Consider the following 72,089-nt stretch of genomic DNA (forward strand, 5'->3'; position numbering starts at 1 on the left):
TATGATGGCGGGGACCCCGCGAGGTAGCCAAGGTGGATCATCTACTCAGCTTTTCTGGCTGAAGAAGGCTATGGGTGCTTCAAACTTGTTTTTGGCACTGTTGAATTGGGCTGTGCCATCGTTTGCATTGAAAATGTTCATGAGGCCTTCTCCTGCAGTTAGTGGTTTAATTGTCCAATACCAGCACATCTGGGTGTGGCAGAATGATGGAGCTTTGATCTGATGTATTGCTGTGCAATCACTTAGCTTTGTCTATAGCATGCTGTTTCTGTTGTTTAGTATGTGAATAGTCTCCTGTGCTGTTGCTTCATCAGGCTGCCACCTCATTTTTCGGTATGCCTGGTACTGCTCCTGGCAAGCTCACTTATGCTTCTTACTGAATCAGGGTTGATTTGCTGGTGTGTTGATAGTGGCAAAGTGATCGATCTGCTCAGCTATAAGGCTGCAGAATGTGCCCTCAGTACCTCATGAATGCCTAGTTTGAGTTGCTAGACCTGTTTAGCACGGTGATAGTACCACACAGCGCAATGTAGCACAAATATTTATTACATCCAACAAAACTAAAATGGACCTGTTATTGAAGTCATATTGCTGTATAGTGTCAGCGGTTCAATAATAGCACTGCAGCATCTTGATTATGGGACTGTGGTTTTAAGCTTCATTAAGTGCATTATTTCAGCTGACAACACAATATAATAGAAAGCAAGTGCTACATTGTCAGAGGCGCAATTTTGAAGCTGAGGCTCCATACTGCTTGTTTGGGCGAACATGAAAGATCCTGCATGAACATTCATAGAACAGCAATGTCCGATGTCCTTGTCAAGACACATCCCTGAACCATCACAGTCAAGTGAGATCAATTGGTCATTTATATCATTTGCTATTTTGTTGAACCTTGCTGCATGCAAATTGGTTTGGATAATTAAATTGATTACAAATCTGAAGCAATTCATTGGCTGGAAAGGAATCTAAATAAATGACTGAAAGAAAGGCTTGCATTTTTATATGGCGCTTTGCAAGACCATCAGATGTCTCAAAGCACTACAGGCCAATGAAGTACTTTTTGAAGTGTAGTCACTGTTGTAATGTAGGAAATGTGGCAGCCAATTTTGGACTAAGCAAGATCCCAAAATTCCCACAAACAACAATGTTATAATGACCAGGTAATCTGTTTTTTTTGTGTAATGCTATTTGAGGGATAAACATTGGCCAGCACACTGGGGCTAAATCCCCTGCTTTTCTTCGAAATAATGTCATGGGATCTGGTACATCCACTCCAGCTGGCAGATAGAGCCCCGGTTTAGAACTAGAACTAGGGAGTCTAGAACTAGGGGTCACTGTTTAAAAATAAGATGTCGCTCATTTAAGACAGAGATCAGGAGAAATATTTTCTCTCAGAGGGTCCTGAGTCTTTGGAACTCTCTTCCTCAAAAGGCAGTGGAAGCAGAGTTTCTGAAGACAAGAGGTAGATAGATTATTCATTAGCAAGGGGGCGAAAGATTATCAGGAGTAGGCAGGAATGTGGGGTTGAGGTTACAATCAGATCAACCACGATCTTATTGAATGGCGTAGCAGGCTCGAGGGGCCGAGTCCTACTCCTGCTCCTAATTTGTATGTTCATATGTACATATGTTAACATGTCAACTGAAAGACGGCATCTCCAACAGTGCAGCACTCCCTCAGCACTGCACTGGAGTGTCGGCCTTGAGTTTTTTACTCAAGTTCTGGAAATGCAATTAATTCTTTCCAGATTACATCCTCTTTTACTGGAGCCTTGCTGATAACAAAACTAAACATACGACGACTATTATACTACAATAATCAACCCCTATAATCAGTAAGCCATATGCTCAAAGTCTCATAACATGTACTGAACATTGACCTGGGTTTTATGGCAAAGCAATGATGCTATTGACCTCAAAGAAAGCCCACAAATATCTAGTCATCAGCGGCATGGTTTTCCCCCTTTCCCGATGACAGTTTAAATCTGATACTAAGACTTGTGGATGAGGTGGCACACAGCAGCGAGCAGGTAAGCAGCCAATCACATCGAATGATTTACTTACAGCAAACTAAGGAGTTAAAAGCACTTAATATCTTTCACCTTTAACTTTAATTTTCATATCGTGAAATAAATGATTGTGATTGGATTAAGGTAGAAGCTTCAAATAAAGATAAACGCATTTTGAAAAAGAGGACATTTTTAAAATGTATGGGTTTTTTTTTATCATCATGGTGAAATTTGACAATCCACAAATATCAAACTAGTTTTTCAGAGCCAATGAGGGTATCTAGCAGTATTAATGAGGTTAGTGCACTAATCGAAACCTAGTTACACCTCATTTAACAAAATGTAACTCTTTCAAGGGTTTTTACAGCAAGAATTTAATGCCCTCCCCCATGGCGAGTTTGGTGGCGGGGGCATTTAATTGGGTGGGAGGGAGGACACCCCACCACATTCCTGTCTCCACACTGATTAAGTCTATGGCAAGAAGGCTGTGATGACCTTCCCACTCTGCCACCAATTGAGGTTCTTAAATAGACAATTAATGCCCATCTAAGGGCCTCACCCCGCCACTACTAATATTAACCCATGCGGGGAGCATGCCAAGAAAACCATGGCGTGTTTACTTGTGGGTTTCCGAGGGCAGGAGGTGTAGCAGGTGTTTGGGGGGGGGTTCCCTCATTCAAAGGTACTCAGTAACTGATGGAGGGACCTGGCATCAGGAAGGGAGGGGTGTCCCACTGAAAGCCACCCCCCTGTACTTGCTGCCGACCCCTCTCTCATCCCTTCCCCTCAACCCCCACCCTGTGACCCCCATCCCACCACCACTCACCTGTGCCTGAGTCCCTCCTTGATCCAAGGCCTCGGGTGGGTGTAGTACCGGCAGCAGCCACCACCACCCTGTTGCGCTGTTGAGTACAGAAGAGCTGCTGGCCTCTGATTGGCTGGCAGCTCTCAAGAGGCAGGACTTCTACCCCTGGGATACTTGATCCCGGGGGAAGGTCTGCTGCTGGCCTGTCAAGTGCCAAAGTTTCACTTAATTTGGCAGGTCTTCCCGGAAAGAGGCAATGTGGGGCTCTCGATGGCTCTCCAGCCATCGACTTAGGCCTCGTTGCCTCCATTAAATCCAGCCCTATCAGTGTAAAAGTGGAGTTTTCTGCAATTCAATTGACTTCCATTGATATCAGTCTTTGAGGGTGTGGTGGGGCATGGGGAGGGGAGGAGAGGAGGCTACCTCAACAGCCCACCCACTGAAGGGAATACAATCACTGCAATCACTGACAGTTACTGATAGATTTTGCATTATTTTGTGTTTGTGTGGACTCCAGAAGTTGTTGTCAGTTTTAGTGGATTACTGACAGCAAACACTGGCAATTTGGGTGTTATTACAACTGCAAAATATAGGCCAATGTATTATTCTGCTGCTAAGGTGGTCTTGCGTCTTGACCTGTCGGCTTACAAAGTCTAATTGTTCTAATTATAAATATCAGAAGCTCAATTAAGGGCTACTTGCTTTTAGTTAAATTCAGTGATAGTACTTAGAAAATTAGCAAAATTGCTGAAAAATGAGACATGCTGTTAAAGCTTTGCATCTTGCATTTAACAGGACAGAAGCAAGAATGCCAAATTTCAAAGGTCGCAACAATTTACATTGCTTGAGAAAGGGGTGCTGATTGGCTGGCAAGTCAATTCTGATTGGTTGAGGAGTTGCCAAGGAGAATTAAAATTACCAATGATAAGTACAAATGGTTCAAACATCATTTAGACCTCTTAAGGTCATTTTGAATGGTCATAATCTTTTGGGTTACTTTGGGAATTTCTGAGTGCTCCTAGCTTTGGTTTTTCTGTGATTTCTCTGGGGGTGGAGAAACATACCCTGTGCGAAAATAGTCTCAAATCTGGGTAAAGTTGTACAGAAAATGCTCCATTCATTTGCAATCCATACATCTTATACATGCACGCAAGCTTACTATCTGGACTGATGCGGCTTGAGATTGGATTTTCAAAGCTCAGATATCTGCACATTATCTTTGTCCTTTGTCTGGCTTTGAAATCAAAGATGCATTTAATGTCCATTTTGCCTTTTATCCTTACTACAATACATAATTTAAACAATATTTTCAGAGCATGTGTGAGCGTAGATTCAGTATTCCTTTAGTAGGTAGGACGTTCCTGTCACAATTCTTTACCTCGACAGTGAAGGCATTGTCACTAGAGCAGTGTCTGCTTCCTCTCAAGTGGTGCATTGTGAACTTTCTTACCTACCTGGCTCTATTAGCAGGAAAGAGTGTTCCACTGACATGATTCCACCTCTCATGCAGATTATGGATGTGAGATCCCTTTCTGAAGCTAACACTGCAATGTTTGCAAAAGAAACACATTGCATAAAGGCAGGAATGGTGAATTCATCAGAGCAGATTATCAACAGCAGCAGATGGTATTTCATGCTTTTGCACAACTCAGCAGGGGTCTTGGAGGGGTTGCAGCATAGATTCGCCAGGTTGACACCAGGGCTTAAATTACGAGGATAGATTCCGTGGCAAAATATTGGCAGGTGGAGTGTAATTTGGGAAAATGTGAAGTTGTCCACTTTGGCAGGAAGAATAGAAAAGCAGAGTATTATTTAAGTGGAGATAGGCTACAGAATGCTGTGGTACAGAGGGATCTGGGTGTCCTCGTACATGAATCATAAAATGTTAGCATGCAAGTGCGGCAAGTAATTAGGGAGGCAAATGAATGTTCGCCTTTATTGCAAGGGGTTGAAGTACAAAAGTAGGAAAGTCTTGCTACAACTGTACAAGGCATTGATAAGACTGCACCTAGAGTACTCTGTACAGTTTTGGTCTCCTTACTTAAGGAGGGGTAAACTTGCATTGGAAGCAGTTCAGAAAAGGTTCACTAGTCTGATTCCTGGGATGAAGGGGTTGTCTCATGAGGAAAGGTTGAGCAGGTTGGACCTCTTGTTGGAATTTAGAACAATGAGAGGTGATCTTATTGAAACATATAAAGATTCTGAAGGGGCTTGACAGGGTGAAGGCTGTGAGGATGTTTCCTCTCGTAGGTGTAATGAAGTTAATGTACCGGACAGGTTTCTTACTTGAAACAGATAACTTTATTACAGGTAAAAGCAAAATACTGCGGATGCTGGAAATCTAGAACAAAAACAAAAACAAAAATACCTGGAAAAACTCAGCAGGTCTGACAGTATCTGCAGAGAGGGATACAGTTGACGTTTCGAGTCCGTATGACCCTTCATCAGAACTAAGAAATGATGAGGGGTCATACGGACTCGAAATGTCAACTGTATCCCTCTCTACAGATGCTGTCAGACCTGCTGAGTTTTCCCAGGTAACTTTATTACAGAGCTCTTATAGAATCTACATGCTTGAACCAGGTCCACAGCTAGAAAGTTACGCTCCCCGGGATTACCCACATTTAGGGCTCATTCGTCAGAACAATCACATGACCCCTAAAGGCAGAAGGAAAGGTTATGCCTTCAATCACTACATTTCCTCCCACTTTAGTTTTTTTTTACATTTCCTATTTACAAAAAATATTTTAATCCACAACATTTACATATGACCGGTGTATATGCGATTAAAGATTAAGTCTCTGAGGTGGTTTTCTAATTTGGTTAGAGCGACGTAGCTCTACCACTTGAGATTCTCCCACTGGATTGACATGATCAGGAATTGCAGCATCAGGGACATCCTTAGACAATGGCAGTTCAGAATTAGGTAATTCAACAGAGACATCAGGTACGTCTATTCTAGGTCGATCAGTCACCTCAGGGATTAAAGGTTTGACATCAATTACAGGCAGAATAGCTGGTTGTTGGAATGTCTCCCTACTCCTCAGGTGATCCACATGTTTTTGAACGATCCGGTCTTTCACTTCCACTTGGAATTACAAAGGTCCAGTTCCAGGGACAATTATACCAGGAACCCAGCTAGGTCCATTTCTAAAATTCCACACAAAAACTGTATCTTCCATAGTAAATCTTCGAGTTTTGCTATGAATATAGTGATTCAATTTCTGACTACACTGATTCTTCTCTACCTTCTCCTCTAACTCTGGTATTTCCAAACTTAACCTTGTATGAAAGTGGTGCTTCATTAGTAATTCAGATGGTGTTGAACCCATAGTTGCGCGAGGAGTTGTATGATAATTGAGAAGAAAATATGAAAGTCGAGTTTCTAACGTTCCTTCGGATAACTTCTTCATTCCTGATTTGAATGCTTACATTACCTCTTTCTGCTAAACCATTGGATGAGGGATGATACGGTACAGTTTTCATATGCTTAATTCCATTTAAACTCTGGGAGTCTGGGAAGAGAGTCCTCTGCAGTCACCATCGCCATGAAGCAGTCTGGGAAGAGAGTCCTCTGCAGTCACCGTCGCTGTGAAGCAGTCTGGGAAGAGTGTCCTCTGCAGTCACCGTCACCGTGAAGCCGTCTGGGAAGTGTGTCCTCTGCAGTCATTGTCGCTGTGAAGCAGTCTGGGAAGAGTGTCCTCTGCAGTCATTGTCGCTGTGAAGCAGTCTGGGAAGAGTGTCCTCTGCAGTCACTGTTGCCAAGTGAAAAAAAAACGAGTGACATCACAGGAAAACCGTAAGTTCATTGGTTGGTAAGTAACTGCTAGCTTGAACTACCTATTCTAAATTGATTTCAGATTAAAGGTGACTAGTGGGGCCCAGGATCGGAGGCCTAAGATTTCAGCTTCAACTCAGCAGAGAAAGCGAGTTCCAGTTGATTTTAAAAAGTGTATTTTGAATCTCTATTCCAACTTGCTTTCAGATTAAAGGTAAATAGGAGAAATATTTTACAGATTGATAAACTAAAGACCAGTAGGAAATTTTAAAACAAATTGAAAAACTAATTAAATAAAATAGAGATGCAGGGCTGTAGCTGCATGATGTGGGAGCTGGTGGACCCCATTGTGGTTCCTAGTGACCACATCTGTAGCAAATGTTGGTTGCTTGAGGAACTCCGGCTCAGAGTTGATGAGCTGGAGTCTGAGCTTTGGACACTGCGACACATCAGGGAGGGGGAGAGTTACCTGGACGCTGTGTTTCAGGAGACAGTCAGACTCCTTAGATTAATTACCTTAAATTCGGCCAGTGGTCAGGGACAGGAGGGTGTGACTATGAGTGAGGCAGGTAGAGGAATCCAGGAAGTAGCACTGCAGGAGCCTCAGCCCTTGCCTTACCCAACAGGTTCGAGATTCTTGCTCCCTGTGTGGATGAGAGCGGGGGCTGTAGGGAGGATGAGCAAACTGACCTTAGCACCGTGGTACAGGGAGCCATTCAAATGGGAGGAGAAAAGAGAAATGTAGTTGTAATTGGGGATAGTATAGTTAGGGGAATAGATACTGTTCTCTGTTGCCTGGATCGAGAGTCCCGAAGGCTGTGTTGCCTACCCTGGTGCCAGGGTTAAGGATATCTCAATGGGGCTGCGGAGGAAGTTGGAGTGGGAGGGGAAAGATCCAGTTGTCGTGGTCCACGTAGGTACCAACGATACAGGTAGAACGAGGAAAGAGGTTCTGCTGAGGGAGTACGAGCAGCTAGGGGCTAAATTAAAAAGCAGAACCAAAAAGGTGGTAATCTCTGGATTACTATCTGAGCCATGAGCTAATTGGCATAGGGTCAATGAGATTAAAGAGGTAAATGCATGGCTCAAAGATTGGTGTGGGAGAAATGGGATCGAATTCATGGGACATTGGCACCAGTACTGGGGAAAGAAGGAGCTATTCTGTTTGGATGGGCTCCACTTGAATCATGTTGAGAGCAGTGACCTGATGAATCGCATAACTAGGGTTGTAGATAGGGCTTTAAACTAAATATTGGGGGGTGGGAGGGTTCAGTTGCATGGAAATATAAAAAATCAAAGTTTAAGGAGAGGGTAAGAGTGCAGGTTAGTGAAGAGGCTGATTGTTATCAAAAAGTGAAAGGAAGAGATAGAGAGTGTGTGAACGCCATATTGCACCAAAGAATCACTTAAGAGTAGGGAAAATTGACAATAGGACAAACTTAAAGGCTTTGTATCTGAATGCACCTAGCATTCAGAATAAAACTAATGAGTTAACAGCTCAAATAGAGATAAATAGGTATGATTTGGTGGCGATTCCTGAGACGTGGTTACAGGGAGAACAGGTTTGGGAGTTGAATATCCAAGGGTACTCAGTGTTTCAGAAGGATAGGCAGGAAGGAAAAGAAGGTGGTGTAGCTTTGTTAGTAAAGGAAGAGATCAGTGCTATAATGAGGAATGATACAGGCGCCGGAGAGCAAGACATAGAGTCAGTATCAGTAGAAATAAGAAATATCCAAAACAATGACTTCCAGTAGGCCATGGATACGAAAACAGTGGCACAGCTTTTCAATAGCTGCACGCAATGTCAGATCAATAAAAACACGTACCTAAAAATGGAACTACATAATGTTATGATCCCAGCTGAGATTACCCCTGGATGAGCCAGATCCCAGAGTGGAACCCCAACTTGATAGATCCTAACTTTTATTTGTTTGTTTAGATGCATGGAGAGCAGCTACTGAACAAAATCACAGGAGTCAGCTGATGAACTTTTAACCAAGGAATAAAACATTTATTCAACAAGAAAAGATGAACTATATTACAATACTCCTTCACCCACAACTATACCTTGAAAGATATGTACAGATTTGTAAGAATAACACAAGTTCAAAAGCTACCTTATACTTTAATGTTCACATGTAAACCTATAGCACCCTGTGGTCAGACACACCACACTCTGAAACCAAGTGACAGATGTCACTTCAACCAGATGCTATGGATCTCTCCTCAATTCTCCCCTGACACTTGTCACACGAGCCAACAAGTTTTATTGAACTCCATCTTCCACACAAGGGCTTCCAATTTCCACTCTCCAAAACCTCGCCTTGGAATCTTCTCCCAAACCGTTGCGTTATCTCAGGTGCCTTCTGCAAGGGTTCGCCTCCAGGGTTTTGAACTCTCCTCCTGATGTTCCTCTTCCTTGGGTCACCACATGCATTCAAGCTGCCTTCCACACACTCTCTCTCTCGCTCACCGACTCAGCCATCAACAGTACACCACTGCGTCACATGCCCATTGCAAAGAGTTACAGACCTTCAGTTGTCTCTTTGGACCTTCTTCCTGTATGGAACATAATGTTGGAAAATATGAGGTTATGCACTTTTGCAGGAAGAATAGAGGAGCAGAATATTATTTAAATGGAGAAAGACTGCAGAAGGCTGCAGCACAGAGGGATTTGGGAGTCCTTGTGCATGAATCATAAAAAGCTAACATACAAGTTCAACACGTAATAGGGAAGGCAAATGGAATGTTGGCCTTTATTTCAAAGGGAATGGAGTATAAAAATGGAGAAGTCTTGTTAAAACTATACAAGGCACTAGTTAGACCACACCTAGAATACTGTGAACAGTTTTTGTCCCCTTATCTAATGAAAGGTATACTGGCAGTCTAGAGAAGATTCACTAGGTTGATCCCAGGTATGGAAGGATTTTCTTATGAGGAGAGGTTGAGTGGGTTGGGCCTGTACTCATTGGAGTTTAGAAGAATGAGAGATGACCTTATTGAAACATATAAGATTCTTAGGGGGTTTGACAGGTTTGTTGCTGGGAGGTTTCCCCTTGTGGGAGAGTCTAGGACCAGAGGGCATAATCTCAGAGTAAGGGGTCACCCATTTAAACAGAGATGAGGAGGAATTTCTTCTCTCAGAGGGTAGTCAATCTGTGGAATTCTTTACTGCAGTGGGCTGTAAAGGCTGGGTCATTAATATATTCAAGGCTGAGATAGACAGATTTTTAATCAGTAAGGGAATCAAGGGTTATGGGGACAAGGCAGGAAAGTGGAGCTGAGGATTATCAGATCAGCCATGATCTCATTGAATGGCAAAGCAGACTTGATGGGCTGAATGGCCTACATCTGCTCCTAAGCCTTATGGTCTTCTTGCCTCTTGCAAGCTGTTCTCACTTTAAATCTGCTTTCTGCAGCTTTTGTCTCTTTAAATCTGAAGATTGGAGCCTTTCTCTTTGCCCCTCACTCTTAACTTCACTTAACAGGACCTTTTCCAGGTTCCTGACCTTCCTTTGACTAGAAAGTCTTCTTTGGGTTCTCCCCTCTTCCACTCCCCTGGATTTTTTGGGTTTTCTGTAGCTTGGAACTGGTTATCTGTCACCTCAGCTCCAGCCTCTCCTGACAGCAACTTTCAAAAAATCAAATGAGCTCCACAGCTTCCAAATCAAACCTGCTGTTTCTCTTCTTCTGTGTGGGTGTCTGTGGGAGGGACCTGCCTCTCTGGACCCCCTGTTGCTAGGCAACGGTCTAATTCTTCTACCCTTGTTTGTTTAACTTAGCTGCAACAGTTGTATAAAACCTCATTAGAAATGCAAGCTCCCTTTTAAAGTGAAACGAAAACTCCATTTGATCTTTCTTAACACAGAGATACAGAAATACAAATCAAACCCAAACGCCAAAGCTAAAACTCATTCCTGACACTCAAAAAATACAAATATAAAACTTACTTAAACTATCTCTATTTTCCAACAATAATCAATATGTGGTCTAACCCAGTCTAACCACCCTGGTGTGCATATTGCAAATGTAGATGCACTCAGTCATCTTCCGTTGCCAGATAGCATTGTACATGTTCCAGTGTCACAAGAAGTTGTACTTGTGCTTGTCCAACCAGGCCACTCCCACGGATCCAGTGGAGCTGAAATGGTCAATCTCAGTTGTTGCTGACACTGGAGACAGTGCTTGACCATGCTTTCAATGTCACTGTCTATGCCTGGCCACCAGACATAGCTTCATGGAAGCATCTTCATCTTCGATATGCATGGAGGCGCAGTGTGAAGCTCTGTCAAGAGTGGTTCTCTTCCTCACAAAGGGATGACGACTCTTGCTCCCCACAACAAGATTCCATCTTGACAACTTAACTCAGTTTTACAGGCATGGAATGGTCTTATCTCTTCAGACACTGGGAACTCGACCATCCTTGCAATACAAGGTCTCGGACTTTTAACAAAATTGGATCTCTGTTTGTCCAATTCTTTATTTGCTTCGCACACACAGGTGAAGAGTCCAAGAAATTCAACAAGAGTACAACTGCTTGTGGCACTGGAACATGTACAATGCTATCTGGTAACGGAAGGCGACTGAGTGCATCTGCATATGCAATATGCACACCAGGACGGTGCATAAAGGTGTGTTCATATGCAGATAATATCAAAGCCCAATGTTGAATTCCTGCTGAAGCCATTGGCAGAATGGCCTTATCCTCACTGAATAAACCCATTAATGGTTTATGGTCCGACACAATGGTGAAATGTCATCCATTCAGATACTGGTGGAATTTCTTCACTCCAAATATTATTGATCAACCGGCTGCAGAGATGGTTCTGGAGACAACACCGATTGGCCTTTCTGATTTGATTTCTGTCCTTTCCTCTTCTGTTTGCCACATAGTTTTGGCTAGCCCTTAATTCTGATTTCACAGTCGGCCAGTTTTCTCTCTGGTGAAATCCTAGCTTGGTTCAGTTCAGCGGTTAAGCTACCCATGGCTTCATTACCCACTCGCATCTTGGAAAGTTCCAAGACTTTTCCTCCTAATGCCTCTTTTGTTTCAATCAGCTGATTCTTCAGCTCTTCTGTCTCCTTCTTGTATCTTTTGGCTTCCTCCTGGAACGTTGAATGTTGTTGAGTTTTTTCTGCCAACTGTTTCTTCAGTTTGTTCAGAGTGGCACTATATTCGTTTTGTTTCTTTTCATGATCTTCAAGTGGAATCAACTCTGACCTGAGGGATCCTTGCACCCTATGAAGATCCTTCGGATTCTCCTAACTCATCCCGAAATACACTGACATATTCCCTTATCGACTCAGGAACTCTTCCTGTTCTCACTTGAAAGATTTCAGACCAGTTGAGCTTAAATTTTTTGTAACCAATCACAGCCCAGGAGACTAGGGCCAGGAGTTTCTGGCCCCATCACAGGTGCCCAAGCCAGAAGCCCATTGACTTGCGATGGTACCGGAAGATCATGGCAGCGGGTGGGGACAAAAAATCTCGCCGTAGATCTTTCACCTGTCACTATGATCATGGGAAGCTGTGCTGTCTGTTGTCTATAGGACACAGGTATTGTGGCAATGCCTTTTACCTGCATTGACTCTCCAGCGTATGTCTTCAGTTGAACTGTGGTTTGCTCCAGATTCAGTGGCTGGGTACCGTCATTTAGCTATTTAAATGTGTGTTCTCTCAGCACTGTCGTTGAGGCTCCCATGTCTACCTCCATGACTAGAGGCTTCCCATTCACTTGAAGAGTTTGGGGAGGTGGTGGCATACCATTGTCACTGGACTGGTAATCCAAAGATCCTAGAATAATGCCTGGAGGATCTGGGTTCTAATCCCACTATGGCAGACGGTGGAATTTGATAAAAATCTAAAACCATTGCTGATTGTTGTTTAAAAACCCAACTGGTTCACTAATGTCCTTTAGGGAAGGAAATCTGCCATCCTTACCTTGCCTGGCCTACATGTGACTCCAGATCTACAATAATGTGGTTGACTCTTAAATGCTCTCTGAACATGGGCAATTAGGGATGGACAGTAAAAGCTGGCCTAGCCAGTGATGCCCACATCCCATGAATGAATAAAAAAAAGTTATTGGTTCAATTTTTACTGCTTTGACATTGTACAGGGAATAGATATCAGTATTGGCAGCTTCTGGTTCTGTTATAATGTGCACTTCAGTCACCTTGGTCTGCTGTCTGATGGGCTATCTCGATTTCACACTGCATTGCTTTATTATGTGCTATTTGATGGCGTTCTGCCTCCTTAAATTTGCAGGTTTCCCCTACATAGCTAGCCCCACATTGTAACAGATTGACTTCTGAATTTCTGCTGAGATGCTTCCACTAGGCCTTTTCATTTTTCAAGCAGCAGAGCTTGTCTCCCGCTTCGTTGCTGTCTCTCTGGCTTTTATGCCATGTCTGGTGGTGGGTTCCCACCCCAACTGAGGAACGGCATCACGTTGGCATATTCTGTAAAGCCTGCGAGTCCCACGCAGCACTTTCCATTGCTAGCGCTATTTCCATGCCACACTTCAAATTGATGTTAACTTCTGCGAGGAAACGACGCTGAATGGCGTCATTGAGAATACCACAAACCAACTGGCCCACAACATGTCATTGAGTGAATCTCCGAAGTCGCAGTGCTCAGTCAACTGTTTCAACTTCGCAATATAAATTGCAGTGGAATCTCCCGGGGCCCTTAATCTGGAATTAAACTTAAACCTTCGCATTATTACAAATGGCTTTAGTTAAAAATGCATCTTCACAAGGCCGACAAGCTGGTTAAAAGATTTAGAATTGGGTGCGTTCGGGGCTGTCCGACTGCGGCTGAGGTTAAATGTCTCGCTATCACAGACACTTAAAAGAATTACTTTCTGTTTCTCCTCTGCGTTTATTTCACTTGCCACCAAATAAAAACCTAGGCGCTCTATGCACTGGCTCCAATCTCCCATGAACGCATCATAAGGGTTGATTCTGTCGAAGAAGTGGCATGACTGTTGAGTATACTTTTCTTTCATTCCTTAAGAATTGATGTACTTACATTCACATGCTTGAACCAGGTCCACGACTAGAAAGCTTCGTCCTCAGGGCTTAGGGCTGATTCGTCAGAACAATCACGTGACCCCTAAAGGCAGTGGGAAAGGTTATACCTCAATCACTACACTGGGGGAATCTAGAATTAGCGTGCACAGTTTAAAGGTGAGGAGTCTCTCATTTAAAGCTAGAGAGGAGGAGGAATTTCTTCTCTCAAAGGGTTATTAGTCTTTGGAATTCTCTTCCACAGAGAGCACTGGAGGCTGGGTCATTGAATATATTCAAGACTGAGTTGGACAGATTTTTGTTTGACAAGGGAGTCAAGGACAGGCAGGAAAGTGCTGTTAAAGCTACAATATGATCAACCCTGATCCTATTGCATGGCGGTGGAACAGGGTTGATGGGCTGAATGGCTTACTCCTATTTCTTATGATTTTATGGTGTTATGATCTTATAGATTAGGCTTGTAGATTAGCGGGTTAAGGGGTTATCTGTTTGAGGTGTTTAAGGAGATTAAAAGATTTGATAGGGTAGATAGAGAGAAACTATTTTCTCAGCTGGGTGAGCCCAGAACAAAGGACATTAAGATTAGAGCCAGTCTGGGAGTGCAAAGCACTCTTTCATGCTAAAGATATTGTAAATCTGGAGCTGTCTTCCCCCAAAAGGCAGTCGAGGTCCAGTCAATTGAAAATTTCAAAACTGAATTCGATAGATTTTTGTTAGGCAAGAGTATTGAGCGATGTGGAATCAAGGCAGATAATTGGATTTGATCGGCCATAATCTAATTGAATGATGGAATAGGCTCGAGGGGCTGAATGGCCTACTTTTCTTCCTACTGTGACTGAAAAGAAAAAGATATTAAAATAGCTGTGTTTTTCTTTGGGTTTTTTTTTAAAGCCTTGCGGCCTAGAGCAAGATAACAATTTAATTGATTTCATGGGTAATCGGTCCATGCTTATAGAGAAGAGCAGGGCAAAACAAACAAAGATTTGGACTTCTTTCTAATCTGAGTAATTTTCAGCTGCCAAACTTAGCTTGTTATTAGATTCTAACCCTGAGAATTGTGGGTTTGAGACCCATATGAAGAACTTAAGCTCAGTGTCACACGATGGAAGAGGTGGTCCTGAATTGGTGGAAATATGATTTTCCGGATGAGATATTAACCTGAGGTATTCCTGTTCTAAGTGGAGAGGAAAGATCCAAACTCTCCATCTGATAAAGAACAACGTGTACATTCTGAACCATATTTGCTGGACATTACAGTTTGTGGAATCTTGCTGTGTACAAAATGGCTATTATAGCTGCTTATGCAATCCACTTCAAAATAATTACTTGGTGTGACATGTTCTCGGATGGTTCTAAGAGCTTAAGTAAATGCACGAAATTTGTTTTGGTTCTATCACTTTTTACCTCCTCATTCAGGTAAACAAACTGGCTTGTTTTATAAAAGACATAAAACCCCCAAGAGTAACATTATTTTCAAAAGTGTTCTCATTTCCATATGTTCCGATTCACAATTTCTGCATAACTTTGCAGTACTTTTCACCAAGTTCATATTTCATTCAGTGATTATAGAGTTGTTCTTAATTAAAACTATGCAGGTGAATCAGAGCAAATGCAAACAAGGCTCCCGGATTCTAAAATAACTTCTGCAGGTGACTCTCTCTAGAAACAAATGGATTTTTAGCTCAATGCTTATTTTTATTCATTCATGGGATGTGGGCATCGCTGGCATTTATTGCCTGTCCCTAATTGCCCTTGAGAAAGTGGTGGTGAGCCACCTTCTTTAACCACTGCAGTCCATTTGGTGCATGTACATCAGGCAGTGCGGTTATGACAAGAGTTCCAGGACTTAGATCCAATGACTGTAAAGAAATGACAACATAGTTCCAGGTCATGATGGTGTGTGGTTTGGAGGTGAACTTACAGGTGGTGGTGTTCCCATACGTCTGCTGCCCTTCTCCTTCTAGATGGTAAAGGTCGCATGTTTGGAAGGTGCTGTTGAAGGAGCCTTGGTGACTTGATGCAGTGCATCTTGTGTATAGAAAGCACTGCTGCCAATGTGATGGAGGGAGTGAATGTTTGAGTTGGTAGATGGGGTACTGATCAAGTGAACTGCTTTGTCCTGGATGATGTCGAGCTTCTTGAGTGTTGTTGGAGCCACACTCATCCAGGATGTGGAAAGTATCCCATCGCACTCCTGACTTGTGTTTTGTAGATGGTGGACAGGGGAGTCAGGAGGTGAATTACTCACCTCTGGCCTGCTCTTGTAGCCACAGTATTTATATGGCTGCTCCAGTTCAGTTTCTGGTCAAGGGTAACCCCCAGGATGTTGATAGTGGGGGATTTAGCAATGGTAATGCCATTGAATGTCAAAGAGATATGGTTAGATTTTCTAAGATAAAAGCAAAATACTGCGGATGCTGGAAATCTAAAACAAAAACAAAAATTGCTGGGAAAATCTCAGCATGTCTGACAGCATCTGTGGAGAGAAAGACAGAGTTAATGTTTCGAGTCCATTTGAGAACTAAAGAGAAGTAGAAATGTGGTGAAATATACACTGATTAAGTGGGGTGGGACAGGTGAAGCTGGATAGAAGGCCAGTGGTAGGTGGAGGCAAAGCAGAGTTTGCAAAAGATGTCATAAACAAGAGGTCGAAGGGGCGTTGATGGTGGTGATACTGGCTAAAGGAGGTGCTAATGGTGACATTAAGAGTAGAAAGCAGGATGAGCAAGTTACAGATGGCCCTAGTGGGGGGTGGGGTGGGGGAAGGGAGAAAAGATTGAAATAGGCTAAAACTGGGGATTAAACAACGAATGGAAATAAATGTTTAAAAATAATAATAGAAATAGGTGGGAAAATATATATATAAAAATTAAAAAATAAATATTGAAAAGAGGGGATCAAAAAGGGGTGAGGATGGAGGAGCGAGTTCATGATCTGAAGTTGTTGAACTCAATATTAAGTCCAGAAGGCTGTAAAATTGCCTAATCAGAAGATGAGGTGCTGTTCCTCCAGTTTGCGTTGAGCTTCACTGGAACATTACAGCAGGCCAAGGACAGACATGTGGGCATGAGAGCAGGGTGGAGTGTTGAAATGGCAAGCGGCAGGGAGGTCTGGGTCATGCTTGCGGACAGACCGAAGGTGTTCCACAAAGCGGTCACCCAGTCTGTGTTTGGTCTCTCCAATGTAGAGGAGACCGCGTTGACCAAATTGAGGGAAGTGCAAGTGAAGTGCTGCTTCACTTGAAAGGAGTGTTTGGGCTCTTGAATGGTGAAGAGGGGGGAAGTAAAGGGGCAGATGTTGCACCTTCTGCGATTACATGGGAAGGTGCCGTGGGAAGGAGTTGAGGTGTTGGCGGTGGTAGACCCAGGCCTCCCTGTCACTTGCCATTTCAACACTCCACCCTGCTGTCATGCCCACATGTCCGTCCTTGGCCTGCTGCAATGTTCCAGTGAAGCTCAATGCAAACTGGAGGAATAGCACCTCATCTTCTGACTAGGCACTTTACAGCCTTCTGGACTTAACATTGAGTTCAACAACTTCAGACCATGAACTCTCTCCTCCATCCCCTGCCCCCTTTTTTCGTATTCATTTATATTTTATTAATTTTTAAAATATTTTTTCCACTTATTTTCAGTATTATTATTTTTTAAATTTATTTCCATCTTCACTCATTGTTTTATCCCCAGCTTTTAGCCTATTTTTGATCTTTCTTCCCACTACTGTCCCCTCCCCCACCTCACTCCAGCTGGGGCCATGTGTCACTTTCCAGAGTGCTTACCCTAGTCCTGCCATTATCACATTTTGCTTTCTTAATGCCACCATTAACACCTCATTTAGCCAGTACCACCACCATTAACAACTCTTTGACCTTTTGTTTATGACATCTTTTGCCTTCTCTCCTTTGCCTCCACCTATCACTGGCCTTCTATCCAGCTTCACCGGTTTCCACCCCCTTTAATCAGTATATATTTCACCACATCTCCACTTCCCTTTAGGTCTGAAGAAGAGTCATATGGACTCAAAACGTTATCTCTGTCCTTCTCTCCACAGTTGCTGTCAGACCTGCTGAGTTTTTCCAGCATTTTTTGTTTTCGTTTCAGATTTCCAGCATTCGCAGTATTTTGCCTTTTTGTCAGAAGCACGGTTTTGGAAAGTGGCATCATCAGAACAGATGCGACAGAGGCGAAGCAACTCTGGACCTCAAAAAATTTATTAATTTTGACTCCAATTCCTCCCCCACCTCCCTCCACCACCATCACTTTCACATGGTCCATCACTGACACTTCCCTTCCTTGGCCTCTCTGTCTCAATTTATGGTGATAGACTGTCCACCAATATTCATTACAAGCCCACCAACTCCCACAGCTACCTCGACTACACACCCCGCTTCCTGTAAGGACTCCATCCCATTCCCTAAGTTCCTTCGCCTCCGTCGCATCTGTTCCGAGGATGCCACTTTCCAAAACAGCGCTTCTGACATGTCCTCCTCCTTCTTCCTTAACCAAGGTTTCCTACCCACGGTGGTTGACAGGGCCCTCAACCATGTCTGACCCATCTCCCGCGCATCCGCCCTCACACCTCGCCCTCCCTCCCAGAACCATGATAGGGTCCCCCTTGTCCTCACTTTTCACCCCACCAGCCTCCGCATTCAAAGATCATCCTCCGCCATTTCCGCCAACTCCAGCATGATGGCACCACCAAACACATCTTCCCTTCAGCTGCCCTGTCGGCATTCCGTAGGGACTGTTCCCTCTGGGATACCCTGGTCCACTCCTCCATCACCCCCTACACCTCAACCCACTCCCACGGCACCTTCCCATGCAACCGCAGAAGGTGCAACACTTGTCCCTTTACCTCCCCCCTCCTCACCGTCCAAGGGCCCAAACACTCCTTTCAAGTGAAGCAGCATTTCACTTGCACTTCTCTCAATTTGGTTTACTGCATTCACTGCTCCCAATGCGGTTTCCTCTACATTGGAGTGACCAAACGCTGACTGGGTGACCGCTTTGTGGAACACCTTCAATCTGTCCGCAAGCATTACCCAGACCTCCCTGTCGCTTGCCATTTCAACACTCCACCCTGCTCTCATGCCCACATGTCCGTCCTTGGCTTGCTGCAATATTCCAGTGAAGCTCAACTCAAACTGGAGGAATAGCACCTCATCTTCCGACTAGGCACTTTACAGCCTTCCGGACTTAACATTGAGTTCAACAATTTTAGATCATGAACTCTCTCCTCCATCCTCACCCCTTTTTGATCCCCTTTTTTCAATATTTATTTTTTAAATTTTTATATATATATATTTTTCCCACCTATTTCTAATATTATTTTAAAAATTTGTTTCCATTCATTGTTTTACGCCCACCTTTTAGCCTATTTCAATCTTTTTTCCCCACACCGTCCCCTCCCCCCACCCCGCCCCCACTAGGGCCATCTGTCACTTGCCCATCCTGCTTTCTACTCATAATGTCACCATTAGCACCTCCTTTAGCCAGCATCATCACCATCAATGCCCCTTTGACCTTTTGTTTATGACATCTTTTGCAATCTCTCCTTTGCCTCCACCTATCACTGGCCTTCTATCCAGTTTCACCTGTCCCACCCCCCCCTTAAACAGTATATATCTCACCACATTTCTACTTCTCTTCAGTTCTGAAGAAGAGTGATACGGACATGAAACGTTAACACTGTCTTTCTCTCCACAGATGCTGTCAGACCTGCTGAGTTTTTCCAGCAATTTTTGTTTTTGGTTAGATTCTGTCTTTGGAAATAGTCATTGCCTGGCACTTGTCTGGCACGAATGTTACTTGACTCTTATCAGCCCTAGCCTGGATGTTGTCCAGGTCTTGCCATATGGAGGAGTCGCGAATGGTGCTGAACTTCGTGCAATGATCAGCTAACATTCCCACTTCTGACCTTATGAAGCAGGAGATGATAGTTGGACCTAAGAAAATTCCCTGAGGAACTCCTGCAGCGATGTCCTAGGATTGGCCTCTAATAAGTACAACCCTCTCCATTTGTGCTAGGTATGACTCCAACCATAGAACTATAGAAAAGGTACAGCACAGAAGGAGGCCATTTGGCCCATCTTGTCCATGCCAGCCCGAGAACACCCAGGTGCCCTCTCTAATCCCATCTTCCTGCACCCGGCCCATAGCCCTGCAGCTTACAGCACTTAAGGTGCAGATCCAGGTATTTTTTAAAAGAGTTTAGAGTTTCTGCCTCTACCACCAACTTGGGCAGCGAATTCCAGACACCCACTACCCTCTGCGCAAAAAAGTTCTTCCTCATGTCCCCCTGACACCTTCTGCCACTTATCTTAAATCTATGTCCCCTGGTTCTTGAATTCTCCACCAAGGGAAACAATTTTATCCTGTCCACTCTGTCTATTCCCCTCATAATTTTGTACACCTCAGTCAAGTCACCTCTCAGCCTTCTTTGTTCTAAGGAAAATAACCCCAACCTATCCAATCTCTCCTCGTAGCTACACTTTTCTAACCCTGGCAACATTCTTATAAACCTCCTCTGCACTCTCTCCAGAGCTATTATGTCCTTCCTGTAATGTGGTGAACAGAGCTGCACACAATCCTCCAGTTGTGGCCTCACCAGTATTTTATACAATTCCAACATTATATCCTTAATTTTATATTCTATACCTCTGCCAAAGAAGGAGAGCATTCCATATGCCTTCTTTATAACCTTGTCTACTTGAACAGCTGCCTTCAGGGACCTGTGTACTTGTAGACCAAGATCTCTCACTTCATCTACCCCTTTTAATATATTCCCATTTATTATGTAATCCCTGTAACTGTTTGACTTCCCTAAATGTATGACCTCACACTTCTCTATGTTAAAATCCATCTGCAACTTTACCGCCCACTCCACCAACCCATCTATATTGTTTTGGAGATTATGGCTATCCTCTACACTATCCACTACTCGGCCAATCTTTGTGTCATCTGCAAGTTTCCCAATCGTGCCCCCCACGTTCACGTCCAAATCGTTAATATATAACACAAACAGCAAGGATCCCAACACCGAGCCCTGTGGAACACCACTTGAGACAATTTTCCATTCGCAAGGGCATCCATCGACCATTACTCCTGTTACAAAGCCAACCTTTTATCCAGTTTGCCACATTACTCTGAATCCCATGGGCTTTTACTTTCCTGACCAATCTGCCATGTGGGACCTTGTCAAATGCCTTGCTAAAATCCAAGTACACAACATCCACTGCACTACCTTCATCAACCCTTCTTGTCACTTCCTCAAAGAATTCAATCAAATTTGTGAGGCAAGACCTTCCTTTAACAAATCCATGCTGACCATCCCTGACTAGTCCATGCCTTTCTACATAACAGTTAAAATCCTATCTCTCAGGATTGATTCTACTAATTTGCTCACCATCGATGTAAGACTAACTGGCCTATAATTGTTTGGCATTTCCTTTGATCCCTTTTTAAACAATGGAACTACGTTTGCATTTCTCCAGTCCTCCGGTACCTCCCCTGTACCTAGTGAAGATTGGAAAATCATCCTCAGAGTATCTGCTATCTCCTCCCTGACTTCCTTCAGCAGCCTCGGAAACAATCCATCTAGCCCTGGTGACTTATCAACTTTCAAGGATTTCAACCCTTCGAGTACTTTCTCTCTCTTTATGACTATTCCATCCAATATCTCACAGTGTTTCTCCTGGACTACTATATCTACATCCTCCCTTTCCTTTGTAAACACAAGACAAAATATTCATTCAAAACCCTTCCCACAGCCTCTGCATCTACACACAAGTTTCCATCTTCATCTCTGATAGGTCCCACTTTTTCCTTAACTAACCTTTTAGCATTAATGTATTGGTAAAACATCTTTGGATTATCTTTAACTTTATTTGCTAATCCTTTTTCATGCCCCCTCTTTGATTTCCTTATTTCCTTTTTTACTTTATCCCTACACTTCCTATATTCATCTAGGCTATCTGCAGTACTTAGCTCCTTGTGCCTATCGTACGCTTTCTTTTTCTGTTTGATCTTCCCCTGTATTCCTCTAGACAACCAGGGGGATCTAGATTTGGCAGTACCATTCTTATTTTTGTAGGGGACATGTCTACTTTGTACAATTAGGATCTTACTTTTTAGTGCTTCTCACTGGTTTTCCACTGTTTTATCCTCCAGCAGTGCTGTCCAGTGCACCTCAGCCAAGTCCCTTCTCATTTCTGCAAAATTTGCCTTCCCCCAATTCAAGACTTTTACTCCTGCCTTATCTCTGTCCTTTTCCATGGTAATGCTAAATCTAACTGAATTGTGATCACTGTCCTTGATATGGTCGCCAACTGTCACTTCATTCACTTGCCCTTCTTCGTTCCCCAAGACTAGGTCTAGAACTGCATCTCCTCTCGTTGGGTTTGTCACTAATTGGTTGAAAAAACTTTCCTGGACACACTGCATGAATTTTTCTCTCTCAGTGCCCCTTATATTGTTTGAATCCCAGTTGATATTAGGATAGTTGAAGTCTCCTACTATTATTGCCCTCTTGTTCTTACAAGCAGAAATTTGCCTACATATTTGTTCTTCTATCTCCCTTTCACTATTTGGGGGTCTGTAGTATACTCCCAGTAGTGCGACTGCCCCTTTTTTATTTCTAAGCACAATCCATAAAGCCTCGTTTGTTGACCCTTTAGTAAATCATCCCTTCTCACAAATGGAATTGATTCTTTAACCATTAGTGCTACCCCCCCTCCTTCTTTATCTCCTCCTCTACTCTATCGTGTCTGAAGACTCTATAACCAGGGATATTTAGCTGCCAGTTTTGTCCCTCCTTTAGCCAGGTCTCCATTATAGCAATGACATCCTGCTGCCATGTGTCTACCTGTGCCGTAAACCCATCTACCTTGTTTGTAATACTCCTTGCATTGAAGTATAAAGAATTTAACCCCGTCAATTTCCCTTCCTGGACACTTTTTGAACTTTGCTTCTCCTGTAACTCCATGTCTATCACAACGTCCCTAGCTAATGTTCTACCTCCATTTTTCTGATCTGAATCTTACCCTACTCCTGGGATCCCATCCCCCGCCACACTAATTTAAATACTCCCCAACAGAACTAGCAAAAACCCCCGCAAGGACACTGGTCGCAGCTCTGCCTGGGTGCAGCCCGTCCGGTTTGTACAGGTCCCACCTTCCCCAGAACTGGTCCCAGTGCCTCAAGAATCTGAATCGCTCCCGGCTACACCAGTGGAGAGATTTTTTCTTATTTTCAGTGACTTCGGTTTTACCTGAGCTCCTTTATGCCACACTCAGTCAAATGCTGCTTTGATGTGAAGGGCAGTTACTCTCACCTCCCCTCTTGAGTTCAGCTCTTTTGTCCATGTTTGGACCAGGCTGCGACAAGGTCAGGAGTAGATTGGGCCTCTCAGAACCCAAACTGAGCATCAGTGAGCAGGTTATTGCTGAGTAAGTGTTGCTTTGACAGCACTGCTGACGACACCTTCCATCACTTTGCTGATAATTGAGAGGAGGCTGATGGGACAGTTATTGGCTAGATTGGATTTGTCCTGATTTTTGTGAACAGAACACATGTGGGCAATTTTCAACATTGTCAGGTAGATGCCAGTGTTGTACCTTGGCTATGTCCGTGCTTAATTCTGGAGCACAAGTCTTCAGTACAATTGCCAGAGTGTTGTCAGGGCCCATAGCTTTTGCAGTATCCAGCTCCTTCAGCCATTTCTTGATATCATGTGGAGTGAATTGCATTTGCTGGAAATTGGTGTCTATTATGCTGGGGACCTCAGGAGAAGGCCAAGATGGGTCATCCCCTCTTGAAATGGCCCTTAATTGGGTGCTAAAGTGACATAATTGGCTGCCACCTCATTGGAACAGTCTCCTGATGATGGCTTCCCATTATTTTCCTGAGCCCACCCCCTCCCTGCTGCCTGTAACCCCTCCACAGGACTGGGAAAATTCAGCCCTTGTTGAACCTTGCTGGTTAAACCAGGCCAAATATTTATTGTGATCAATCATAATGCCTCCATAAAGACTGTAGGGCTATGGCAGTGTGGTGACTATGTTATTAGGCTCTTAATCCAGAAAATATGAGTTCAAATCCCACTGTCGCCATTTGAGAATTTGAATTGAATTTGAAAATGCTGGTAGCAGTAACAGTGCCCATGAAGCTATCAAATTGTAATTAAAACTAGAGTACTTCACTAATATCATTTAGGGAGGGGAACCTTCTCTCTGTAGCAAGTCTCTTCTAAAGATGACTCCAATCCCACATCAAGATGGTCAACTCTTAACCACCCTCTGAAGTGGCCTAGCAAACCACTAAGTTAGGACAACTTTCAATTGCACAATAAATGGTAACCTTGATGCCCAGACCCTGAGAGTGAATTAAAAAATGATATTGGGACCTATCATGGCAGCTCGCTAGGTTGGAGCACCAGACAGAACCATTAAAGACTCCGTTCTATGCTCTATACTCTCATCTGCTGAGGCTAAATACCAGGATTGGTGCAATGACAAATTATCTCTCATATTCCAAATGTACAAAATAGTACTTAATAATTCATAGCACATGCTATGTTGTGGAATTACTTCAGCAATAGGTAATGGATGGCAGGTCACAATTATTTACTTTCATATAAAAAAGGTCTTCATAGCCCACTTGCACCAGAAGAATGTGTGAATTATGGCTCTTTCACTTTGTATAATAATAGACCTATACTAAACCCCACATGTTGTAGTATATGGCCTATCAGGGATTTTACCATAGTTCTCAATCAATCAGGAATGCTACTTTATGAGTTCCTGAAGTGTTGTTAAATACTAGGTTAGTCCCTAGTAGTTTTGATTTTTCTGGTCAAAAGTAGTTTATTACTCCAGGCTGACTATGAATAGAAAATAATATCAACAATTTGGGAGCAAACTTAGTACAGAGAATCAATTGTGCAATGAATTAGAGACATTTTCCATTTTATATTTCATAAAATATCGTACATAAAGACATTCTAACATTAAGAAATGAAATCATGGGCCTTAACAGATCAAATGAATTGGTTGAACTGCAATCTACATTTCTGCTGGGATTTTAGATGGAGGATTTGTTTATATGTTGGGACAATGATCCCATCACTCTTGGTTCTGCTAAAGTATATAACAAAACCAAACATTGCAGAAAATAGTTGGGAGAGTTTTGTATTGAAGACTTTAAGAGCAAGTGATAAAGGAAGTATCTTCTGTCATTTGCGTCAAACCATAAATCTGCACCAAGGATCTCTAGGGCATTGAGAAGAACTGAGCAGTAGGGAAAAACAAGCAAATGAGCATTACAAGATTGGAAGTTACTGGCAATGTATTTTTGTTTTCGCTTCTTTGCAAATCTGCTCAAAACTAATTTTTAAAAAATCACTAATGCAGTAACCCTTTGGTTCTAACGGTAGAACATCAGACGTCCAAACAGGCAGAACAGATTAGAAGGGCTGAATGGCCTATTCTTGTACCTATGTTCCAAACCAAAAGGGCACCTCGAGTAGATAGGTGTTAGCAGTTGCTGAGTTGTGAGATGGAGCACCAGATGGCAGTGCAACATTCCATCTCAGGCCTGTTGGAAGAAAACTGCAGTATAAAGTTGTGTTTCTCTGGCTCCACCAACACCTCAGTAAATTTTTCAAGAAGTGGCCGTGTCATGGAGGCCAAGAAGGTTTCCAGTTGAATCCCTGGAGTGGATTCACTTAGCTGAAGGAAATAGTCCAGCATTCTTGCTTCTCTGTTATTGTTGATTAGGCTAGATGATGCTCACACAATGTGTATCATTCAAGTGATTGAAAGATGTTTGTGCTCTAAAATGGGTTGACGATTCGTACCCCTGCTTGCAACCCAGGTTTGCCCAGGTGAAAATTGTTCCTCCCGCAGCTTGTCACAGTTGGGATGAGGTTAAAATTAGGCCAGGTCTTAAAGCTCTGGAGTTCCCTCCCTAAGCCTATCAGCCTCTCAACCTTCCCTCCTTCTTGAAGAAGCAGCTTAAACTCTACCCCCTTGGCCACCTGCCCTAATATGTGGCTTGGAGTGAATTGCAGTTTGCAAAGTGCTCCTGTGAAGCAACTTGAAATGTTTTACAATGTTTTGTTATCGTAGGTAATTCCAGGATTTTCACCTCCGCTGCTTTGTCCAAAAGTCCATTCCATATTTGATCATGACTTTTTTGGACTTCAATATCGCTGTTTTAATTATTTAATTCAACATTCTTTTGGCTTTGTTAATTGCTACGCTGCATTGGTTGGACATGTTGGGCAGCAAGTCTACTATGACTGCTAGGCATTGTTTTGTCCATATTGTGTAACCTCTGAGCTATGCCACTTAGCACTACCCCCAATCTGCTGTAATTTCTCCAAGTATTTGTTGGTGTCTATCATTCAACTGACTTCTCACCCTGAAAGATGTCAAAGACGTTGGCCTGTTGGACTATTTTCTTCTGAACCATTTATAGTTGCTGTTTACTCAGTTATTACCATATAAATAATTCTCAAGTTGATTTCTAATAATTAACCTCAATATTTTACATGGGACTTAAGGCTAATGGGCCTGTTGCTGTTGTATTTGTTTTGTCACCCTCTTTGAATATGAGCACCATATTAATTCTGTTTCCTTCTATTGGCACCGGCACAGGGTTCAGTGACCCCTCTAATGACTGAAAATATCTCGCAATTTCTTTCTTAAATTCTCTCAGCTAACTGGAGACGCTGGAAATCTGAAAAAGAAACTGAGATTGGGAATTGAGCAACAGTTCATTGAAGTACTTTTTCTCCTTAGAACAAGAATGTATAAGACTAAAAGAGAGCAGGTCAGAGGCTGGGAATTCTGCTGTGAGTAACTCACCTCCTGACTCCCCAACACCTGTCCACCACCTATAAGGCACAAGTCGGGAGTGTGATGGAATACTCCCCACTAGCCTGAATGAGTGCAGCTCCCACAACACTCCAGAAGCTCGACACCATCCAGGACAAAGCAGCCCGTTTGATTTTTTTTTTATTCATTAGATGTGGGCATCGCTGGCCAGTCCAGCATTTATTGCCCATCCCTAATTGCCCTTGTTTAGAGGGTATTTAAGAGTCAACCACATTGCTGTGGGTCTGGAGTCACATGTAGGCCAGACCAGGTAAGGACAGCAGATTTCCTTCCCTAAAAGACATTAGTGAACCAGATGCATATTTGCGACAATTGACAATGGTTTCATGGTCATCATTAGACTCTTAATTCCAGATTTTTATTGAATTCAAATTCCACCATCTGCCTTGGCAGGATTCGAACCCAGGAAATATCACTACGCCATTGCCTCCCCATCCACAAACATTCACTTCCTCCACCACCGACACACAGTGGCAGCAGTGTGCGCCATCTACAAAATGCACTGCAGAAACTCACCAAGGCTCCTTGGACCGCATCTTTCAAACCCATGACCACTATGACCTAGAGGGACAAGGGGAGCAGATATGCGGGAACAACACTACCTGGAATTTCCCCTCTAAGCCACTCACCATCTTGACTTGGAACCTTCACAGTCGCTGGATCAAAATCCTGGAATTCATTCCTAATAGCACTGTGAGCGTACAGACACCACATGCACTGCAGCAGTTCAAGGAGGTGGCTCACCAGAACCTCCTCAAGAGCAATTAGGAATGGGCAATGAATGCTGGCCAGCGACACCCACATCCCATGAAAGAATAAATAAAAAAACATTTTAGTATTCTGTTCAGTGCTTTTCCTTAGCTTTCTAAGGCTACTTGTCATCTGGGGTCGATAAACTTGAACAGAATAAACTTGAAATCTTGTGAAATGTTTGGTCTTCATATTATAAGAAGGACATAAAAGCTTTGAAGAAGGTGAAAAAATAGGTTTGCTGGAATGATACCAGAGCTGAGAGTTTATACCTATCCGGAAAGATTGAACAGGCTGAGGCTCTTTTCTCTAGAAGGCTGAGGGGTGACCTGATAGAGGCCTTTAAGATTATGAAAGGTTTAGTAGGATACATACAGAGAAGTTGCTTCCACTTGCAGGTGAGCCCAGAACACGGGCTATAAATATTAGATAGCCACTAATAAATCTAATAGGGAATTCAGGAAACTTCTTTTCTTATTCATTCATGGGATGTGGGCATCACTGGCTGGGCCAGCATTTATTGCCCATCCCTAATTACCCTTGAGATGGTGGTGGTGAGCTGCCTACTGGAACCACTGCAGCCCATGTGGTGTAGGGACACCCACAGTGCTGTTAGGGAGGGAGTTCATCACTCAGAGAGTGGCTAGAATGTGGAACGTGCTATAACCTAGAGCGGTTGAAGCAAATAACATTTAAGGCGTAGCTGGGTAAATTCATGAGAGAAAGAACAGAAAAATATTCTGATAGGGTGAGATGAAGAAAAGTGGGCAAGGGCCCTGGTGGATCACAAACACAGGCTGGGTCATAAACACAGGCTGGGTCATAAACACAGGCTGGCTCATAAACACAGGCTGGCTCATAAACACAGGCATGGGCCAGATGGGCTAAGTGGCCTGTTTCTGTGCTGTAAATAGCTTGTGATTGGGCGAGTAAGCAACCTTTTGACAGGTTTGCAGACCCTAGGAGGGGTGGATGAGCAGCATTCCTACTGCTGCTTTGTCACTTCCCTCTTTCTCCTTCAGCTCCAATGACAGAAGAACTCCACCTTTGCTCTTCTCCCTTCAGCTAAAATCAAGAATTAGGGGCAATTGGTGTGAGTGCAGGTCTGCCCACTCGATGGCCCATGGTACACTGTTGATTACGTGTGAACATCCAGGTTTCTTGGCTGTTAGATACAGCCTGACACATTGTTGTACACAGCACTTTGCTTTTTTTTATATACATAAATAACCTTATAAATGTCAGCAGGAATATCATCAGTAATAGACATTGTTCTATTTTGTGATAATTGTTTTGGCATGTCAGGGAACTTACGATCGCTCAACTAAAGGTCCTAAGAATTGGGTAATGTAATGTGTTGGAACTTTCTGGCACCTGGATTAAAATCCGGGCCAAAAGGACATCCTCTCCGATGTCTGCAAGGGATCACAAATAAAATGAATTTGGTCAGTCTCAAAACAACTCCCAGTGGGCACAATTGTAAAGCAGAAAAGTACCCTCAACTTCAACACGTTTGGCACTGTATTTGGTAACCTCACTCAGGAAGGGGTTTAATAGCAGGGCTTTTGGGAAATGGACAATATAACATTAGTAAAATAGGTGCTCCCCGATGAGTTTTGAATTTAAGTTTCTAAAACTTCGCTTCCTGCGCGTTGCTTTAGCACACTCGTCTAGAAAAAAACAACTAAGGCAAATAAGCTTGAAAATCTTGTGTTTCTGCCACACAGCAGAACGAAATTAAAGGAGCAGTGTACTTGGAATAAAATATCTTTTTTTTAAAGAAACAGAAATGCTGCATAATAATTGACATGCGGGCCAGTTTAAAGCTATTTCCACTTGTAGATTGATTTTAAGATCTATTTTGCAGTGTAGTCCAGTTTCCAAAGTTTTAAAATTTAAATTTTTAATCTTTTTCCCTCTAATGTCACAACTAAACTGCACTCCCGTTTAGCTTGAGAATGCTGGTTTTCAACAGAATCCACATATGGAAATTCAACATTTTAACACCGCCCGAGAACAACATAGGTACAAGCGATCTTTTTTGTTTGAAGGGCAAACTGAGTGTTTTATATATCTTTCGTTCATAACCACAAGAGCTTTACAATAGATTGCTGCTTCATGTCTTGTGCCCAAATGCTTCAAACTACATTTAGAATTAATTAAAGAGCAAGATTTTAAAAAAAAAGAACTACTTTGCAACAGAGCTCTTTGAACTCTTACCTTTTTCCTATCACTTGCGTTCAATGAAAATGTGTCTATAGTCATTCACTGTGACTATTTCATATAATTCATCATGCTCCGGCTCTTTTCTATGCCTGGTAATAATATTGGAACAGCTGTTCTATTAACTCTGGCATATTGTCCAGTCCCCTCACTTCAAGCTGAATAGCACTTCATCCCTGCATACTATTTCCCTGATCTGTGAGGGATTAAAATAAATTGCCAATTCCTTATTTGTCACCTAGCTCACTTGCAGGCTCATTCTTGTTAATTCAGCTATTTTCTGCCCACCTTCACGTCTACACTTAGATGTGGGAAGATTAGGTGGCTGCATCTGATCGGAGGATTGCAGCGGTGGATGAAAGTAGATGAAAATGAACGATATTTTCAAGTCGAAGACAGGGCCACAGAGGCTAATAATTACATTAAAAAAGACACTCTGCGTGTAGGTGCGAATAGGCTAATCTAAACAAGTGCCACCATTTTAATGTAGACGGCACTAGGCTATGTCATTACCTGACAAGACTGCCACCTTTCACCTCCAGCCATTGTGAATTGTTAGATCTCACTAACAGGGCGAGCGAGGAACACGTCTGCAGTGGATTTGTTTTCTCACGCTCAGAGGCAGCTGAGAGTCTTGCCAAATGACAGGAAGCATCTTACATTCAGAAGGTGAGATTGCCTAACTGTTTGCCTGCGTCTAATTAGTTTACCTCTGGTGGCTGTGGCTCAGTTCATAGCACCCTCGCCTTTGAATCAAAGGGTTGTGGGTTCATGTCCCACTCCCTGAAACCAAGAACTGTGATTGTACTCGAAAGAGTTGCAATCTGTGACTGTTGATAACTCGGAAGAGTTTCCACAGCCAGGGAGGGACACAGTGGCTGCAGCCTGTAGATCATAGACAAGCTAGAAGGATTGGATCCATCCATCAGGAATGTGGAGTCAATTGGGATGATAGAAACAACCAGCATGCGAATGTTGATAAGAGGAATTTTATTTTTTCATGGTCAATAAGTTACAGCACTTCTTCTGCAGTGAAACTGACCACATATGGGATGAAGTCATTCCTTAACTCTCAAATTCGTGGCCCAATCCAAAACTTTCTCTGGCTGGTCCACAACAAACATGTGGCCATTTCCCTTGGATTCCATTGTGTGTCTCAGCCTCCGGCCCATCAGCCTCCAACACCTACCAGCTCAGGAGGTGTGGCATTTTTTGGACCTCGCTCAACCTCGTCCCCTCTGCCATTCCCCGAGCCAAGGTTCCTGGGCCAGGTACAGTCTGTTTCCAATTCCGCTTTCTCCCACCTCAACATCACTGCCCACCTCTGCCACAATCTTGCCCCTGCTGCCATCTATGCCTCATCACCTCGAGGCTTGACATGCGAGGAATGCAATACACAGGAAGGGAGCTCTGAATACTTCCCGACAACCTGTTCAACATTGTGCAGTTAGAGCATTTATACTGAAAATTCAAACCATAAATACACGAATGGGTTCTTTTCCTTATTTTTCTCTTTATTCTTTCACACGACATGGGCATCGCTGGCAAGGCCAACATTTGTTGCCCATCCCTAATTGCCCTTGAGCTGAGGTTGCTTGCTGGGCCATTTCAGAGGGCAGTTAAGAGTCAACCACATTGCTATGAGTCTGGAGTCACATGGGAAGGCCAGGCCAGGGAAGGATGGCAGGTTTCCTTCCCTAAAGGACATGAGTGAGCCACATGTGTTTTGCGACAATCGATGATAGTTTCATGGCCACCATTAGTTTTCAATTCCAGATGTTTTTAATTGAATTTAAATTCCACCAGCTGCTGTGGTGAGATTTGAACTCGTGTCCCCAGGGCTTTAGCCTGGGCCTCTGGATTACTAGCCCAGTGACACTTTGTCACCATTACGCCACCGTCTCCCCATGAGATGCAGTCTGGAGAATTTGGACAATAATGTGAAGCTATATCAATGCCAGCCTATAGTTGTGAACCACAATCCCAATGAATGATATCTTCACATGGTGCATGTTTGACAAGCAGCCTTCTTCACTTTTAGGGTCACAGAGTGTGGTGGTGTTCAAAACACAGACCACCATCACTGGAATCAGAGCAAATCATGAGCATCATCCCGTATAAAGTTAGAACTTTGTCTCCTAGGGACAATAAGGGTCATTTGTGATGAATGCAAAATACCGCAGATGCTGGAAATCTGAAATAAAAACGTAGGGCAGAATTTCTGGGTTGGTTGGTCAGCGGGTCCGAGATTGGCCAGGGAACGGGCTGCCACCCGTGATCGGCTCCCGACTGCGATTGCCCACTGGCTGGCCAATTAACGGGCAGCCAGTGTGAAACGGGCGCTGAAATGCTCAACACTGCTGGGGTGGGGGGCGGGCACTGATGCCAGCGCGGGCACAGGCGAGCGCTAAATGACAGCTCAGACAGGCAGCGAGCTGCCTCAGGGAGCTGAAGACCTGAAAGACCAAAAATAAAGGCTTCAGAAGCTGAAAGTGCCCACCCATCGTTATAAAATCACCTGAAAATTTAGCTCCTGAAAATGCTTGTGCGCAGGACTTTATTTATATTTTATTTCGTCACGGGAACCTCATCCCGCCCGTGGATGAGGTTTGAAGAAAAATGAAAAGGCCGCCTGGCCGATTCACCCATCCGCCAACCGTAAGGTTGGATGGACAAAGTAAAATTAAAGACAATTGCAACCTTAATTACCTTAATTGGCCTCTTAATAGTTGCGCTTCCGACTTCTGTGCGTGCCCGCTGACCGAAATATCGTGCGAGTGCGGGATGATGTTGGGACGCTCACCCGACGTCATCTCTCATGATTTCACGTCCGATCGGGTCAGGCCCACGTCCACCCACCAACCTAAATATTTTTCCCATAAAATGCTGGAAAAGCTCAACAGGTCTGGCAGTATCGGTGGAGAGATTAACAGGGTTAACGTTTCGAGTCTCTATGACTCTTCTTCAGAGCTAAAGGGATGTAGAAATGCGATGGATTTTATACAGGTTAAGAGGGGTTGGAGCAGGTGAAGCAAGATAGAAGGTCAGGGAGCTAAGGGGAGATTGACAAAGACGTCCATGGACATAAGGCAAAGGGAGTGTTAATGGTGGTGCTAAGGGCTAAAGGAGATGCTGATTGTGGCAGAATGTGTTAATAGCAGAATAAGGTTGAGCGCTCTGTGAAAGCACAACATTAAGACAAGTGACAGATGGCCCTGTGGAGGTGGTGGGGCGGTGGTGGGGGTTTGGGCAAAAAGGATTTTAAAAAATGAACAAATAAATAAAAATTTCCTTCTACTTTCCATCAATAACAACAGCAGCCGAAGGCACAATTGTCAATGGTGAAGGAATTAAAATTGGGGGCGCACAACAGGCCTGAACTGAAGGAGCGTGAAGATCTTGGAGGGTTGTAGGACTCAAGGAGGTTAGAGAGATGACGAGGGGTGAGGCCATGGAGGGATCTGAAAACAAGGATGAGGATGATGCCAAACCAGGAGCCAAATCAATGAGCGCAGAGCCGGTGGCTGAACAGGACTTGCTGTGAGTTAGGATATGAGCAGCAGTGTTTCTGCTTGGGTTTATGGGGGGGTTGGAAGATGGGAGGCCAGCCAGGACAGCATTGGAATAGTTGAGTGCAGAGACAACAAGAGCATGGATGAAGCTTTCAGCAGTAGTTGTGCTGAGGCAGAGGTGGAGAGGAGCAATGTTTCAGAGGTGGAAGTCGGCAGGGTCTTGGTAATGGAATGGATATTGGCTTGGAAGCTCACCTCAGTGTCATGTAGGTTTCTAAGGTTGTGGATGGCCTGGTTCAGCCTCAGACAGTGGCTGGGGAGAGGGATGGAGTTGGTAGCTGGGAAATGGAGCTTGTAGTGGGGCCTGAAGGCAATGGCTTCGGTCTTCCCAATAGTTAGTTGGAGCAAATTTCTGCTCATCCAGTATTGAATGCTGCAGAAACAATGGCAAACAAAGCTTTGTTGTGTGAATGTTAAGCATTCATCTATTAATACATCTACAGTCATTTCTAGATAAATCAGAGACAGAGGAGAGATGTGGTGCATTATATCCCATAAAGCAAGGTGGTAAAGGATAGAGCAATCTTTACACACTTTTATAGGCATTTATTTACAGACATACACATTCTGGACAGTCATCCCCTCGCCAACCAATACAGTTTCAGTCTGTTCCTATTTATATGCTCTTTCGAAGTATAAACAATAAAAAAGGGGTGGTCAAATTAACGAAAGGTCAAACAAATTAACAAAAGTGGATATCACTTAAAGGGGCACCGCAACTCAAGAACAAATTGTTAAAAGACCTTACAAACGTCAACTACTCCTATTTATAGGAGCACAAGTGAATCCCTTGTTAATACCCATCGCCTGTATGCAATTAACATGGTGGCAGCTCCAAACATTTCTGGCTGGCCTGACACACATTGCATAAGGTCAATGCTCTACTGTTTCAACAGTTTACCTTAATCTAAACTCAGAAGTGAAGCCTCAGTGGAATGATATTTCTGTCTTTCAGATGTTCGGGATATTACACTGAGGCCTCTCCTGCCCCCTGAGATGGATGCAACAGGTCTCATGAAGAAAGGCAATGGAGTTCTCCAGCCCTATTGGCCAATATTTCATCCCTCGTCCAAAGCAGATTATCTGGTAACTAATGTCATTCGTGTTCATTGAATCTCACTGTGCATTGGCTGCTGCATTTCCCTGTGTTACAACAATGACTATACTTCCAGACTCAAACATTAGCCCATCTTTTTCTCTTTTTGGATACTGACAGACCCACTGTGTACTTCTAGTACTTTCTGTTTTCATTTGAGATTGTCACCATTTTCCATTTTTTTTTTTCTTTTTTATCTCTAAGGGATGGGTGACATAGCTTTTCATCAATGTTGAAGGTACCCTCGAGTTCCCTGATAGAGAATCTAAGGTATTCAAATGCACAGAATGGCAAATGACAACTAGTCTGATGAAGGAACTTACTTGATCCTGAAAACATCTTTTTATCTGATACTTATTCAACTGACTATCACACTTAAGACAACAAAGCTTCTCAGTTCAGCTTTGGTTGACAGGACACAACAAGTTACCCTCACAAGGAACCATAGTGTAATAGGAAGAAGCAGCGACTGAAGCCTAGTGCAGCGGCAGTGTAAACAGGCCAATTGTGTGATCCAATCCGCAGACTTCAAAAGATGTTCCAGCAAAGGGCTTGCACAAAAAACTATGCATGCAGCACCTTGAGTGATCTCAATAAACAACCTGTAGTGAACTTTGAGAGTTTACCGCTTTACATTAACTGCGTATTTTGCTTTCTAAATCACCATTAAATGCAGTGAATTATTTTACAGACTTCTGGTGAATTCTGATGAATTGTGTCAACCAGGCCTGGAAATGGTTGTTAGTGATACAAGTGGGAGGGCCTTTACTGTGTATGCCCTTCCTCTCTCAGTTATTGATAAGAAGTTTCATAATTTTGTTACAACAGCAAACAAAGCTCTGTTGTGTGAATGTTGAGCATTCGTCTACTAATGCATCAACAGTCATTTCTAGGCTTGTTTATTTTTGTACTTTAAAGGCACTTTTACATGACCATGTTGTTTTTGCTCCAGTTTCAGAAGATCAGCCTCTATGTGTTGAACTTCCCCTTTAACATTTAGCATTAAGTGCCAGTTTCTATGGCAATCTTGCCTCCACTCTAGACACCCTAAGGGAAAGCGTGTGGGATAAGCTTCCCATGTTTACCTTGCAATCTTCACCCAACGCCAAATTCTTAGACCCATTTTTTTCATCGGCCTCATGTTTCCTTTAGTTATTTTATCATTTCATTGATTTTTCTTTGTTAACTTCCTAGATTCTGAATTTACTTTGAATTTTGTAAATTCAGGCAAAATCCCAAACTAATTTCTCTCCATTAGCTCTGGTAACATCGGGTTGCAATCTTTGGATTACTCCCAGTGCCACGTGCTAGCGAGCACAGAAATAGGAGAATAGCGCAGATGAATATGTGGCTTAAGAGTTGGTGCAGGAGGGAGGGTTTTAAACTCCTGGATCATTGGGACCATTTCTGGGGAAGGTGGGACCTGTACAAGCGGGACCACCTACATCTGAACCAGAGCGGGACTAACATCCTTGCGGGTGGGTTTGCTAGTTCTGTTGGGGGGAGTTTAAACTAATTCAGCAGGGGGAGGGGACACAGAATGTTAGCAGAATAGGGACACATCATAATACAGTAAAACAATCAAGTCAGAGGGAGTACAGCTGCATTAAGTTTCAGGGGAGTAAGGCAAGGCTGGATGGCCTCTACTTTAATGCCAGGAGTATTACAGGTAAAACGGATGAGTTAAGGGTGAGGATTGACACGTGGAATTGTGATATAGTAGCCATTACAGAGACATGAGGGAGGGGCAGGATTGGCAGTTCAACATTCTGGGATAAAGAATCTTCAGGCGAGACAGGGGAGGGGGTAAAAGAGGAGGAGGCATTGTATTATTAGTTAAGGAGTCAGTTACTACAGTAAAGAGAGATGATATCTTGGAGGGAGTATCGAATGAAGCTTTGCGGGTAGAGCTTAGGAATAAAAAAGGGGCAGCCACATTGTCAGGTGTTTATTATAGACCCCCAGATAGTCAGCAGGAAATTGAGGAGCAAATATGTGCACAATTTGCGGAGGTGTGTAAAAGCAATAACAATAGGGTAATTATATTAGGTGATTTCAACTTTCCCAACATTAATTGAGATAGATATAGCGTTAAGGGCTTGGATGGAGTGGATTTCTTGAAATGTGTACAGGATAACATTTTAGGTCAATATGTAGCAGGTCCAATAAAGGACGGCACAGTGCTGGACCTAATGCTGGGGAATGAAGCCGGACAGATGGCTGAAGTAGTGGCGGGGGAGCATTTTAGTGATAGCGACCACAACATGGTACAATTTCCAATAATTTATATAGATTTTTCTTTTCCCATCTATTTCCATTATTTTTAAATGTATTTCCATCCATTGTTTTATCTCTACCTTTTAGCCTATATCGATCCCTTCCCCCCACCCCCACTAGGGCTATCTGCACCTTGCTCGTCCTGCTTTCTACCCTTAATGTCACCTATTAGCACATTCCTTAGCTAATATCACCACCATCAGCACCTCTTTGTTCTTTTGTCTATGACATCTTTTGGCAATCTCCCACCTATCACTGGCCCTCTATCCAGCACTACTTGTCCCACCACCCCCTTAAACCACCTTATATTTCATCTCTCTATTTTTCCTTAATTCTGTTGAAGAGTCATACGGACTCGAAACGTTAACTGTATTCCTCTCCACAGATGCTCTCAGACCTGCTGAGTTTTTCCAGGTATTTTTATTTTTGTTATGGTACAATTTAAGCTTGTTATGGACAAAGAGATAGACAAGTTGCAAAAAAATGTTTTGGATTGGGGGAGAGCGGATTCTAGTAAAATAAGGCAGGATCTGGCCAAGGTAGACAGGGAACAGCTACTTGTGGGGAAATCTATAGAGAAGAAGTGGGGGGCATTCAAAAAGGAAATGGGGAGGGTACAGACTCAACATGTTCCCTCTAGGGTGATAGGAAGCAGTAACAAGCCCAGAGAACCATGGATGACCAGAGATATTCAGGATACGATGAGAAGGAAAAGAGAGGCTTTTAGCAGGTACAAGGGGAGCAAATCAGTGGAGGCATTAGTGGAGTACAGAAAGTGCAGGGTGGAGCTTAAGAAAGCAATTAGGAGAGCAAAGAGGAGATTTGAGAAAGCTCTGGCTGGTAAAAGTAGGGAAAATCCCAAGATATTCTATAAGTATATCAATGGGAAGAGGATAACCAGGGAAAGAGTAGGGCCCATTCGGGACCAAGGGGGCAATCTATGGGTGGAGCCAGAGGACATCGGTAGAGTGTTGAATGAATACTTCACATCCATCTTCACCCAAGAGAATGAGGATGAAGGTATGGAACTCGGGGAGAGAGACTGCGGGGTTCTTGAGCAAATTGATATAGGGAGTGACAAGGTATTGGAGGTGTTGGCAGGTTTAAAAGTGGACAAATATCCAGGTCTGGATGATTTGTGTCCCAGACTGCTAAGGGAGGCAAGGGAGGAGATCGTAGGGTCTCTGACCCAAATTTTTAATTCCTCTCTGGCCACGGGGGAGGTGCCAGAGGACTGGAGAACAGCTAATGTGGTTCCGCTATTTAAGAAGAGTTGTAGAGATAAGCCAGGGAACTACAGACCAGTGAGTCTCACGTCAGTGGTAGGGAAACTATTGGAGAAAATTCTGAAGGAGAGAATCTATCTCCACTTGGAGAGGCAAGGTTTGATCAGGGATAGTCAGCGTGGCTTTGTCAGAGGGAGGTCATGCCTAACAAATTTGGTTGAATTTTTTGAGGAGGTTACCAGGTGTGTAGATGAGGGTAGTGTAGTTGATGTAGTTTATATGGATTTCAGCAAAGCCTTTGACAAGGTCCCACAAGGGAGACTTATAAAGAAGGCAAATGCACATGGGATACAGGGTAATTTGATAAGGTGGACTCAAAATTGGCTTAGTTGTAGGAGACAGAGGGTAATGACAGAAGGCTGCTTTAGTGACTGGAAGCCCGTGTCCAGTGGCATACCACAGGGATCTGTGCTGGGTCCCCTATTATTCATCATTTATATAAACGACATAGATGACTATGTGGGGGGTAGGATTAGTAAGTTTGCGGATGACACAAAGATTGGCCAGGTGGTTAATAGTGAGGTTGAGTGTCTTGGACTACAGGAAGATATAGATGGGATGGTCAAATGGAAAGATAAGTGGCAGATGGAATTTAACCCTGAAAAGTGTGAGGTGATACACTTTGGAAGGAGTAATTTGACAAGGAAGTATTCAATGAACGGCATGACACTAGGAAGTTCTGAGGAACAAAGGTACCTTGGCGTGTGTCCCCATTGACCTCTGAAGGCAGAGGGACATGTTAGTGGAGTGATGAAAAAGGCAAATGGGATACTTGCCTTTATCAATCAAGGCATAGATTACAAAAGTAAGGAGGTCATGTTGGAGTTGTATAGAACCTTGGTGAGGCCACAGCTGGAGTACTGTGTGCAGTTCTGATTGCCACATTGTAGGAAGGATGTGATTGCACTGGAGGGGGTGCAGAGGAGATTCATCAGTTGCCTGGGATGAAACATTTAAGTTATGAAGAGAGGTTGGATAGACTTGGGTTGTTTTCGTTGGAGCAGAGATGACTGAGGGGCGACCTGATTGAGGTGTACAAGATTATGAGGGGCATGGACAGGGTGGATAGGAAGCAGCTGTTCCCCTTAGTTGAAGGGTCAGTCACGACGGGACACAAGCTCAAGGTGAAGGGCAGGAGGTTTAAGGGGGATGTAAGGAAAAACTTTTTTGCCCAGAGGGTGGTGATGGTCTGGAATGCGCTGTCTGGGAGGGTGGTGGAGGCGGGTTGCCTCACATCCTTTAAAAAGTACCTGGATGAGCACTTGGCACCTCATAACATTCAAGGCTATGGGCCAAGTGCTGGTAAATGGGATTAGGTAGGTAGGTCAGGTGTTTCTCATGTATCAGTGCAGACTCGATGGGCCGATGGGCCTCTTCTGCACTGTGCTTCTGTGATTCTGACATAATTTGGTGCGTCATTTTTTCCTGGACATGTAGGCATCAGCTGGCATCTCTTTTAGCTGTGCACGGAGATAGTGGTAAGCTTCAATTTAATGAGTGCAACCATCGCTGTTGCAGACATTTTCTACGTCATCCTAACAAAGATTGTACAAATCTGTGACAATTGTCTCTTGAAGCACCGCGTGGGACGTGTACATACAAAGGGGTCTATGATTGTGGGTACCAAATGATAATGGGAGTCAGCAGATTGCCCCAGCTGTCCATGTGCATTTAATGTGGACCAGGGTTGGGGTGGGGGGGAGATGGAAGCACTCAGAAATGTGTATTTTGAACACTTGCCTTGTTGGTTGCAAACTGCAGCTGCCCCTTTAAGGACCTCATATTAAGCTGCATGTCAGCCTGGTCATCCTGAATGCAGCAAGACCCGGACGCTAATGCTTTTTGCCCACTCCAGTGTGGTAGGTGGTGCACTTCCAGCCCATAATAGGCACACACTGCCTATCATATTGGAGGCTTATGAGACTGTTTAGTGTCCAAAAAACAGACAGGCACTGCACAGTCAAATCTATCATTGTGTCTTTCTTTATGTGTCATGCTTTGCCATCATACTTCCTCTGCCATATTCTAGCATTGTTCCCTAACATTGGGTTCTGGTGATTTAGTCTGCTATCACCCTTCCCTGAATAGCACAAACAACCTATTGTGCAAAAGCAGCAAATCATATTTTAATAATGCAGATTTTTCTGACCCTTGCCCTTGGTAAGGGTTGGGAAGATGGTAAAGGGTTGTACAGAAATTATGTTCACTGGTGACAGAAGCGTGGAAAAAGTTTTGCGTGCTGGGGGAGTTTAACTCTGTTTCTCACTCCGCAGATGCTGCCAGACATGCTGAGTTTTTCCAGCACTTTCTGTTTTTATTTCAGATCTCCAGCATCCGCAGTATTTTGCTTTTATTATTGTGGCCCAGTGTCTAACTTTGCTATCTGATCCTTCTGTGAAGAGCCTTGGGATGTTTTATGCTGTTAAAGGCGCTATATAAATATAAATTGTCTTTGTTCCTGCGTGAGGTGTGGGGAGGAATTGGGAGTTGGGGTTGGTCCGAACATCGAATTATATAGAATTAACAGCACAGAAACAGGCCATTCAGCCCAACTGGTCCATGCCAGTGTGTATACTTGACACAAGCCTCTTCATACCATATTTCATTGACCTTGATTGGGGGAGACAATGGTATAGTGATAATGACACTGGTCTAGTAATTCCCCATGCTAATGCTCTAGAGACACAAGTTCAAATCCCACCATAGCAATGGGTGTAATTTAGATTCAATTAATAATCTGGAATTGAAAAGCTAGCCTCAGTAACACTGACTATGAATTGATTGTTGTAATAAGCCATCTGATTCACTAATACCCCTTCCTTTAGGGAAGGCATTTCCTTCTTGGCAGAAGGAAATCTGTCAGCTTTACCCGGTCTGGCCTACATGTGAGTCCAGGCCCACAGCAATGTAATGTACTCTTAACTGGACACTCTGAAATGGTGCGGTAAGCCACTTGGTTCAAGGGCAAGTAGGGATGGGCAACAACCTTGCCAGTGATGCCCATGTCCAATGAAAGAATTAAAAAAAGCATAACCTTCTACTTTCTGCCTTATGTACTTACCTTAACTGCATTTGTTATTTGTCTCAACTACTCCATGTGAGAGCGAGTTCCACATTTTCACACTCTCTGAATGAAGACATTTCTTTGAATTCCTCATTGGATTTATTAGTGTCTATCTTATGTTTGAGACCTCGGGCCTTGGACTCTCCCACCTCCTAGTACGAGGGTACTGCCAGGTGGTTTGCAGATGCCTCCTTGTGCAGACTTATCCAGCCTCTTGTCCCTCTGCTGTTCCTTCTCATCTTCCCTGTGTGGCAGACAAGCACAAGGCTTGTCAGTGGCTGGATGGCTGCTGCAGTGTCTGGATGCAAGACCTGTGCTCGGGGTGCACTGGGCCTAGTGTAACGTCCTGGGGCTATAATAATGAGCGGGGTCAGGTTAGGTCGGATAGGACGCACGTTGCCTGGCTAGTGCCCACCCAGAGGGGAGAGAAAATGAGCCCTTTTGCTGCCTATTTCCAGTCCTTTCAAGTTTTGTTTCAGGTGCCCTGCATTATGATTTTTTTTTCAGCTCACTCTCAGGGTATTAGCTCTGCTTGATCTTTTTAGATTGAATTAATTCCAGCTTGATATGAATTAGGAGAAATGAAACCGGACAATGCACCATTAGTAAATTAGCGGAGTTCAAATTGAATCCTTTTAAATGAAAATATTAACTGTACTTGAGCTAAATGATGTTATCTCTCATTTCCTTTCTGATCCAGCCTAAATAAACAAGCTATTTAAAATGAAAAAGACTTAAACAGCTCATAACTCGTGGTGGCAGGTGCCTTGTGTAAAATACACAGTGATGCGTGTGATTGCATGATGGCAACCATTAGCTGTGGTATCTCCTCTGATATTCTTGGCTGAAGGCTCGACCAAATTGTTATGCAAACAGGGGGAGGTAACGACAGAGACAGGTTAATTCACGCTGAGGGTTGATTGGCTTCCTAAACGGAGTTATAAACACTCTTATATCTACCGATCAACCAGAAACCTTGTTGCATAGCTCACCGAGAAGAATTATTGGAATGACAAGTTGCAGTCCCAACTTAATAGGGTTTAAAAGCCCCAAACTGATAATGTTTTCTGCTGATTTTGCTAATTGTCGCTTCTGTGCACTGTTACCATACTCCCTTGTGAAGCTGGACTTTTCTGGCAAGAGTCTCTGCTTGCACGCATAAGCCCTGGCTCAGTCCCCTTAACACAGCTTCACTAATTTGCCATGTCAAATTAGTGTGATGAAAAACTTCTAATTACTGTTTTGAAGGATCATTTAGGGTATTAGCACCATAGCTGCAGCCTGTTCCTGTGCAGGCTCATTTGCATACTAATCTGCGGTGCATAAGCAGGTGACAAAGGCAAATGTCTCGTAACTTATTTACAATCTTCGCCGGGGAAGGTGCAGACTCAAGTTTGACAGCAGTTCCCAGCGGCAGGATGCTGTAGCAGGAAACTTGTGCTGAGTTAGATTAGGACAGCGGGAGAGGCTGTTTCATCTTCCTCACTCCACTGACGTTCAGATTGTCACTCACTGGGATGAAAAGAAGGAAAGGAAAATTAAAAAGAACACTTAAACCTCTCCCCATAAACACTAGATTTAAGAACCCCTAGTCATGGACCTAAGTCATTTGATTGTTTGAGCTACATTGTTAAACTAGATCTGATTGATTTGCTTTGAAAGGTTAAATGATAAAAATAAATCTTTCAGAAATGCATATGGCTGCATGGGGAGAGCTGACAGTTACAGTGTTCTGCATTAACTATTGTTGCCTTTCTCTGGGAGAGTAAGTATTCCTTCCAGCAACCGAGCTCTGTTGAGCATTTGCATAATTGGGTAAATGATCTTATGAATCAACCAAGTGACCCCAAATGGCCATGGACTTTGATGGACAAGGTGTTCGCAAACTGAAAATCCCACATTGGATCATTGAACTGCGAATGAATCAACATTTCAACCCTTTACAATTCTCCCAGGATTTTCATCATGTCACACCCACCCACCCACCCACCCCCCACAGCCCCACCCAAAAAAAAATGAGGTGCTCTTTATTTCACATTCGCTTGATAAGTGACTTATATGATTCAGCTTCTTGGAACAAGTGCGGCTTGCTTTCTGAGTTTCTGCATCCTTACGGAGAGGAGTTTGCCTGGCTTTTGTTCCTTTTCTCACTTTAGTGAGTAGCCAACAGCAGCAGGCCACCGCTGAGGTTGTGAGGAGGTTGGTGGGCCGGGGAATCCTTTCCAAGTGGCAAACTGTAGAAAAGTACCAGCACAACATCGGATTATGTCTGTGAAATTGGGAGGGGTCAGACTGGTTGGAGGCACCGGTCATTCCACTCCAGGTACTGACTGACCCGCCCATCATCAGTTTTGATTTTAAGCTCAGAATTACCGTTTGTGTTTTTGACTCCACCGCTTGATACTTCAGCAAGCTGATGAATTGTTTCTTAAGTGCCTTTTTTGTAGTCACAACTGGACCGGAGTCCAGCAGTGCATTTCACTAGTAATCTAGGAGGGGGGGGAAGGTAAAAAAAAAGTTATTTTAAAAGTGGTGCGTATATTCTGCTACTTTTTTTTTTACCTATTTAACTCCTAACCATATTGGTCAAGGAAAGTGGCCACCATTTTGTATATTGTCAGCTAAGGGTTACGTCAACCTTTTAAAACTCTCTACTTAATAAGAGAGAAACTCAAGGAATCAGACAGTAGTGAATGTTGTCACCTACACCACAGCAACCTGTCACTAAATGGGAAAGCCCTAGGAGTAATAATTCAGTGGCATTGCTTGTCTCCTAATTATCTCAGTGTAAGATTTTGAAACCAGTGTCATATCGTCATTATGCTTCATGACAGGTAGCGGCCTGTGTTTTCTGTGTATGCTGGGCCTGATCTTGACACTGTTCACATGCCCAGCAACATTGGTGACAGAACAACAATGGACCATAAATTCCGACTGGTGTCGGAAAGTGCTGGCCTGCAGAAATTGGAAGAAATAAATGCACACTCACCTGGTCTTGAAAGCTGCGTTGACACTACAGGAGCTGCTTGGGGCCTACATCGAAAGGCTCCTTGCAGGTCCCAGCGAAGTCTAGCTCCAGCAAATTCAAGGAGGCCGCGCCCCCTTTTTTTACAGCACTTGCTGCCGTAAAGCAGGTAAGGTTAAAGGGGCAGGGAGATTGGCGGACCAGGGAGAAGGTAAGTGTCTAAGGTAAGTAGATAGGATTTCGGGTTGGGGGTCTCCGGAGGTCGGCGGGTGGGGGGTTTGTACGGAGGTGGGGGGCTGAGGTCGGCGGGGGTGTGTGGGTGTCCGGAGGGGGGTGGGGGTAGGTGTCCGGAGGTCATTGGGGGGGTGGGGGTATCCTAGAGGTAGGGGGGGATTCAGAGGTTGGGGGGGATCAGAGTTCGGGGGGGGGGTGGATTGCAGGTCGGGTAGGGGGAAATCAGAGGTCAGGTGGGGGGGGATCGGAGGTCGGTGGGGTCGGGGTCCGATGTCGGGGGGTGGGGCGGTGTTGGTGGGAGGGTGGAGGTGTTGGAGGTCAGTGGGGGAACCCTTGGGGGGGGGTGGGTGCTGAGGTGTGGGGGAGCCCATGGCGTCGGAATAGGCCTTTAGAATAGTTACCCAGAAGTTAGAAGAGGTTTTAATTCTAACTTTTCCTGGGTAACCATTGGTATAACCCCAGTGGAACCTTCAAAGTTTGCTATTTAAATTATATTTTTGGATGGTTCCCAGCGCAGCGCAATTGTCCAGAGGAAGTTTGCACTTCTGGGCAATTGCCGTGCAAATCCTTGCCTGGGAACTTGCCAGAGGGATTCCCCAGCGCATCTTTCGGGTACCCCCCCAAATCCGACGCTGGGAAGTGTGGAAGTAATGGGCCAATTCTTGTGCCTTGGTATACGCTGTAAACCTGCACATTTGTACAGGTTTTAATGAATAGCTACCAAAGCCATCATTACTTGTCCTAAACCGGAGAAAATGGCTGAGTTTATAGTCATTCTTTTTGCAGCCTGCTTCTGTTCTGAAGATTCACCTGTGAGGATTTCTTCTGGATGCTGTGTGGAAGTGCGATGGAGAGGTTTCTTCCAATCGCTATTTCTAATTAAATGATAGACACGCTCTTTTAAAATATACCAAAGTGTACATGATCATGCATCGTAACATCACCTTTAATTATAGAAGACTCAGATCCAAAAGCAGGTGTTAAAATTGGACTCGTCCCATTCCAAACATTTTAAATCAGTCATCATGAGAGTGTTGGGGACTATAAGGGGTTCCTGCTTTTCTGCTCCTGGGCATACATGGCACTCGTTAGCTGCAGTAAAGCTTTCCTATGTTGTGCAACAGTGCAACTAAACACCTCAACCCCAGAAGACAATCCTCCACTGCGACACATTTCACTCCTATATTGAAAACTCGCCAAGTGTGAAATTTCTCCAGTTGATAATTTTAATAAGACAAATTTAGTACAGAAGAGGAAATTCATCCTTTCTTTTTGTTGCCTTCCTTACTGAATGATTTTGAATTTGGAATCCATTCAGGGCAGTTTCCTATATTAGACTGGTGGCTAATAATTTTACGGAGATACTGATGAGTGCAAAAGTGGGACAGAAGTCCTGAAGCAAGAAAATGGAGCCGTCCGCGTGTCTGATCATTTCTGGCACAGCCTGTGCGATTCCTTATACTAGGAAAAGCATTAGTGTGGGCCTGCTCTGTGTGTACCAGGAAAATAGAAATAGACTTTTCATGATCGCTGGACATCTCAAACAGTGATATAGAAATTGAATACCACTGGAAAGAGAGACATGTTGATGGAGGTTTTCATCTTGCACTCATTAGGACAAACACAAGAATGCCAAATTTCAAACGATCACAACGATTGATACCACAGGAGCAAGGGGTGCTGATTGCTTGGCATGTTGACTCTGATTGGCCAAAGTGTTGCCAAGGAGAAAAAAAAGGGGAAATATAATCTCCTCAAGTTCCTGAGTAATGAAAAAAAAAGTGCAAGGCTTGAACATATTCCTTTTGTTTACAGAGAACGATCCCTGTGTGTAACTGTATGTTGCTGCCATTGAGTGTAAATGAGCCACATTAAGAGCTCGCGTGAACAATCTGAATGAGCCAATAGCTACACTAACAACCAATTTAAGATAAGACAAAAAATTTTGGAAACATGGCAGCAGTGTGTACCATCTACAAGATGCATTGCAGCAACTCATCAAGGCTCCTTCAACAGCACCTTTCAAACCCCCTGACCTCTACCACCTGGAAGAATAAGGGCAGCAGGTGCCCACCACCTGCAGGTTCCCCTCTAAGCCACACACCATCCTGACTTGGAAATATATCGCCGTTCCTTCACTCTGTCGCTGGGTCAAAATCCTGGAACTCCCTCTCTAACAGCACTGTGGGTGTACCTACACCACTGGACCGCAGCGGTTCAAGAAGACAGCTCACCACCACCTTCTCAAGGGCAACTAGGGATGCGCAATAACTTCAGGCCTAGCCAGCAATGCCCACATGCCATGAACGAAAGAAAAAGTCTCTCTTTTGAGCAATATTCAAGTTCTGTATAGCCAAGCACCAATTTTAGTCATCTGTTGCAGGGCAGATTGCTGGACTGCTGAGAGAGTCTTCATACCCCTTTCAGCACTGAAATCTGTATCAATGGTGGGAGCAGTCTGAGCCTGCACGGCAACAAGTATGGATCTCATGACCGCGCGCTGATCTTCCCCGACAGATATTGGGTGGCTTCTGCTTGGACTACAGTGGAAGCTGAGACAGCAGCTACATCATGGTTGGGGCTGCTGGTGCTGTCATAGGGATGGCCAGCACGTCCATAGTGGAAAGGATAGCAATGCCCTGTGCCAAGTTGAAGCTCAATTCCTTCATGCTCCTTGACAAGGGCAGAAGGCTGCCTGGCAGGGTTGCCAATGTACAAGCATTTCAGTTTCCATCTAAATCAGTGCCCTCCTGAATGCCACCCCATCAAAGTCCATATCTGAGTCCCCTGTTGCAGAACTCATCTCACTCTCCAGGGAGCTGTAATACCAGCTTTCCTTTCCCTCAGCCTGGCTGCAGCTGACTTAGTGCCCGGGGACTCACCACATGCTGATCCTGACTCTATTCTAGCCTTTAAGCTACGTGCAGTCCCAACATTTGAGCTGGTGGCTGCGAGTGTCAGATCAAGTGATGGCGTTTCTTCGTCCTTGGTGTGGGGTTGCACTCTCTCTCTCTCTCTGTCTCTTTCACCTGGGCCATGCTGTGGCTGGCCAGGCAGCAGTTCTTGGGGTATGTGGAAGCATAAAATCAGAACAGGATGGTTGGGTGAGGAAATGGGGGTGGGGGTGCAAAGCCTAGGGTCCGTCGTCACACCACTTGCAGCTTGCTCATTGTGACAGATAGCAGGGCGAGGGTAAGCTGCAAATTGAGAAGAGGCATTAGGCAGGAACGTGCTAACATTATGAATGGTCTCGGGGTGTTATGGGCTCCACTGCAGCGGACCCCGTGATTTGGATTACCATTTGCCATCAGAGTCAGGGGATGAAAGGCGTGCCTGGCCCCTGACTGTTCGCAGCCGCTCCCTTCTGTTGTGTGACACCTTGTCCTACAAGAGAGTGGGGGGACAGAATGTCAGTGATTGTGCAACACCGTATGTGTGTGATATTCCTGCCACAGCTGAATGGCCGGAGGCATGTGGAGGCAGTGAGAAGTGGGTGTGAGGCTAGGATCAGTGTGAGGGTAAGGTAGGGTATTTGAATGTTAGGCGTGAGTCCTGTGTGTCAGGGAGTGCTGTAAGGTGAGTAATGGGTGTGTGGTGCATTAAGCAGTGTGAGAGGCTGCTGGTGCAATGGGTAGGAGATGTCATATTCAGATGCTCTCACTGACCCTGGCCACCCATATATGGTCACTGAACTTCTTCGGGCACTACTGCCAGGCCCTTGAGGCCACACTCCGAGGATTCACCTCCCTGACCATCTGCTCCCACTTTCTTCAGAGACCACTCTTTAAAGGTTTCCTGGCACCTGCAGAAACATGGCCCCTCCTCCTCCTCCCATCCACCTCCACAATGTGGGCCTCTAGTACCACATCCTTGAGCCCTCTCTCTGCCCTGATGTTCCAATTCCCTTGGTTGCACCTGCAGTCAATAGCAGTGGCCTTCTGTGAATCAGTGTCATTTTCCTTTAAGAGGGACAGACTGCCTTTAAGAGTTGGAGGCCACCTGGAACACACACAGTTAGGCCCCTTGTTGAGCCTTCAGCCAGCCCTGGGCAGCTCACCTTGGGCTGCACGCAGCCCAAATGAGGAGGCAGGATGAAGTTGATGCGGTGCCTACTTCAGTAAGAACCAGCGTGGACAGGGCAGGAATCACAACCCCGTGTCTAAAAACATAAGCAGACCAATTTTTAGCTTAATTTTTAATCTAGATGTTGTAAGAATTCAGTTGACATCACTGAAAGATGATGGCATAATACTTAATGGCATCAATATCACATATCAACAACTCATCTGCTAAACCTTCTCATGGATTCATTATATGGTTGGTTAGATACACATTCTCATAGGGCAGGATCTTCTGGTCGGCGAGTGGGGGCGGGGCCCACTGGCCAACATGTAAAATGATGTGCGATGATGTCGGGTGGAACTCCCGATGCCACTCCGCGTCATTTCCATTTTCAGGTCAGCGGGGGCGCAGCCGAATCAGCTGTGTGCCCACTGACCTTACAGCGGCCTAGTGAGGCCATCGAGAAACGAATTAAGGTCATTAATGGACCTGTCCATCCAACCTTAAGGTTGGCGGGCAGGCCAGGAGCCCCTGGCGGACTTCGGAAAAAGCATGAAACCTCATCAACGGGCGGGATGTGGTTTCACGAGGGTAAATTTTAAATTTTTATCAAATCTTTCAATAAAAGTTATGGACATGTCCCAACTGAGAAGGGAGCAGCTGTGAACAGTTCGGAGCCAGGCATGCTTCATCCCCTGACTCTGGTGGCGAGATGATAATCCAAATCCAGTGTCACATGAGGGGACATGTCAGGGAAATTTTTTTTATCATTTCTATTAAAAATTTAAATTCCGAGCCAATCTCCCTGTGTCAGCACTTAGCCTCAGGGAGATCTGTCCGCTCTTTCAGAGGCTCCAATTCCCCCTGACGAGGGAAAAACTTCCCATAGAACCATAAATGGTTACAGCACAGAAGGAGGCCACTCAGCCCATCATGTCTGTGCCGGCTCTCTGCAAGAGCAATGCACCTTGTGCCACTGCTCTGCTTTCTCCCCGTAGCCCTGCAAATGTTTCCTCTTTAGATAATGATCCAGTTCTCTTTTAAAAGCCAGGATTGAACACAAGTTCTTAAGAACTGTACTTTACAGCAGTTTATTAAACAAGGTGTCGACACTTGGAAAAGCATTAAGTGTTTGGACACAGATTGCACGAGGAATTAAATCCTGGTGGGGAGGTTTGCTAATGCTGTTGGGGCAGATTGAAATTAAATTGGCAGGGAGATGGGATCCTGAAGCTGAGATGGGATTAGAAGTTAAAACGCTAATGAGTTTGGAAGGCAGAAGAAACATAGGTTATCTAACATAGGTTAGATAAGAAAGAAGTGAATTTAGCAAGGCTAAATGGAATATATTTTAATGCAAGGAGCTTGAGGAATAAGACAGACGAGCTGAGGGCGCAGATAGGCACATGGGAGTATGATATCATAGCTATGGCCGAGACTTGGCTAAAAGAAGGGCAGATTGGCAGCTCAACATTCTTGGTTATAGGGTATTTAGATGAGATAGAGAGGGGGATAGAAGAGGAGGGGGATAGAAGAGGAGGGTGGTGGGGGTGGGTTGTAATACTGGTCAAGGAATCAATTATAGCAATGAGGAAGGATGATATCCTGGAAGGATCACCAAATGAGGCCATATGGGTAGAGTAAAACACACAAAAGGGGCAAATATACTGTTGGGTATGTGCTATAGGCCCCCAAACAGTCAGGGAGAGATAGAGGATCAAATATGTAATCAAAGTTCGGAGAAGTGTAAGAATAATAAGGCAGTAATAGTGGGGGATTTTTAACTACCCAAATATTAACTGGGATAGTTTTAGTGTGCAAGGTAGGGAGGGAGCAAAATTTTTGAGTTGCATCCAGGAGAACTTTTTTTGCCAGTACGTAGAAAACCCAACAAGGGGAGGGAGCAGTTCTGGCCCTAATATTTGGAAATGAGCCTGGGCAGGTGGAAGGCATATCATTAGGGGAGCATTTTGGAGATAGTGACCATAACTCAGTTAAATTTAGAATAGTTATGGAAAAGCATAAGGTTGGGCTGGGAATAAAAGTTCTAAACTGGAGAAAGGCTAATTTTACTGAGATGAGATACGATTTGGCCCATGTAGACTGGAAGCAGCTACTTGCAGATAAAACTGTGTCAGAGCAATGGAAGGGATTCAAGGAGGAAATAGCGAGAATACAGGGCAAATATGTTCCCGTAAAAACAAAGCGGGGTGACCTAGTCCGAGAAGATTAGGATGAAGAAAAAAGAGAAGCTTAAAGCAGATTATGAGGGCCCAATATGGCAGAGCCCCTAGAGGAGCATAAAAAGTACATGAGGGAGCTTAAAAATGAAATTAGGAAAGCTAAAAGAGTGCATGAGAAAGCATTGGTGAGTAGAAAGGAAAATTCAAGAGGTTTTTTAAATATATAAAGAGCAAGGGAATAACTAGGGAAAGAGTAAGACTAATTTGGAAACATAGAGGTAATGTGTGTGTGGACCCGGAAGATGGGGGTATAGTCCTCGATGAATACTTTGCGTTGGTCTTCACAATGGAAAAGGACGACACAGCTATAGACATCAGGGTGGAGGACTGTGAAATATTAGAGGAGATTAACATAAAGAGAGAGGAGGTACTAGTGAGTTTAGTGGCCTTAAAAGTGGACAAATCCACAGGCCCGGATGAAATGTATCCCAGGCTTTTGAGGGAGGCAAGGGAAGAGAGATCAGGGGCCCTGGCAGTAATTTTCAAATCTTCTCTGGCCACAGGTGAGGTGCCAGAGGTCTGGAGGGCTGCTAACATTGTCCCATTATTAAAAAAGGGAGGAAGGGATAGACCAGGAAATTACAGGTCACTCAGTCTAACCTCGGTGGTGGGGAAGTTACCAGAAAGAATTCTGAGGGACAGAATATATCTGCACTTGGAGAGACACGGATTAATCAGGGATAGTCAGCATGGATTTGTTAAGGGAAAGTCGTATTGACAAATTTGATCGAATTTTTTGAGGAGGTAACCGGGAGTGTTGATGAGGGTAATGCATTTGATGTGCTCTACATGGACTTTAGCAAGGCTTTTGATAAGGCCCCTCAGACTGGTCAAGAAAGTAAGAGCCCATGGGATCCAAGGCAAAGTGGCACGTTGGATCCAAAATTGGCTGAGAGGCAAGAAGCAGAGGGTGATGGTAGAAGGATGTTTCTGTGACTGGAAGTCTGTTTCCAGTGGGGTTCCGCAGGGCTCGGTGGTGGGGCTCTTGCTGTTTGTGGTGTACATAAATGATTTGGACTTAAAGTAGGGGGTACGATAAAGAAGTTTGTGGATGACATGAAAATTGATGGGGTGGTAAATAGTGAGGAGGATAACCGTAAAGGATGTCAATGGACTGGTCAGGTGGGCAGAGCAATGGCATATGGAATTCAGCCTGGAAAAGTGTGAGGTAATGCAGTTGGGGAGGGCTAACAAGGCAAGTGAACACACTATGAATGGTAGGACCATGGAAAGTACTGAAGGACCTTGGTGTGCATATCCACAGATCCCTGAGGTAGCAGGGCAGGTAAATAAGGTGTTTAAGAAGGCATATGGGATACTTAACTTTATTAGCCGAGGCATAGAATACAAGAGCTGGGAGGTTATGCTGAAACTGTATAAAACGCTGGTTAGGCCACAACTGGAGTACTGTGTGCAGTTCTGGTCACCACATTATAGGAAGGATGTGATTGCACTGGAGAGGGTGCAGAGGAGATTTACCAGGATGCTGACTGGGCTGGAGGGTCTGAGCTATGAGGAAAGATTGGATAGGCTGGGGCTGGTTTCCTTGGAGCAACGAAGGTTGAGGGGGGACCAGATAGAGGAGTATAAGATTATGAGGGACATAGATAGGGCAGATAGGAAGCGCTTTTTCCATCAGTAGAGGGGTCAATAACCAGGGGGCATAGATTTAAGGTAAGAGGTAGAAGGCTACGAGTGGAGTTGAGGAGAAATGTTTTCACCCAGAGGGTGGTGGGAGTCTGGAAATCTGACTGAAAGGGTGGTTGAGTCAGAAACTCTTGAAACATTTAAGAAGTTTTTAGATATTCACTTGCGTTGACATAGCACCAGGGCTATGGGCCAAGTGCTGGAAAATGGGATTAGTGTAGTCAGATCTTTGTTGGACACGATGGGCCAAATGGCCTCCTTCTGTGCTGTAAATGCCTGTGAGTCTATGGGCTGAATTCTAGCCCCGTCGGTGAAGTTGATGGGCAGGCGCATGTGGGCGTGCTTCCGATTGGCGCCCCCAGAGGCGCGGCGCCATTTTACGTGGGCGGGCCAATTAAGGCCCACCCAGCATGACGTCCGCACAGAAGCACTATGCGCTCCCTGTGCGGGCAAAGGGAGGGGGATTCCTAAAATTGAGAGTGCACTCTTTTACGCATGCACACGAAAGAGCGTACTCATCTCCCTGAGGCTAAGTGCAGCCTCGGGGAGGTCGGCTCTAAATGTGAAAGAGCTAAAAATAGAAAAATAAAATTTCCCTAACATGTCCCCTCATGTGAGAATGTCACATGAGTTGGGACATGTTCATAATTTCCAAAAAAACTTTATTAAAATTTTTAAAACCCTACATGAAACCTCATCCCGCCACTGGATGAGGTTTCATGTTTTTTCTACTTCCTGCCAGGGCTCCTGGCCTGCCCACCAGCCTTAAGGTTGTACGGGCAGGTCCATTAATTAGCTTAATGACTCTGTCAATGGCCTCAATTGGCCATTGACAGGTTGGTGGGCGCGCAGCTGATTTTGCTGCGCCCCCGCCTACCTGAAAACTTAAATGGGGCACGGTGACATCGGGAGTTCCCCCGACATCACCGCGCATCATTTTACACGTCGGAGAGCAGGCCCCACCCCCGCTCGCCAACGGTAAGATCCAGCTCTATGTAAGACTCTTTCCTCAGTGCAAAGCCCACATTTAGCTCCAAAAATCACAGGGGTAACGTACTTAGAAAGATGAAAAATGGTATTTAAACTTGTCTGACTGTTGGGAATGTTTCCTGTATAATTACGGCAAAGGTAATGTGTTACCATCACTCCTAATGCAGTGGATTATTATTCCAATTCTTATTCAGATTGTTGTATAATAATGAGTTAATCATCATCCTAACATGGCACTTTACACATTAAAAAAAATAAAGCAGCTGCCAACTACCACAAAACTGAAATAAATGATCGTGAACAGAGGTATATTGTGTGCTGGATATTTAAATACTGTGATATTTAATGGCATAATAAATAATCTAAATTAAACTATTCACATTGGACCACAGCAAAAAGCAGCCATCAAGGAATGTAACTGCAGTCTGCTTTAAGGCTGTTGTGAGGTTGACCTTGCTATATGTTGCTTTATCTAAATCATAAACTACAAAATGTCACACTTAGGTTGGACTACTTGTTTTCAAAAGCCAAGTATAGGTGTTTATCCTCTTCTGCTCAACACTGCCAGGAATCACTGGCTTCTGTAGTGTCCTGCGTTGATATTGCGTGTTTGACATGTGCTAATTCTCCCCGTGTTCTGACTGTTGAAAGCCCCCAAGAACCACCGAGGTTAGAGGTGAGCAGTACAGAGGTTAGTGGAACAGCTGTAATTGTCTTCACTGCTTTAGTTAACAACTGCTTGCTTCCATCAGCACTTGCAAAGATGTCTTGTATCATCAGTCATACACACATGTACAACAAGACCCCAAGCATTTTCAATACTCATTGTTCATGCACAGCTTTTTTTTTTGGCAATGTTAACATCATTTTGAATGTTCAGGAAAAGTGAGTAATTTAACATAATTCATACCCAGCTATCTGAATGACCAAATAACAAAATGATTTCATGATAGCATTTGTTCTGCAAATACAGGGCTAATTCTCAGCGCCCCTTCAAATACATGACAAAGATATGTTTAGCCTGGGACAAAAACCGAGCAAAGACGAAATTACAACGGTGCCTGAAACGATGTTGCATTCCCCCTTAACAGCATCATTTTTGTAATGGTTTTTCCCAGTAAGGGCAAACTAGATTAGGTTGATTGTGGTAAAATCCAAAAAACTAATTGAGCACATTAAAAACTGACCAGGGAACAGTCAGTACAGTTAAATAATTTTTAATTGAGAAAGTAGTCCATGCTAACTTTGTGTAATCATGGATTTTTTGCCCACTTTTAGTTCATTGCCTATGGCCCCTTTTCCAACTATCTTCCTTGGGCTGAAAAAGTGACACTATTTGAGACACAGCTTCTCTGGGGCCTCCAACATCAACGCTGCTCCATTAGGAGCTGACAAGGTGTCAGCTTCTCTGAGACAGGAGTGATCCAGTCAGCTTCATCTTGCCCTGCAGACGCAGCACTTAGCTTCACTGAGCAGTCTGGCTGGGACTCAGCTCAACTTGTTCATTGAGGAGAGGCAATCTGGATAGCAGGTGAGGCTGGGACCTGGACATGCAACCCTCTGAGAATAGAACCCGTGATTTACAGGCCATGTAAGATCTACTATCTTCGTTGAGATCTATTTCAGGTGAGTAGACCTTGAGCCATGGGGGAGATGGTGGTGTCGTGGCAATGTCACTGGGCCAGTAACCCAGTGGTCCAGCCTAATGCCCTGGGGACACGGGTTCAAATCCCACCACAGCAGCTGATGGCATTTAAATTCAATTAATAAAGCTTGTCTCAGTAATAGTGACCTTGACAATGATCATTGATTGTTGTAAAAAACCATCACTAATGCCCTGTAAGGAAATCAGCCTGACCTAAATGTGACCCCACAACAAGGCAGCTGACTCTTAACTGCTTTCTGAAGTGGTCTAGCAAGCCACTCAGTTCAAGGGCAATTAGGGGTGGGCAACAAATGTTGGCCTTGTTAGCAATGCCCACATCCCTTGAAAGACTAATGAAAATAGGGACTGGTATTTAAAATGCTTTAAAGCATCTACACGTTCCCATTTAATTTAGATGGTGAAAAATTCAGTGATATTAATGCAGGCCAAGACATCATTGATTCCAAGTATCCAAAAGGGCGAAAGGAAGCCACAGGAAAATCAGAGCTCAACCAATCAATGGACAAGTTTCCCAAAGTTGCAAAATATTGCCTGAGTTGGTTTTTGAGATGATTGTCATGCCTGCATCGTCTCTCTAAAGCCAATGGAAAGTTACAGTCTGACACATGTATCACTGCTAGACCTGAACTCTTGCAAGTAAATATCTGGCATGAGGGCTCCAGAATACAAATGCATTTGCCCACGTGGTGGAGGTTGTAAAGTAAATACGTCCCGCTGCTCTGATCTTACATCCTGTCACATTAATGTTTCAGAGCACTCAATATAAATATTAAAACTAATAGCTTCATTCTTCAGCTATTACTCCATCATTCCCTGAAATCATCATAAAACATTCAAAGCCTTTTAGAACATTTACACACTTGAATTTGATGGCAGGGAAAAAGATTGCCAGGATGAAGCTCAAAATCCTAAATAAGACTGAAAAGCTGTTTATAGAATATGCTTTATTTATTCATCGTTTCAAAGTAGGGTTCAATTTTGATGTAAAAAAAAAATCAAAGTACGGCTGTCAAGGGAAAAAGCTGAATATTGCTCTTCCCACACAGAAGGCTTGTAGGAAGAGCAGAGTCCATGAGAATCTCAGCCCAAGGTCGATCAATCTCAGGACTGCGGGTACGTAAACAGCTAATGGATTGTAAAGACACATACCAGCGTTATGAATTTTTAAAGAGAACCTCTTCAGCAGAGACCTCTATAAATCAATGATGACTTATTGGCCAGATCAATTATGCAAACTTTAAAACATTTAATGACAGATAATGAAAGGTCTCTGGAGTCCACGTTCCATACTTCTTTCCCTCCAAAAAAAAAATAATAATAATCTCGGGCTGGCTTGGGGCTCGGAGCTTTGTCCAGGTATAGGTTCATGCAGCATTGAGCAGTGTTAAGGCATGTGACCCACAATAGGGCCCAGGCTGTTTGCCAGCAGATGTGCTTTAGAAAGTTTCCCTTAACTGGTCATGGCAGCGGAAAATACCCTGCTGTTAAACACATCTGCAATCCAGTACTCTCCCAACCCACCTACAAAATTTCTGACCTTTCAAGAAATGATGGAGAAACTAGTGATTTTTAGTTCTTTGCCATTGAAGCTCGGTCTATTTTAAGCTCGCAGGCAATAGCAGCTCCTTTCGCTCTGTATTTCACATCACTTTTAAGTCTGGTTTCCGGCGACTCTAAAAACCCTTCAGCGCTTCACTCTGCAAATCATTTGAACCGAGCTCTTATTAATTTGGGTTTGCAGATGACACATACATTTCTTGGCTGATGGCTGTTAAAACAGTTTGCAAAACCTAAGGCAAAAGACTGCTGGGTATGGAGGCTAACCACTGTTGCTATTCCAAATGTTCATTCTGTTGCAAATGTGGAGCTGTTTGTATCTTGACTGGCAGCCACCAGATTGAGCTTCAGTGCACACCATTAAAAACAGAGGTACCAATCACTTGGTGTGCAGCATAGTTTAAATGTCCCCATTTGGGAATGCGCTGTCAGAGCATTGTTCACGTAAGGAAAAAGAAAGAAAGACTTGCGTTTATCTAGCACCTTTCACAACCAAAGCACTTCACAGCGAATGAAGTACTTCAGAAACGTAGTCACTGTTGTAGTGCAGAAAACACACAACAGCCAATTTAGCCCCAGCAAACTCCCACAAATGCAGTGTAACAATGACCAGATAACCTGCTTTTGTGGTTTTGATTGAGGGATAAATATTGGTTAGGACCCCAGGGATAACTCCCCTGCTCTTTCTCAAAATAATACCATTGGATCTTTTATGTTCACCTGAGCAGGCATTAATTTAATGCCTCATCAATATTGCAGCACTCCCTCAGTATTGAGTCAGCCTTGACTTTTGTACTCAAACCCTGGAGTGGAACTTGAACCCAGAACCTTGTGATTTGAGGTTGGAGTACCACCTATGGCTGACACTCATATGCGGGTATTAAACATGGAATTGTTGAATCGTGGATTATATGTTACAGTCAAATTCTACTTAATAGCCAATTATTCTTTTCTTATGCAATGGTTACCCCATTAATATGCAAAGCACGGTTTGACTATAAACATATTCAATTCTATTTGGAAATCTTCAGGATTTAATCTTTTCCACTGAAAGATAGAGGAATGATTTCCAGCCTCTCATTATACCATAATTGTTGATGACTTATCGGGGTTCGTTTTGCTCAGTTAGTTGGATTGCTAGAGTATGATGTCAATGGGTACGGGTTCAATCCTCATACCATCTTTGGTAGTTCATGGAGGCTTGCCTCCTTGCCTTGTCCCACACTTGCCAAGTGGTGCCTATCAAGTTATATATAAGTAATTCATGGAGGGAGATGCCTAAGGTCCTTTGTGGACTATGACTAATTACTGAGTCTTAATGATTTACAAGCCTCTGAGAACTCTTGTGTCCTTCCAATTTTAGCCTGTTGTCTATCTTCCATTTCCTTTGCCCTACCACTGGTGGCCGTGTCTTCAACCACCTCGGCCCTTAGGTCTGGAGTTCCCTCACTCAAACTTTCAACCTCTCCATCTTCCTGTAAGATGCCCTTGAAAACCCAATTTGTTGACCAACCTGTCTTGACATCTCCTTATGAGGCTTGCTGTCAAACTTTGCTTCATTTCCCCTGTGAAGTGCCTTGGGCCATTTTCTTATTTTAAAGGCACAAGAAAAATTAAGGTTGTTGTTGATTGATTAATTAATAATTACACCCCCACAATCACATGTGTCATATTGCACATGTTACAAAGCGCTTTACAGATACTTCCTAAGATCCAGACTGTGTCCTCAAGCTTGCCTTCATGTGAGGAGTATTTGTTTCATATACTGGTACCAGGCATTGTTAACTGAGCAATGCAGTTTGACATTTTTTGCATGTTTTTCAAGAATCTGAAGATAAACAGCACGGGTCTCTGCTAAAGTGTAGAAAATACCGTTTTGGATCATTATTAGGTAGTTCCCAAATGGCCAAGTTACTGTTGGAATTCTCACCACATATTTGAATTAAACAAATTCTAAATTGGGGAAGTAAAAATGTTTTCACGTACGCTTTAATTTTTGAACCTCAAACAGAGCAAAGTACTGCTACAGAGCGAGACACAATGTTAATGTGATTACTGTTTGATTGCCCTGTGAATGATTATATCTCTGCCTCATGTCTCTATGGAGAAAAGCCCCAATGCAAATGTCTGTACTTGCCTAAAGGCCTCAGCAACCAAAAAAAAAGCAAAGAAGAAGAAAGGCATACCAATAACTAATGATTTACTTCAGCTATCATTATTGCATTTCTTTGTAGGGGAAATTTCCACTGCAAAGTAATAATTATCACTTATGGAGATGCTTCAGTCAATTTTCAAATTAGTTATAGCTCAATCTTTTATGAGCACACTAATTGAAATTGTTTTCTTGTCATCGAAGAAAAGCTTTGCAATTTAACAAAACAGCTGCATAATATTATTTGAACTGTTTCAGCAGGGAAGGTTATGGACTTGTAAATAAGCTTTCTGTTTTTAATCTTAAAAAAAAACCTACGCACTTAATCACCACCACTGTTATTAATCGCCCACTGCCTCAAACCAGGTCACCTGCACAAACAGGCCAGTAAGCATTTAATTTTGTTGCAAGTAACTTTGTATTTATTACAATTTCTTGTCCTTTAAATTATTCATATGAGCAATTCTACTGTATTTTTATAAAGGTGGCAATGACTGACCCTGAATCTGCTTCTCACATATTACCACAAATTTACCGAGCTTACCAGTTATTTCCGATGACGGCATTAAAGGGGATTAGGGTTTAGCTGTCAGCTGCTAGCTCATTTATTATTACTACTAACAAGCTTCAAAGAGAGATACAATGAGTTCATTTTCCCTAGTCAGTTGATTTAAAATTCGTTCGCTTTAATCTTTCATATAAATAGGCAAACAAAACAATACACTGTTCGTATGCACTTATGAAACATTCAAGGATTATAAACTGGTGTCTAGACAAGAAAACCTAATATATGCAGATTTTTTTAAAGTTTCTAAAACATGTAAAAGTATTAGAAAATAAAATGAGTGGAAATCTGTTATAGATTCTAGCATACATCTTTACAGACACAAAACAGGATACATGCATATATGGACCCAAACAAAGAGGGAGCTAATCCCAATTGGTTATCTTATGCAAGAGATCCCATTACATCCACCAATATTTCATAGGTACACCAAGTTAGCTGTTGAATTATATCATACGAAATGGGAGGCTTGCAACACAAAATATGTGATCCTGTCATGTGACAGGAAGGGGAGGCTTATATTTGATTGTGGGTCACCTGAATATTGTAGTATCCTTGCATATATTCTGGGTGGATTATACTATATGATGTAATCATGGCCCAGTCACAACACGGGACATAGCCATATTGTGGGTTGTTACCATGTGTAATATCAATTCGCTGTTACCTATTCTGTCGTGTGATCCTACAGTATTGTAGTTACCTCCCTTAGACTTCTGTTAAGTATTATTACTACAGCTACCATTTCATTTTAACAGAGCAATTACCAACAGCATATTTTAATGATATCATATAGAGTGAGGCTAATCTCAATTCTGTGGCTGTCCAAGCAGAGTTGTAAGAGCTGATACGACACACACACCACAGCCTGTTGTATTATAATTGCTTGTTGACTCCTCTGTTTTGGCACTCCTTTCTGTCGCTGGCAAGTCTAACAGTGCTGGGAATTTTAAACTTTCGGTTTTTATTCATAATTTATCATTGAATTATTCATATTCATGAGTTGCTGTATGATTGAGGAAATAAAGTGAGTGTCCATTTTATTGATTTTATGATCCCTGTGTGCTGATCTCTTTCAATATTCATACATCTTCTCACACATTGTTGCATTATTTGAACTGCTCTAGGATTTCAGACCTTCAAATATTAAAAGGCCTGTTGTACTATAAAGTTCTTGCTGGTGCACATTTTTAAACTTCATCTTTAATCTTTTTAATGTTGGTGAGGAAGCTAATGCCCTTTCAGCTACTCGTCTAAGGCAAAATTTGTCTGTTGTTGCTGGTGAGTGCAGTTCTATGTTCTCATGCCAGAGAGCAGCATTGAGTGGGCAGTATAACTTCTGTCTCCTGGTTTATGAAAGTATCGGTCTCAAACTAGTAGCTGTGGCATAGTAATCCTTGTAAATTCCTAAGATACAGAACATCAATTTGTCAAAACTGTGTAATTTGGAAATGGATAGCTTTAATTCTTGGATGAAACTCTCCAATTTACAGCATTTTGCTTTTAATCTTCAAAGAATTTGTGTACTGCCTCTCACAGTCCCGAAATAGAAGCTGCTACCTAATTGGTGGTGATTGGTTATCCGAGTTGTCTAGTATATGGTTCAATCTAACAACACCGACAGCACAGGTCCAATTCCTGTTCTGGCTAAGGTAAACTTTGGACCTGCCTCTTTGCCCTTCCCCTGAGAGTGGAAAGGCAATGGCAAACAAGCACTGAGGGGGGAAAAAAAACTGCCAAGAAAATAGCTCAGGATGAAGCATCAGCAGACAATGAGCCAAGGAACTGCCTTTGGGCAGAGCACACATACCATTCTGTCTGACTGGTGACTGCGTCCAATTAAAAATGCACGATCATTTCAACAAAAATATTATCTCTGGACCAAACATGGTAATGTTTTTTTTTCTGTGAAGCTGAGTGTATAAGGGATGTATAGGATTAGCAACATTGCTGTGGGATGATTGAGCCAGTGATGATTGCCAGTCAGTGTTAGATAGTCTGATTATCAGCAGTATTTATATTGGTTACATTTGCTTTGTATTTCTCCTACAATCACCTGAGATTTCAACCCTTTTCCCATTACACTGACAACAAAAGGAAATTCATGAGTTTGTTTTGCCACTTGTGTTTCTTTGCACATAATTTTGATTACAGTTGAACAATGTTAAGTTTATGAGAATTATTCAAGGAGCTAACTCGATCCTTTGGGTATAACAACATGCATTTTAAAAGCATTTGAGCATTATTGATAAACATTATAATTGTATCTGCTTATCTGTTGTACGAAGCGGATATTTTTCCCTACTATATTAGTTATTCAGCTGGAAGTATATGAATTGTGTGGAGTATAGGTTATGGGAGCCAGAGTTGAGAGTTCTCCAGTCGCTGGTACATAAAAGGCATAGCTTCTGTTGGCCCTGTCCAGGTGCGGTCTATTTAATCTCCTACAGTGTGTGGAAATGATGTTCAAAGTCTCAGTGATCCCATGCCCATGCTAAGATCTGCATGTAGTGACAAGCAAATGCCACGAGGTCCTGAGATTATTTTTGAGACGTGTTATGGTAGACTGCTGATCAAGGCAGTCCATGAGAAAACATTATTTTCTGGTGTGAAAAGCTGTCACCTTTCTCTCATACATTTTCTATCAATTTTCCCAAGACACTCTAACCTACTTAAATCTGGAAGGTTAAACTCATATCGTTCATTACGACTGAAAATTTCCTCATTGAGTGTTGAAAGTTTGAATAAAATGTGTTAAGATGTGTTTGCTCAGCTAGAATATTTTCATCTGCTAAATTCATCCTATGTTATGTAATTTGTTATAGATTTCCAGTGCACCTAAAGTAATTATTCTCTACTTTACAACAGTGACTACACTCCACGAGTACATCATTGGCTGTAAAGCTCTTTGGTACATCCTAAGATGGTGAAAGGTGCTATAGAAATGCAAGTTCTTTGTTCACAAACCATTTTGGTGATGCAGCAATCAATGGCATTTAACGGTCACAAATCAGTTGTATCGTCTCTTAAAAAGTTCAGTATGTTAATGAGGAATTCCCAGCAAGAGTCAGCAGTATATGAATTGCATTGTTATGAGAGTGGGGTAAAATGGAGTTCACAGAAGATAGCTTTAATGTGGAGCCAGCCCCAACACAGGCATAACGAGCCATCTGTTCATTTGAATGTGTGGTACCTTTAAATTTCTTTATGTGCCAACTCATGTGTGCTATTTTAAAGCAGCCTGCCTGGTACCTTACAGGTTGTGGTGTGCCTGTGCAGGTGTTTGTGGCTTACAGGGAGCCTTGGCTGAATGGGTTCCTTCTTTGCTGACTCTTCTATGACTGTGTGGCGTGTTGAACCGAGGTCATTGACTAACCCGAGTAACATAATTGAGAGCGGGTCATGCGGAAAGAAAAAGTGTGAACGCTAAGCATCTGGGTGTAGAATTTCCACTTTGGATGCAATTGGTGCCCAAAGTTGTACCCATCCCGAGAAGTGAATCCCCCCACCCCCGACACTCGGGTTTTCGCTCAAACACAATTCTATATCGCTGAATGCAAAGTCAGTCATGAGCTAGGGTAATCAGCTGGGTTTTGAACGTGATAAAGAATTTTGTATTAAAAAATATTCCATGATATATTAAAGAGTGGTAATTTGGTGCAGTTTGATTAAAACAGCTGAAAATGGGTTTATCGTAAAAAATGAAGCATTTTTAAAAGCAGTGTCAAACCACCATCTGCGAGTTAGCTAATTTTAACTTATTGAAAGCAACTTTTTAAAAATACTCAGAACTGTTTGCTAAATATATTGTGGTGCATTAGTCAGTTTCTTAGTAATCTTAAAAAATTGATATTCAAAAGCTTGTAAACTGTGCCTTTTTGTGACCTTGTGCCCAAAAGAACCAGTTTAATTTTTGGAGCCTCCTCAGAGCCTGCGTCGTGATATTGTATACGTGCCAATGCGGACAATGACATGTACCTTTAAGAAGCTGCAAAGTGACATCACTATGACTGTGTGTAAGGCTGGAAGATAAAAGGTACAGCCTCCATGTTAGATGTTCACCATTGCCTGTGATCTCCACTACAGATGTTCACTATTGTCTGACACTATCAGTAAGACTTCATGTATATACTTTATGGGCAGGATTTTACCGTCAGCGAGCGGGGGCGGGGCCCACTCACCGAATCATAAAATGACGCGTGGTGATGTCGGGCAGAACTCCGTTTAAATTTTCAGGAAGGCGGGGGCGCAGCAAAATCAGCTGTGCGCCCACCGACCTGTCAATGGCCAATTGAGGCCATTGACAGGGTCAATGAAGCAATTAAAGGACCTGCCCGTCCAACCTTAAGGTTGGCGGGCAGGTCAGAAGCCCCGGCGGCAACTAGAAAAAACATGAAACCTCATCTACCGGCGGGATGAGGTTTCGTGTAGGGTTTTAAAAATTTTAATAAATTTGTTTTGGAAATTATGAACATGTCCCAACTCATGTAATGAGGGGACAAACAAAGAACAAAGAAAAGTACAGCACAGGAACAGGCCCTTCGGCCCTCCAAGCCTGCGCCGATCATATTGCCCGTCAACTAAAACATTTTGCATTTCCGGGGTCCATATCCCTCTATTCCCATCCTATTCATGTATTTGTCAAGCTGCCTCTTAAACACCACTATCGTACCTGCTTCCACCACCTCCTCTGGCAGCGAATTCCAGACACTCACTACCCTCTGCTTAAAAAACTTGCCCCGCACATCTCCTCTATAGTTTTCTCCTCTCACCTGAACTCTATGTCCCCTAGTAATTGACTCTTCCACCCTGGGAAAAAGCTTCTGACTATCTACTCTGTCCATGCCACTCATAATTTTGTAAACTTCTATCAAGTCGCCCCTCAATCTCTGTCGCTCTAGTGAGAACAATCCGAGTTTCTCCAACCTCTCCTCATAGCTAATAGCCTCCAGACCAGGCAGCATCCTGGTAAACCTCCTCTGCACCCTCTCCAATGCCTCCATATCCATGTAAGGGAATTTTTTTTTCTATTTTTAATAGTCGAGGCGATCTCCCTGAGGTGCACTTAGCTTCAGGGAGATGAGTGCGCTCTTTCGTGTGCATGCGTGAAAGAGCGCACTCTCGATTTTAGGCATTTCCCCCCCTCCCAGCCTGCACAGGGAGCGCATAGCGCTTCCTTGCGGACGTCACGCTGGGCGGGCCTTAATTGGCCCGCCCACGTAAGATGACGCTGTGCCTCCGATTGGGGGCGCTGATCGGAAGTGCACTTGCGCGCGCCCGCCCAATACCTTCCCCCCCGATGGAGGGAAAAAATCTGCCCTATGAGTCAGGCATTTGTCAAGTAATCAGCCTATCTAACTGTTAGGACCCAGGCTAGATTGAGGCCTGTGCAGAGCTGTATATAGCTGTTGCTAGTAATAAACTTCCTGTAATTGTGTTCGACCAGGATCCACGTCAGCCTCAATACCTTGCTTAGCATTGATAGCACAGAGACAGATACCTTGAGGTCTACTTCGGGACCCTCAATATATATGGCGGCAGCAAACCGTAAGAGACTAGGAGAGCCTGAACATGGGCTCCATTAGCAGAAATTACTGGGAGCGTGGTGAGATTTGTAGAACGGGACAGTTTTCAGCACAATATTTTGTAAATAAAAGATTGCAGAGAAACAACTTGCGCTGAACGTAATTTACACTTAAAATTCCACGATCTTTTGCACAGCTTACGCTGAGTTGGGGTGAATCCTGCTGATCAAATCAGTCCCACTGAGTGAAAAGTCTATCTGAGTAAAAGTGCTTTGAGGAGGGCATGGAAGAGATTTACTAGAATGGTTGTATGTGAGGGCACACCTAGATAAACTGGGGTTGCTCCTTTTTAGAGCAGAGGAGGTGAAGAGATTTGATAGTTATGTTTAAAATCAAGAGGGGTTCAGATGAGTAAATAAAGAGAAACCGTCTCCAATGGCTGGAGAGTCAATAACCAGTGGGCACAGATTTAAGGTGATTGGCAAAGGAATCAGGGGCAACATGAGGAAAAACTATTTAATGCAACAAGTGGTTAGGAATTGGAATTGCTGGGTACATACGAAGGTATGAACTAAGAGCAGGAGGTTTGTTCCCTTGAGCCTGCTCTGCCATTCAAGAAGGTCATGACTGGTCTGATTGTGGCCTCAAGGCCACTGACTTGCCTACTCCCAATAACCTTTGACTCCCTTGTTAGTCAGGAATCTATCTTTCTCTGCCTTAAATATATTCAGTGACCCTGCCTCTGCCTCTCTCTGGGGAAGAGAGTTCAAAGGCTGATGACACTGTGAAAGAAAAATATTCTCATCGCCATCTTAAATAGGAGACCCCTTATTTTTAAAGAGTGGCCCCTAGTTCTGGTCTCTCCCGCAAGGGGAGACATCCTTTCAGCATCCACTCTGTCAAGTCCCCTCAGGATCTTATGGGCAGAATTTTTCATCCTGCAGGCGCGAGTGTGCCCAACCCGAACAGGAGTAAAATAGTGCGCGGCGAGGTCAGGCAAGCGTCCCGATCTCATCGCGTACCCGCGTGATATTTCGCTCGGTAGACGCACACGGGTGCCGGAGCGGTGCCCGTCATTAATTAGCAGGCCACTCCAGGCCCTTAACAGTCCAATTGACTGTGATTTTAACCTCCCCGTCTGATTTTCTGCTCGTGGCACAGGCAGCCGGCCACCCAACATTTTCACAAACTTCATCCCAGGGTGGGATAAAAAGGGTCAGCAGCATTGCCAGTGTGAGTAGTGAGGAGTTTGGGAGATAGTTTGCAGCTGGTTGCTTATTGGTACTTGGCAACTTCATCTCTGTTCGGGGCTTCATTCTTAGCATTTCCAGGCCTCGTTTCAGGACTCATTGCTGTCTGCCAGGCCCCCGGAGGATTCAGACCGTGTGGACACTTCCAGGTATCAGACAGCATTTTTTCACCCTGATAATGGGGATTGTGGTCTCGGCTGGAGGCACCTCCTCTGAGGAGGAAGAGAGGGGCAGAAGGGAGAGGAGGCCGGGTGTCCCAATGCAGCTTCCAAGGGAGGGACCTGTGGAAGGAGAGGCGAAGGCACAAGGGGCACAGGGCCAGCAGGTAGCCCAAGGCAGAAGGGGCCGCAGAGGACACCACTATCCTGCTGCCAGGGTTTACAGGCAGCGATGCAGCTACCCCAAAATGTCTGAGGTGCAATGCCGAAGGAGGCTCCATTTACGCTGGAGCTGCAAGCCCTCACACAGGCACTGGCCTCAGGTGGTCAGTGTCAGTGTGGGAGATGGATGAGACACCCACTATCCCAGTTAGGTGCCTGTTCATCAGTGGTGTGCAGGGAGGTCCACAGCAACTCACATTGGTGCACGAGCTCTGCAGACTCCTCTCAGGGTACTGTAGATCATGGCAGCAGCTCATCCACCCTCCACCAGTGACTGTAGCATCTGATGAGGCTGTGATGAGGCTTGGGAGATGCCAGCCTTGGCAATGGCCGCTCCCTCCCAGGCAGGGCCAGCACAGGCTCCACTGGCCAGAGGACAACCACCAAGGTCATCAAGGCCAACTGGACAGCAGAGTCAGCAGCTGTCTCCAATGCCGGTGCCAGCGAGGGGGGAGCAAAAGTAAGTTAAAGGCACCAGGAGTGCAAGAGGGAGCTGCCAGGGTACCTTGCACAGACTTGCAGAATCTGCATTCTGTGGTCACACACTATCTGCACGTTCATGGATTGGAAACCCTTCCTGTTGACGAAGGCACCCGGCTGACCCGCTGGCGCCTTGATGGCCACATGTGTACAGTCGATGGCACCCTGGACACAGGGGGATCCAGCAATTGCTGCAAAGCCTCTGGCTCGCTCAGCCTGGCTGGCATCGTCCGTACGGTAAAGAATAAAAGCCAGTACCTGCCTGAACAGAGCTTCTGTCACCAGCTTCACGCAGCTGTGGACAGCTGATTGGGAGACTCCAGACAGATTCCCCACTGAACCTTGGAAAGAGCCGGAGGCATAGACGTTGCAGGCCACTGTGACCTTCAGAGCCACTGGCATTGGGTGTCCACCCACACAGTCAGAGCTGATCTCCGGCCCAATCATCTGGTAAATGATGCTCGGTGGTTCTCCGGTGTCAGGGGTGGCCCTTCGGGGTCTGCAGATCAGACACCTGCTGGCGAACCTAAAAGGGAGAAGAAGGACATGTCATTAGTTAAAGTCTTCACACTGTTACTGTGCATGCCAGGCACCCTGGTGAGACAATGGAGATCTGCATCACGGTGCCCTCATCTTTCAATGATCAATGGGGACTCCAGGTTTGAGGCTCCCATCAATGAAGAGACTACACTAGAATGGTTGCACAATCCAAAACTCTCACCTCTGTGCACTGAACTCTTACCTTCGTCTGGCATCCCCACCTCTCCACACCTGGTTGCATGGGGAGCATGCCGGCTCACGAGCTCCAGGGCATCTTGCTCGAACTGGGAGAGCAGCAGGAGGTTGGGCAGGCCTCCGCCTGTATGTGCCCTCTCTGCTTGGTTATGACTAGCCTTCTCCTGAAACGACAGAGGAGCATTAATTAGTCCACCCTCTATCTGCAGCACCATTGCAGCCTGGCCAACCCCAGCTGAGGGGCACCTTGCAGGGCACATCCAAGTTGTGGCCCTTGAGCTGCAAGGCACTCAATCAAACCAACCAGGGCTCACCCCCTTAGCCAGCTCCAGCGTCATTGACAGTTGGCATTCAGACTCTAGCGCCCCTGAGGTCCACAGGGGGACAGCCAGGCCTTAACACAACTGCACACTGGTCTATGCCAACATGGTGCTCACCCTTCCTGAGTGCAGCAGGTCATTGAAGCACTTACGGCACTGCACCCATGTGCGCCGCACCACGTCATGGCTGCTCACCAGGGCTGCCATCTCCTCCCATGCCCTCTTGGTGTGGTGCGCTGGACTCCTCCTCCCATCTCTGGGGGCAAGGTGTGCCTCCAGGCAGCCACCTCCTCCAGGCTTGGCTGACAGGCCCCCAACCCGGCTTGGCCCTTCCCGGCCAGTGCGGAGCCGTGTTTGACACTGGGCGGGCCTTAATTGGACCGCCAGTAGGCGGCGGTTGGTTTTGCGGCTGCTCCCGGGCCCGCCTGGCGAGGGGAATATCCTATCCCGTATGTATCAATAAGATTACCTTTCAACCTTTTAAGCTCCAATGGATATAGGCCCAACCTGTCCAACCTGTCCTCATAAGATAACCCCGCCATGCAACCACCCCCCCACCCCCCCCCATCCCAGGTATCAGTTGAGTGAACCTTCTCTGAACTGCTTCCAATTAATTATGTCCTTTCTTAAATAAGGAGACCAAAACTGTACACAGTACTCTAGGTGTGGTCTCACCAATGCCCTGTGGCAAAAACTGTACCAAAAACATCCTCACCTTTATATTCCATTCCCCTTGCAATAAACAACATTCCATTTGCCTTCCTAATCACTTGCTGCACCTGCATGCTGACTTTTTGTGATTCATGTACCAGGACACCCAGATCCCTCTGCAATTTCTCTCCATTTAGATAATATACAGAGCCTATAGGAGCTTCAAAAAGCAATTGGATAAATACTTGAAGGAGACAAAATGCAGGGTCTAACACAGAATCACAGAATAGTTACAGTGTAGAAGGAGGCCATTCAGCCCATCGTGTCTGCACTGGCTCTCTGAGCATTTTGACTTAGTGCCAATCTCCTGCATTTTCCCTGTAACCCTGCACATTGTTTCTACTTAAATAATCATCCAATGCCCTCTTGAATGCCTAAATTGAACCTGCCTCTACCACACTTCCAGGCAGCGCATTCCAAAACCTAACTACTCACTGTGTGAAAAGTTTTTTTCTCACCTCACATTTGCTTCTTTTGGAAAACACTTTAAAACTGTGCCCTCTGGTTCTCGATCCATTTACGAGCAGGAACAGCTTCTCCCCATCTACTCTGTCCAGATATACATCGGGGGATGTATATCGGGGGCATTTCCCCCATATGGGGGAAAGAGAGGGAGTGGAACTAATAGGGTTGCTCTTATGAAGAGCTAATGCAGACTTAATGGGCCGCATGGCCTCCTTATGCACGATATTGATCTTGGGTCCTGTTTGTGCTTTCTGTCTTGTTCGGTGCACTCTTGTGGTTAAAATCCCTCTCAGTGGGCTACCAATGAGATATGAAATATCATTTCCCTGTAAATTAGAAAGGTCCTCACTTTACCTTCCTGTATCTGCAATATATTTTGTGGACATAACAGTTATGTTACTGCTGCTTGCCTGGTCTACCACTACCTTCCTCATAATGTTCCAGGAAGCAGTTGTAAAATAAGTAGAGGGGGGAAATCCACTTGGGACCTATGTGCCACGTGCACCTGAAAGCTAGTTTCAGTAATGGTGACCATGAAACTATTATCGATTGTTGTAAAAACCCATCTGGTCCACTAATGTCCTTAAGGGAGGGGAATCTGTTATCTTTACCCGGTCTGGCCTACATGCGACTCCAGATCCACAGTAATGCAATTGATTCTTAACTGCCCTCTGAAATGCCCTAGCAAGCCATTCAGTTCAAGGGCACTTGGGGATGGGCAACAAATACTGGTCTTGATAGCAACTCCCACACCGCATGAAAGAATTTTTTAAAAAGTGCAAATATTTTTTTCCTGTCACACTTCCCTGTACTTGTTATAAGTGTAAAGCTTCCTGGCCACACTTTCCCTGCACTTCCTGTAAGTGTAAAGCTCACTTCCTGTCACACTTTCTAACACCTTGACTATAAAAACAGCGTAAACCTCCGCCTCACTGTAAGCTGTGCCACAGGAGGTCCGTCGCCTACCAAACTATACTCCAAGGTTAACACCGTAGAATAAAAGGCCTACTTTGCAGTGTTTAGTCAGAAAATCTAAATTGTGCACCAGAAAAACCAAGATCAAAGAGTTTGTGGAGATGCATAACCATTTAATTACCACGTGGACCTTTCAATTGGAGAGAAGTGGCTTGAGGATGTTACACTTACTCCCTGATGTATATATTGAATCCTATTATATTAAATCCTAGGGAGGAAGAGACCAATTATGATAAGCAGGACAAGAGAAGGGCGACTATCTGATAGCATTTTGTGCTTAAAATGAAACTTGAGTGTTTGTTTAGCAAAAATCCCCGGAGAAAAGGCATTTTTTGTGAACTGGTACAAATTAAATTTTGTTTGGTGCCAGTTTATACTTGTTACTGAAGGATTCCAAAATAATTTTTTAAAAATGCAATTCAATTGGAGATCACTGGAGTTCTAATTGTGACTGATAAATTGCTCTCGTTTTGTGGAAGCCCAAAATAATTGTTTGTCACTTTCATAACCCAGTGACTTTCTTATATCATAAAAGCATAATTATTGTATGTAAACACTTGACCAATAATCTTGCTCCTGCTTTTTAAATGCAACAATGCCCCATCACTCCCTGTGCCCGCTGAACTGCCCTAGCTCCTGGTATGTCAGAGACTTGATTTTAAAATTCCCACCCTTGTTTTCAAATTGCTCTGTCACTTGCCCCTCTCCATCTCTGTAACCTGCTCCAGTACGCTCTGGTCTGGTATCTCTGCACCCCTCCAGTTCTGACATCTTTACATTGCAACAGAGAATACACTTCAAAAAAGGGTTCTGTGAAGCACTTAGGGATATCTGAGTGCTATATAAATGGAAGTTATTTCTTTATCGTACATTCTCAATTTTCATGAACTCACAATTAGCGGCTGTGCTTTAGGTTGCAGCAAGCTCTGGAATTCCCTCCCTAAACTTTTCTGCCCCGCTACCTCTCTCTCGTTGATGATGCTCCTTAAAAAGCAGCTCTTTGACCGAGCAATTGTTTACCTGCCCTAACATCTCCTTACATGAATTAGTGTCCAATTTTGTTTGTTATTGCTCCTGTGAAACATCTTGTGATATTTTACTACACTAAAGGCTCTATATAAATGCAAATTATTACAGTGGTTCTTGTCACAAAAATGAAGACCTTAGGCTAAAATTGAGTATGACATTGCTTTCTTTAATTCTGTGTCATTACATAAATAGTTAGAATCACCCCCGCTCGCAGGCAGGGTTTTACCCTCTATTATGACACAGCCGATGGTAAAGGCTGAGTTGCTCAAATCCCAGAGGGAAATTTGAAACAACTGTCACAACCCATTTTTGCAATTTGTATGTTTCGAGATGCAGGCATTGAATTCAGTAGTAATAAGACCACCAAGTCTCAAGAGGTTTTTTATAAAACTAAATTAAACATTTATTAATACAAAAATATTTGTAAGCACATACATATGTCTACAAAATTACTACTATAATAACTACAAAAATCCCTTAATTAATGTGACTCTCAGTTACATCCCCGTTAAGGCCACAGTAAAACTTCGATTTGAAGAGACACCTGGCAGAGCTTACCCTGGACAGTCACATTCAAAATGAGTTTCTTTCAACTCTGGGCCCTTGTAAACAGACATTAGGTTTACAGGCTTGAGGCTTCTCACACTTGATGGATCTTAAAATGCCTCTGCCTTACACACAATCTCCTTTCTCCTTTATACACATCTTTCCCTTTGAATGTAAATTTTCCATTGTATCACGAGGCTTTTAACTTTACCTCTTCTAACAATAACCTGCTTTGATTCCACCAATTTTATTAGTAAGCTGAAAAAACACATTGCTTTGCGTCTTCTAGCTATGTGAAAGATTTCATTCATTCTTTTGATTGCTTTATTTAAAATTGCAAATTGCTCCCTTGACACCCTTATTCTAAACTTCCCCAAGTTTAATTAATTACCATTTCAAACCTACTTCTTTCTATACATCAAAGCACCCAGTAAAGCTGCCTTTAATCCAATTAAGACACACACACACACACACATACACTGCTAAACTCTATTTTAAAAAATAATTTCCAGTAACGTTATAGACATTAATCTTTTCATGACACCTCATCGGGTGGGCTTGGCGAGGGCGAGCAGGAGTGGTCGGGAAGCCGACCACTGCCCGCAATCGGGACCCGACCACGATTTCATGCTGGTGGGCTACATAAGGCCCGCCCAGTATGAAACGCGTGCTGCAGCGCTCAGTGCTGCCTGTATTGGGCGGGGGTGGGGGGGGAAAAGGAGGATGAGCAGGCAACTTGCTGCATGCGTGCGGGTGCATGAGTTGCCTCAGGGAGATGAAGATTTTGAAAAATAAAAAAGAAT

At 43.9% G+C, this 72,089-nt stretch overlaps 1 long non-coding RNA gene across 1 annotated transcript; it reads right to left on the reverse strand.

Annotated features, from left to right (window-relative positions):
* Window positions 1–8,735: 8,735 nt before the first annotated feature.
* LOC144692722 (uncharacterized) lies at window positions 8,736–29,662 on the reverse strand. The gene is made up of 3 exons (XR_013579369.1): window positions 29,492–29,662; window positions 13,628–13,711; window positions 8,736–9,153 (listed from the first exon to the last, which is right to left on the reverse strand). It is a non-coding gene; the product is annotated as an uncharacterized LOC144692722 (long non-coding RNA).
* Window positions 29,663–72,089: the final 42,427 nt, after the last annotated feature.

The sequence above is a fragment of the Cetorhinus maximus genome, chromosome 17 (assembly GCF_964194155.1).
Source record: "Cetorhinus maximus chromosome 17, sCetMax3.hap1.1, whole genome shotgun sequence".
NCBI classification, from domain to species: Eukaryota; Metazoa; Chordata; class Chondrichthyes; order Lamniformes; family Cetorhinidae; genus Cetorhinus; species Cetorhinus maximus.